The 52,390-nt window shown below is 27.3% G+C and overlaps 6 protein-coding genes across 13 annotated transcripts in view; 4 read left to right on the top strand and 2 right to left on the bottom strand.

The window, feature by feature from the left end:
* Positions 1-6,785: 6,785 nt before the first annotated feature.
* Positions 6,786-13,250, top strand: LOC112688691 (putative defense protein Hdd11). Its single transcript, XM_025562015.1, has 4 exons — positions 6,786-6,893; positions 8,930-9,303; positions 9,846-9,937; positions 12,922-13,250. The coding sequence occupies exons 2-4, from the start codon at positions 8,935-8,937 to the stop codon at positions 12,989-12,991; spliced, it is 531 nt and encodes a 176-aa protein (XP_025417800.1). The 5' UTR covers positions 6,786-6,893; positions 8,930-8,934; the 3' UTR covers positions 12,992-13,250.
* A 4,419-nt stretch (positions 13,251-17,669) lies between these two features.
* LOC112688690 (serine/threonine-protein phosphatase alpha-2 isoform-like) lies at positions 17,670-20,674 on the top strand. 2 transcript variants are annotated; one of them, XR_003149076.1, is made up of 8 exons: positions 17,670-17,983; positions 18,124-18,255; positions 18,978-19,208; positions 19,281-19,495; positions 19,566-19,682; positions 19,741-19,884; positions 20,048-20,127; positions 20,609-20,674. XR_003149076.1 is itself a non-coding variant. In XM_025562014.1 (7 exons), the coding sequence occupies exons 1-7, from the start codon at positions 17,935-17,937 to the stop codon at positions 20,633-20,635; spliced, it is 915 nt and encodes a 304-aa protein (XP_025417799.1). In that variant the 5' UTR covers positions 17,670-17,934; the 3' UTR covers positions 20,636-20,658. The 2 variants fall into 2 exon arrangements, 1 of the variants encoding a protein (XP_025417799.1); XM_025562014.1 differs by lacking the exon at positions 20,048-20,127 and having other exon boundaries at positions 20,609-20,658.
* A 3,523-nt stretch (positions 20,675-24,197) lies between these two features.
* On the top strand, positions 24,198-28,354 carry LOC112688717 (erbin-like). The gene is made up of 10 exons (XM_025562052.1): positions 24,198-24,356; positions 25,312-25,447; positions 25,504-25,793; positions 25,888-25,962; positions 26,421-26,546; positions 26,612-26,831; positions 26,905-27,192; positions 27,277-27,443; positions 27,862-27,990; positions 28,053-28,354. Exons 1-10 carry the CDS (start codon positions 24,198-24,200, stop codon positions 28,161-28,163), a joined length of 1,701 nt encoding a protein of 566 aa, XP_025417837.1. The 3' UTR covers positions 28,164-28,354.
* A 928-nt stretch (positions 28,355-29,282) lies between these two features.
* Positions 29,283-35,543, bottom strand: LOC112688638 (acidic fibroblast growth factor intracellular-binding protein). 6 transcript variants are annotated; one of them, XM_025561928.1, is made up of 11 exons: positions 35,034-35,543; positions 33,906-34,067; positions 32,188-32,425; positions 31,995-32,095; positions 31,702-31,900; positions 31,186-31,305; positions 31,003-31,110; positions 30,688-30,915; positions 30,439-30,567; positions 30,218-30,343; positions 29,283-29,400 (listed from the first exon to the last, which is right to left on the bottom strand). In XM_025561928.1, the coding sequence occupies exons 3-11, from the start codon at positions 32,262-32,264 to the stop codon at positions 29,328-29,330; spliced, it is 1,161 nt and encodes a 386-aa protein (XP_025417713.1). In that variant the 5' UTR covers positions 32,265-32,425; positions 33,906-34,067; positions 35,034-35,543; the 3' UTR covers positions 29,283-29,327. The 6 variants fall into 6 exon arrangements, with proteins under 6 accessions (XP_025417713.1, XP_025417712.1, XP_025417718.1 ...); XM_025561927.1 differs by lacking the exon at positions 33,906-34,067; XM_025561933.1 differs by lacking the exon at positions 33,906-34,067 and having other exon boundaries at positions 31,186-31,275.
* Positions 35,544-35,808: 265 nt separating this feature from the next.
* On the top strand, positions 35,809-40,513 carry LOC112688639 (E3 ubiquitin-protein ligase RNF8-like). The gene is made up of 5 exons (XM_025561935.1): positions 35,809-36,068; positions 38,265-38,502; positions 38,586-38,820; positions 39,324-39,537; positions 39,683-40,513. Exons 1-5 carry the CDS (start codon positions 35,948-35,950, stop codon positions 39,937-39,939), a joined length of 1,065 nt encoding a protein of 354 aa, XP_025417720.1. The 5' UTR covers positions 35,809-35,947; the 3' UTR covers positions 39,940-40,513.
* Positions 40,514-47,172: 6,659 nt separating this feature from the next.
* The window catches only part of LOC112688726 (AT-rich interactive domain-containing protein 4B-like), a 24,320-nt gene continuing 19,102 nt past the window's right edge, over positions 47,173-52,390 (bottom strand). For both annotated transcript variants that reach the window (XM_025562065.1, XM_025562063.1), the window contains 6 exons: positions 51,562-51,700; positions 48,769-51,343; positions 48,420-48,562; positions 48,263-48,361; positions 48,064-48,129; positions 47,173-47,890 (listed from right to left, as the gene is read on the bottom strand). In XM_025562065.1, coding sequence (XP_025417850.1) covers positions 47,691-47,890; positions 48,064-48,129; positions 48,263-48,361; positions 48,420-48,562; positions 48,769-51,343; positions 51,562-51,700 — 3,222 coding nt within the window. In that variant the 3' untranslated portion in view covers positions 47,173-47,690. The remainder of the gene's footprint in view (positions 47,891-48,063; positions 48,130-48,262; positions 48,362-48,419; positions 48,563-48,768; positions 51,344-51,561; positions 51,701-52,390) is intronic.

Genomic DNA, 52,390 nt, shown 5'->3' with positions numbered 1-52,390 from the left:
TGAATAGCTTCGTTGGTGAAAATAAATGTTAAGTCTTTATATTTTATTACGAATGAATAAAAAAAAAATTATAATATTAGTTTTGTAAATTACAAACCATACAATTGTAACCATACAATATTTTTTTATCATATATTAGGAGCAATAGACAGACGACTTTTTACTTCATTATATATATATATATTGATATATATATATATCGATTTTTATATTGAGTTTTCTGCGGCAAAACCACTCATATGTATAATAAGTAAATGTTATTTAAATCACTTTCATGGACCCATTAACAATTAACACAGGAAGCTTCAGTTTGCAAAACCATAATATTGTAGTCATGATAAAATAAATAGTTAAATAATTGATTATAGGAATAAATAATTAATATATTTTTATAGTAATTATATCTAAATAATTAAAAGAATCAATAAAAAGTTATGTCAATAAGAAAAAATGAAAAAAAAAATTATCCTGGTTTTCACTAAATAAAATATGAAAACCTTATGTTAATGGACATATATTAGATATTTAGATAAATTTCAAAACACACTAAGAAAAAAGTTTTTGTGATATTTAAGCATAATAATATATCATCTACATACATTTTTATTTTTAATTATGAAAACTATTACAACAGATTATCACGATAATACTATCCTACCATTTAACAACGTAAAATTATAATCGTTTTGATATTTTAATTGTATAGGTACCGATATACTTATGAACAGGGCTCGGAAGTTGTGGCAAATGCATATTTTTTTGGTTTGTCCTAGAACACCCAAAGTAAGATACAAATATGTTTCACACTTATCTGATGTCATATATGAAATTTTATTTTGCCATTTTTTGCATATTTATGATTTTTATTGCTATTTTGCTATTGTAAGGTTTTTAATGCTATTTTTGGGTATATTATCAGATAATTTGGAAAATAACCACATTTAGTTGAAAATAATGATTTTATTTGGTTATATTTTTAAAAATATTCAAATTATTGGAAATAAAGCGAATAATATATCATGTTTTCACCGTTCTACAATTCATCGACGGTCCGATGTATTAATACTTCGTGACGTCAGTGTTATTCCCTTATTGTATCATTGCAATAGATTATCAATACAATTAAATACACTGATATGTCTGTATAGTATATACTTTATCCTTTATAGTTTTAATTTTAGTACTCCCGATTCCGCCGTTGTCAAACGTTGTCGTCGTGAAATAAATCGTAAATCTAAATACGTATTTTAATATCAATTAAAAAGGCCTAAAGAAAAAAAAAACATTATTAAATCGCCTTCGTTGTTATGTTGATGAATTTGGTTCCGATATTTTTAAAATTGATTCAAGTATTTTATTTTGTAAAATTTGTGAAACAAAAGTAAATTCTGATAAAAAATATAACGTGTCTCAACATTTAAAAATTGACAAACATCTCAAGGGCATTAATCAATATAAAGAACAAACACAAAGAAAACAACAACAATTAATGACTGTTAATATCTCTAAAAAATCATCATTTAATAAAGATTTGTGTGAAGCTCTAATTTTCGCAAACATTCCATTAAATAAACTATAAAACCCAAAATTTAAAACATTTTTAGAAATATATACAAAAAATGAAATTCCCTGTGAGGCCACATTACGCAAAGGATATGTAGACGATATTTACACGGAGACCTTGAATACTATCAGAGAAAAAATTTCCAACAAAATGATTTGGGTCAGTATTGACGAGACCACTGATATCGACGGTCGTTTCATCGCAAATGTAATTGTTGGTACTCTTGAAGAACATCGTTCAGGTGAAATTTTTTTACTTAATTCTGATGAGTTGGATAAAGCTAACCATTCTACCATATGTAAACTATTTGATAAATCAATGAATATACTATGGCCAGGTGGTATCCACCATGATAACGTGCTTTTGTTTTTATCCGATGCCGCACCTTACATGGTCAAAGCGGGTGAAGTTCTGAAATCGTTTTACTCAAAAATGATTCACGTAACATGTGCAGTTCATGGGCTCCACAGGGTCGTGGAAGAAGTAAGAGATCAATTTAGTACTGTCGACAAAATCATTTCGAGAGTGAAAAAAATATTTAGAAAAGCACCAAGTCGTTTACTACTATTTAAAACAGAAGCACCAAACATAAGATTACCCCCAGAACCAATTCTCACCCGCTGGGGAAGTTGGATTAATGCCGCAGTATATTATTGTGAAAATTTCAAGATTATACACCATGTTATTTTTATGTTAGATAAAAACGAAGCAATCAGTATAAGAGATGCACAACATTATATTGTAAAACTTGGTTTAGAAAATAATCTTACGTACATTAAATAAAACTTTGTTAAATTAACTATGGATATTGATAATTTACAACAACAAAATATACCATTGTCCGAGTCAATTAAAGTAGTTCAATATATAAAAAGAAGCTTTGAAACTTTGAGGGATCAGAAAGGGAAAGCTGTGAACAAAAAGTTACACCAAGTTCTTGAAAAAAATCATGGTTTGTCGGCATTAATAAAAATATCTAATATTTTAACGGGTGAAGAAACATCTGAAAATCTAGACGGGCTACCTGAAGATCTAAACTGTAATGACTTGGTATTTTATAAGTACGCACCAATAATGTCCGTTGACGTTGAGCGGTCATTTTCTACTTACAAGACTGTACTATCAAATAACCGCAGGTCTTTCAAATTCGAAAATTTACGAAAACATTTAATAATCCAGGGTAAATATATGAATTAATTTAATTATAAGTACGTATAATTAAATAATTTAACATGTTTGTTAACAGTTTTAATTCAACCAGTCCAACCAGTCCCTGAACCGTCAATGAACATAAACGTTTTATAAAACAGTATAATAATTATATAACAGTACAGTAATTGGCAAATGTAATTATTAATAAATAATAACGTTTTATTTTTTTTTTTTTGTAATAAATTTATAATTATAATTTTTTCAAGTTAAATGCATATTCTTTTGATTTTTCGTGCTATTTATAGCGCATATTTTGGAGTTTTTTAGTGCTTATTAAGGAGCTAAAAATTACCATTTTTAGTGCCAAAACTTCCGAGCCCTGCTTATGAATAATGATTTACGATTCATGATAACAATAATAATAATAAAATATATAAATAAAATAATTATATAAAATAAAAAGTGTGGTCCTCTCGTTATAGAAATATTTTATTGAAAATACATTAATTTAATTGAGAAAAATTTGGTTATATACCTACGTATATTGATATTTTATAGACTGAATATTTTTTACTTTTAACAATATGTATTCACATAGGTAAGTAAATTTGCAATATTATTATTTTATCACTTTGTTTTTGTTTTAGAGGAAATATTATTATTTTTTAATTATTAAGATTATGAAATGGGTCCGATTACCTATATACATTGATTTATATATTTTAAACTTTATATTTGTTGATATGATTCTATTGATTATTAAATAAAAATTTGGTTTGAAATACATAATTTTTTAATTATTATTCCAATAATGATAGTATAATAATCAAATAAATATATTAATTTCACTGAATATGTTATATATTCATATTACTTCCTCCGCCTAATCATTCAACACCATATGTACGTAAATATGTTACCTATGTAATATTAAATGTTACGATCGTCACCACTTTTGGACGGAAGAAATGAGCGTATTCTTTGTAGTAGATGAACACAACAAAATTTGTATCATCTTAGAATATCTGATTATATTTCTACATAGGACACTTACAGACGGAGTGAAAATAACGTACAGTATAACACTTGTGCGAGGACGGACAGAGGTTATACACACTAACTAACCAACCGGAGTCAATAATTTATACCGCAAAAGGCTTGTTGATCGTCGTTTCATTTTACGAGAAACATAAATTATTTTTATACATACACACATGTACGCACGAGTCCGCGCACTGGCTAACGCTGTTGAACTAAAAACTCAGTGTATCGATTGATTTATTACAAACATAATACAGTTTAGTTCGAAACAGTTATAAAAATAAATAAAATCAACAATAACTGATGAATACCTATGTAATAAACAATTAAATTATTCCACGTATAGGGATAGTTTAACGAGAAACCTAAAAACTCTGCATATATTACATAATATACTACGATTGGGTTATAATTGTTTCCATGAACTGTTTGATATTAGGTAAACAACTACTTTTTTTCTATTTAAAACTACTTGAACCATTTTACTTTTACACATTTTCAATGTAATTAACATACATTTATAATACAATTTTATAAATATCAATAAATTATACCTTTTGATAAATAAACAAATATGTACATAATGCACGTATTTTGAAACTCGTTCAATATTTAACAACACTTTAAAGAGTTTACTTACTCATTTATACGGATTGAATTGTGTTTCCTAGTTATTACATTTAAACTACGGAAGTAGCTATAAGTACAGTTTAAGGTCATATCTGTAAAACTATATGACGTGGCATTTAATTAATAGACGGATTACCTGTTTAGGCATATGAAGTAATTTGAATCTTACAGAATATTGTGTTAGATCCATATTCATAAAACTATGTATAAACGTGGATTGGGAATTAAAGATGTAATCTTGGTAGGTGCAAAATAATGTATTTGAACTAATTTTGTATTTTATAACTAATGATTTTAACTCAAACCTAATAACACTAGTATTACTATATAAAATTCAATTACACTAACAGCTATATAAAAATTAAATCTTCTATGAAAACTTTCAGTCAGTATCTATTTAGTATTAATTGTATTCAAATGTTTACATTAAATTTATCATACGACAAATCATAAGACAAATTAACATATATCTACTTATACATTAATGTCTTATAATCAATGAATATATTATATGTTTAATGACTTATTATCTAGTTTAACTTTATATAAGTATAGATAAAAAATTAAATAACTCTCTATTCTGAAAATAATTTAAGGTTCCTAGGTTAAACGTTCAAAATCGATTGAATTTGCAACTAACATTACATTTAAAATTATTTGGTGTCCTCGTAGAATCTGTTAAACCAAAGATTACTAACTTAATCAAAAGTATTCAGAAAAACATATTAATTGGATAATTGCACTCGACAAAATCGAATTAGCTAATTGATTAACAAAAGTGACTAGTGTGAATAGCACGATTAATTTTATTAAAGAATGAGGTTGTTAATTATTTGAATAAAACAAATGAAAAAATAATCAAATGCTCATCATTATAATTTAATGAACCAATAAAAATATAATATAAAATATAATTTATGTAATAAATATAACTATGGACGTTATAACGTATAAATATAACTATTGTAGTAAACAAATTTAACATTGTTTTGGATTTTAAGACGATCAAATAATATTTTATGTACATACATATTACAATAAATTGCAATGTATGATTTCAGAATATGTAGTTGCGAGTGTTCCGATTTTAAACATCAAAGTGAGAGTTAGTTTCCCAGAAAATTTGATCATTTTTTATTTATAAATTTTACGTAATTAGTAGACAAATATGTTGGTTTTATTTATTAAAATATACTAATAAAGAGTCAATTATTATTATCGAATGTTTACCCATCAATTTGGCAAAGTCTATACATACATGTGTAATGCACAACAAATAACACACTAATTTTCAATAAACTCTTGATAAATTGTATGTAAATAAAATTCAAGAACGTTTTATAGCTGTGATTTATCATTGCTTTCAAATTTAAATTAATATAATACTGTCTTGCGCCAAGGTGAACGATACGTGTATATAAGTGCTCAATACTCTATACTTTACTTGTTTCTCTCTTTACTCTGTAGATGCATATGAACAGTATTTACCTGTACAAGAAAAAATATTTTTTTTTACAACGTGCAGAAGTATTTCCAATACTATTCGTCAGTAAATAATTTGATGTACCAAATCAGTACACGCTTAGTTTTGGATTATTTTATGTTGTTAACAACATTTAAGCATTATTATAAGCACAGTTTTTCATTTTATAGGTACAATTCTAGTTTTCATAAATGAGGGGAAAAGCCAATCTAAAAATAGTGTCATTAATAAAATACATTAGATTAAGAAATTCAAAAAGTTTATTATGTTTTACTTATGAAGTAAATAAATAAAATTCAAAAATAGCATGTATAATATTTACAAATGGTGTATGATTAAATAGGTTCCAATTGATTTAATACGATGACGTACTGATGTATAATATGTTTAAAAATATTTATTATAATAACCATAATGAATTGAATATTGTTAAAAATATATAAATTGTGTAATCTTTTAAAAAACGACCTTTCTCGAGTAAAGAGAACAATTCTTAACAATTGAATACTTAGTGCATGTAACTAATAATTATATAAAAAAAATTAATTTGTATACCTACATCAATAAAATAAAGTTATAAGTAATAAATATATAATTAGGTATACCTGTAGTAGGTCATTGGTGTTTTTTTTTTTTTTTAGTACAGGCATATTAATTTGAATAAATGTAACATGACTTATAGATACATGTCTAACAAGAGAGTCTACAGCAATATGAAGACGAATAATAATTTTATATTTGCATGAAGAGTTTCAGTGGAAACCTCACTCATAACGAGTTATTCTAGATGTTCTGTAGACATATATCCTCTGTTCGGGTATAAATCAATAATGATTATTATTAAACAATCTCCACGAAGGTTAAATTCCCTTTCTTTTCGCGACTGTGCTTGTGTATTCTTTGTGTGGTAACTATCCTAATAGTATGTTATATTAGACAAAAGTACCATCGCAGTTACTTCAGTATTCAACTGGATACCGTATATTCCACTACTCGATTTGTAATTTTGATACTCAACAAAAGGTAATATAATATGTTAAAAATAACATATCTACATTAATATAACTATTTTAGATTAATAAAAACTTTTTTAAAAAATATTTATATATTGTTAAAATATAATTTTGATCAATATAAATATAGATAATACCTAACTACCCATATTTTATGAATCATCGTAAATAGGTACATGTTTCAGTATTGTACAATTTTTTTTAATACATCAACAGAAACAATTTTATAAATTTTGATTTACAGTATTCTCTATTTTTTCTTATATTTTATATTATTCAAATTTATATTGCATAGTAAAAACTAATTTTTTAATTGTTGAGCTAGATTTATAAATAAAAGCTAAAAAAAAAAGTAATAAATATCTAAACATCTAAAGGTTTTTATGATAAAATAAATCGAATATCGACATATCTCATAATATGATACCTACCAGATTATATATTTCATACACATAATTCATATTAATTTTAAATACTTTATATAAGTACTTATTAAATATAATAATTGTTTTTCTTGTTGCTCTTTTTAACGTATTATACGATTAATAATATAAATGTGTAATAGTTAACTAAATAATTATTTTTATAGTACTTATGATTTATGGTTATTATAATATTTGGTATTCAAACATGATTTTCCGCAGCTACTTGATATTATTGATATAACATGATTATTATATCATAAAATTAAATATATTTTGAAATTTTTTTAGATTTATTTAAGAAATGTAAAATTTAACATTGTATGATGAAAAACTTAATTTTCTTTTTTAATAATACTATTTGAAATGTAGATTGTAGATTTTAATGGTAATATGTATTGTTTTAGGCTTTAGCAATGATATACCTATACCTGATTAATAATAACCTATAAATTACTTCGGGTGCCGTAATGGTACCTTATTTTAAATCATTATGAACAGTATATTTTACCTTTGTATATATTGGATTTATTTATGAAAGTTCACATTTTTATAAGAACTGTGAAACTGCTAAATTAATCTTGGGCATTTTTGTCTGTAAAACATTTTAACCAATATACTCATATTTATTTTTTTTTTATTTAAATTTTATTAAAATGTACATACTGAATAAACGTCAAATAAACTTTTCGTATATTTGATTCGTTTAATTCACGGACAAAGAAAAAATTCGATTGAGTAAATATACCAGAGCATAAATTATTATTCTTACATTTTGCTATTATTGCTTGTAATCATTTTTAGAAAATAATTTTAAATATGATTTTAAGATAATCAGTTAAATACTGGTTGTAAATTTATAAATATAGGTGTTATAATATGATATGTAACATAATATTACATATATAAAAAAAAATGTGTAAATGTGAATACCTATTTAAAGTAAAATTTGTATTTAATACCCACATGAAAAACAATTTAAGTAGGTATGTAAGGAAGTCAGCGGTTCGTAGAAAACAAAAGTAGTTAAATAATATCGATTGATATAACATAATATAACATATACATACATACTTGATAGTTGTTAAGAGTCAATAAACGATTGAGTTATGTACTTATTATTGTCTTTTAATTATTTCCACCATAATACTTGAAAATAAACACTGTATTCATTAGAAATAAATTCTTCTTAACATGTTTGACTAAAGTAATTTAAAAAACGATTTTTTTATTGTTTATTTAACGTGTAACATATCTTAACTATCAGGTATTCATTCATATAGTTAAAAATGAAAATTAAATTATTTTTAGAAAAAATAAAACGAGAGAAAAACTTTTATTCAAAATGTTTTTACTTTTTCAGTAAAGTGGTATAAAATAAAAATATCTGTGGTAAATAGGTGTATCTTATGTATCTAAATGTACTTGTTTTCTATATAATTCTACCTTAGATATTTGTTTGAATGTTATGTACATATCGTAACCTATGCACATTGTACAACAAACTATCATATTTATTCGCGTATAATAAAATCGATTTGTTTGAACAAGATTTTAATTTTAATTTTGTGCAAAATACTCGTAAAATTGTATACGATCGTGTTGTTTTATGTGTGTTGGGCAGTCAAGATGAACGCAAAATTAGCTACTTTGTTTGTGTCACTGGCCGTGTCCGGATACTTGACATTTGTTGAGAGCTACGGATCTGGCGCGCCAACGGAAGTATGCGAGGACATGTTGCCGCAGCACGGAGCACCTGTACAAACTACACCCTCACCTTACACACTAACCCCGAACCGAAAGACTGTAAAAGGTGGTGAACAAATAACACTGACTCTAGCCGCCAAAGACTTGTCCAAATTCAAAGGCTTCATGGTTCAAGCCAGAGACAGCACCGGAGCTCCTGTGGGCTCGTTCGCGCCCCTGCCCGTATCCAAGGGCAATAACGAATTCAAAGGCAAATGGAAGCTGATCACTTGCCCCAAAGGACCGGCTAACGTGAGTGAAAAAAAAAATATCACCGAATTAGATTAAGTAGGTAAACGATACGACGAATCTGATAAACACGCATGTGAACACGCTCACGGTGTTTGATTTTATTTGCGATTTTTATAAAATGCGTTCCGGAGGTTTATATATAATAATATTGTCTGCTGTATTAGTTTATTCTAATGTGTTTTATTTTTTTATTTTTTTTTTACAAACGCAAATCTGGTAGGTATGATTATATAATGTGTATAATATATATATATATTGAATATATGTATTTAGACATGGGACATAGGTACCAGTGATGCAAATTTTCCTAAATTTCAGCAATACATCTAATATAATATTATCAACCCAAAAAATTTAACTTATCTGTAATATTCATTGCTAACATAAAGTGTTTTCTTGAACAAAAAAAAAAAATTGTATAAATAATGATAACTTCTACCAACTATCAACAAATTTGTAGTAATATTTTGTTTAAAAATTCAATTTTGTTACATCGTTATGGTAAAATAATATGTTTATACTAATTTGTTTTTAAAATATAGAACACTGCAACTCATGTCAATCCAATGGAAAAATCAAGAGTAGTTCTCACATGGATCGCACCAAAAAATCTGAACAAAAATTTCAATTTTAAGTAAGTATTATTTCTGGTTGAATTATGATAAAAATAATATTAAATAAAAATTAAAAAAAAAACCAAAATACTAAAAGCAGAAGTGGTTAAACGAGTTTTTCTAATAAAATATAAAAAATTATATATATGTTAATGTGTAGCTTATATTGTCTATTGAGTGTAGTATATTAAACCGGTATGAATCGTAAGCAATTCAGTATAACATAATATGACAAATGAATACATTAGCTAGTGATTTTCTTTAAAAAATATTGTTTTTATGTGACATACATTTTTAATAATATGCAAATAGCATTCAAATGTTAGGCAATAGTGCGTGTCCCTCATCGAAAACCCTACTTGTGTAAAGAATTGTGCGTAATTTATACATAAATGAATAGTTAATGGACAACTGAATGAATAAAATAAATTATGAAAGCGAATTGTTAGAGATTCAAGTGATGAATACCAAACAATACATATTGAATCATTTTTTTTTATTGCCAATGCACATTTTCCACTCAGTTGTTCATAGTAATGGTTTGTCCAAAATTAAAATATTTAGATACTCAAACGAGACGAGTTTTCATTATAATTTATGTAATAATTATTTATAATTTTCAAACCGCATGATTGAGTAAATTAACATAAGTAAATTATGTTAGATGCAATTATTGATTTTTTTTAGTAATCGTGTTTCAATCTTCAAGGCTTATAAGTTTCTTTAAAATTAATTCGATTAACTTATTATAATTGATTGATAAAGAAAAATAACGTTAAAATATAATATTATAAATAATTTTTACTCATTAAGTTTAAATTTGAATAAAAAAATAAATAATATTCACTTATATGCCAATATTATATACGTCAATTATATATGGTCATTATACTTAAATTCGAAATATCGGTTTACTTCAATTTTGAAATATTTTGAACTTATAAATATTAATTTTACATTGATGAAAGTTGGTACATTAATTAATTATTTATTTATTAATCTATTTTACTACGTAATATTTAGTTTATGGAAATGTAATACTCAATATGAAAATATTAATCTATATTTTAGATAAATGCTATTTTTAATTATTTTAGATTCATAGAAAAATACAATAAAATCTTTTACATTCAACTTAATAGGAATCTATTTTCAACAAAAGGCAACTATTATCATGTCTCTGTTGTGGAAAATCTGTTCTAATCAAATTGAAAGCAAACGTTATACCCACATACCTATAGAATTACCTATAGAATAATATGAATATGATCATCACTTTATGCATTTAACACATAAGGCGGCTCTCACGCCGGAGCAATAGGCAACGAGAAACTATCAATTAACAATAGTCAACAGACAATACGTATTGCCCCTAGCTCTCAAATATAAGCAACGCAGTAGCAACCATGTCATCGTCTGATGAAAACGATATTTTATTATTCTGGTGGAATTTAAAAAGAAGAAAAATAAAAAATAAAAAACGTAAATATTGGATTAACCCAGTGTTTAAACAGCTTGCAAAATATGGTGCATATGTTTATGCAGATAAGCGCTACTAATTATAACAATAGGATAGCGTATTTGTGTAAACTAAAATCAATTGTAATGGCAATAGTTAATGTTTCCAACTAGATAACATTTTTAAGGGTAATCGTAACTTTTAGTTTTTTTTCATACCCATAAAATTTGAATATTAGTTATTATTATTGTTTTATTTTTTTTTTTTGTTTTCCCTATAAGAACAATTTTGGTAATTTGGTAATTTAAATTGTACTCCACTTACAATTTGAATTACTTATACGTAGAATACTTCAGTGTTATATATTAATAATATAAAATTATTTAGTAATGCGAAATAATTATATATTTAGAAAAAAATCCGTTGACATAATATCCATATTATGGAAGGTCATCAAATTACACCAAATACATTATATTAAAGTAGATATCGATAGCTAATTTAATAAAAAGAATAAGACAAAACCAGTTTCATGTATTTCTCAACTAAATTTTAACAAAATTAACAAGACTGGTTTATCGGTTATATAGAAATATTATTAATAATACGTAAATATAATATAACATTGTTTTCAAATAATTATATATGTATAATTATTACAAAACACACCTTAAACGCACAAGTGTAAAATATATTTCGTAGAAACAGAATGTATTTCCCACACAGCTTGAGTTCATTAAACTCGGTCATAATTATAACCATCAATTTATTTTCTTGTATTATTATGTACTAAAAACTGATTGTAACCACATTGCAAGGTCATGAGTAAACCAAATAACGCTTTAAGAATAATTGCGCTGCAAGGAAATCAAAATCTCGTGTGAGATCACGTTCTTATACACTTCCCCATTCTTAATACGTTAATACTCTAGCCAATACGTCAATACGCAGACAAAATCAATTATCTACACATATAGGCTATATGATATAGCCTATTATTTTAATCATTTACTATTATATATTTGTAACAAAAGAATATACTTAATTCCTTGTTAATCTATAGCGTCTACCTGTCAAGGACATGTTAATATTTTTTTAAATCTTTTTTATTTGATTAGTATGTGTTTAAGATTAGTAAATTTCTGATATCTTTCCTACATCATGTAGTTAAATTCTTGACATTTACAAAATAATACCTAAAAACAATATTTAATCACTATGGATTTAATTATTTCAAATATTCATGCAATTTAACAATCAAAGTGACTCATAAAATTAAAAAATTAATATTAAGAGCATTTTAGTGATTTATCTTTTTCATTGTAACACTTCAGCTGCTAAACAAAAAACAGAGTAACTAACTAAACTAAAACTAACTAAATATAAAATGCAAAAGTATAAGGAACATAAGAAAACAAATAATAAAGATGTGCCTACGTATTTTGAAACTGAAATATTATTATTAGAATTTATATAATTTATATTTACTTTACTAAAATCATTTAAATGGTATTGTAAAAAATTAATTTATATTATTTTTTATAGATACACAGTTGCTAAAAATGGTGGAGAATACTGGGTTGGAATAGATACCGAAACAATTTCTGTCAATTAATTCAAATACAAGTACCGCTAAGAAAATTAATTAAATCAGTATAACATTATAAGCCACCTAATTTATGTACTTAAAATTATTCAATGTAATTATTTATTACTGTTACTGGTATCAGTTATAAGTGTATTTTATTTTATGTTTAATAATAATTACATAATATAGTACATACTAGTTAGTGTACTTTCTACACATAGCATATAATTTTATATTATTATTTTTAAGGATTATTAATAAATAAATTATAGATTGTTAAATTCAATCTTAAAAATTTTAAAGATTTTTTATTCCACAAGTTTATATTAATTAAGAATTCAAAAAATATTTTTCTAATGCAATCATATTTTTTACTGTTACTGTTCAACTTCAGAGGTGAAAATATATTGGAAGAATACCATTGTAAAATATATGAATATGGCAATGTGATAAGAATAACTAATAATAAATAAAATTAAGAAAAATATCTACCAGCTACCAATTGCTATATTAGTGTACATAGAAAATACTTTAAAAAAAAAATGTTTTTTATTTATATTATATCAGTTAATCTATAATATTTAGTACACAATACAAATATTTTTACGCAAGCAATATAAATAACAAATATAATAAATAATTTTAAAATAAACATTTGTTAAAAATTTAGTAATAACTTATTAAACGTAATATAAAATGATATACTACATATTCTATTTCATATGATGAGAATGTACTATATAAATCAAAACTAAAACTAACCACAATCAAATTATTTACAGTTAAACAGCAATAAGAAATTGATAGAAACATGTAAAAACATTGTCTTTAAAATAAGTATATTGAAAGTTTATTTTTCTATTGCATTCGAAAATATTTCTTAACCCACTGATTGAGGAAATTGAGGCCATACGTATGTTGATAACTACATCAACACAATTTAATCCTAGTAAAGGACACTGGTTTCTATGTAATTGAACTTTTCACATCACATACAATTTCTGAAGGCCTGTGGCAAACATTTTGTACAACGAAATTGAATTGCTGTAATTAGCATATTGTACTTATATACACATATTATTATATACATAACTTACTATGTTATATAACTAGCAATATATATATATAGTGTAGACTCCATAATTAGTTTGAGTTTAATTTTTTTTATGTACAGAGTGTTTAAATTAAAAAGTGTTTTTAAATAGTGTTTGTAAAAAGATGTAATGTTATCTAAGTAGGTACTGCAGAGATACTCTGGTTGTATTGTTTTCATCAGCATGGTATATGTAATTATTAATAATTTGTCGTTAAAATGTAGAATATCACGCGTTCCACTTAAAACAAACTTCTGTCAAAAAATATCATTTCATACCACTCGTCAACTTATAATTTATGACCTCGTTAAGCGAACAATTTGAAAAACAAGTATTCTCTATACATTGACCATGGTTTCAACCAATCTCCTCTCCTTTACTGGTCACTGGTTAATAGCTGGTTAATAGCTTGTGATTTTTTTCTTATGGTAACCTTTAGGTGCCTGTGCACAAAAATATAAAATTGTTAAAAACAAACACAGGTCCACACCAGTGGATAAATAATACAGAAAACCCGTATTTCAGTGAAATATAATCTAAAATATCTCTCTTTATGGATTTACATAAAGCCTATAGACCAAAAAGTGTTTTTTTGATATGGCATTATATGCTGATTCACACTAGGTGGAGAAAAATGTTTTCGTTCGACGTGCGCCTGATGTAATTTGTTCATAGTTAAAACCTAAACGTTTACATGCAATTATTATTGCATAATTATAATATATATATTTTATATATTGGAAGTATGTAGATAATTTTTCAAGTAGCGTCTGTAATAAACGTAGATGTATAACATTTCTCAACAATCATTAGTGATAAAGTCTCAACATTTCATTAATTATAATTATTAAATTATAACTATTGAAAGTGAGCATTGAACTTGTAAAATGAGGACGAATCTTGTTTTTATTCCTGTATGAGACAAAATTAAAAACCACCACCATGCATGGAATATTTAGTAGATCGATATTACTATCAGAGCATAATTTTATTATACAAGCTGTTTTAAATACAGCTAATTTTTGATTATTATTTTTGCCTATTTATTACAATAATTCTTAACATTCATGAAGTTAGCCCCACCAAGTTGACAGATAAACTCGAAACCTATGCCAATATTTTGTAAATTTATTGCAAATAATTGAAAATTTATTTATAGAATTTAAAAATCACCACCCACTTGGCAATAAATATTTTTTAATTAGAGGGCCAACTTCATGGATACTTTACAAGTCAGTTTAGATATCAATTATAGTTATGATAAACATTATGTGTATAAAAGTGTAAAAGAAACTATACGCTTGCACGGCAATACATTTATTTATAATTATGTAGCGATAAATCTACATGCTATTAATACTTATTTACTTTAACGATAACAATATTATTATTGAATATAATTTCCAAGAATTTTCAAGAAAATTCCAACTCTCAGCTAAAATTATGTCAGGTTGTCGGGTTCCATCTTTCCTACATTCGTGGATTCCCAACTCACATCTATTAGGAGCTAAAAAACACACATATTTATACTGATTATTATTATTACTATTTTTTACAATCTTCATTTGTCATCAAATTTTTTTGGTTTAAAAAATATGCTAAGCATAAGTTTCCTTAGTTTATTAGTATTACATCAACCATTCATGTTTAGAAATTTTCTCATGCATATCCAAATAAAATTATTTTAAAACAATGATATATTGTTATTATGTTCTCTTCGTGTAAAATAATCAAACATTGTTCACATATATAATTACATGTTCCGGTGGTTGCAGCACATGATTTTTCTTTTCGTTTTTAGATCAAGGTGTTTTCATTAATTTGAAATTTGAACGAATGGAATAATTAATTAATATATTCTAGTCTTAATCTGTATGTATATATTTACTTAATTGTATTAGGCTTAACTTGTTTAAAGTTTCTAAAGCTGCGTCCATACTAACGTAACAAGACGACGAACGGTTTGACGAACTGTTCGTCAAACTGTTAGACAAACTGTTCGTCGAACAACTAAAAAATATGTGTGTATGTTCGCGTAGGTTCGCGTATAGCTAAACTTAAAACTGATTATAAATAATAATAGTTCAATTTTGTGTGCTCGTGAAAATGTTCGAAGACGTGTCCATACCTGTCCGAACCAAGGCCGGATTAAGCACCGATGGGCCCCGGGGCTGAAATTTTATATGAGCTCTTTTGACAAAACATGCTTTACAAAGTCGATCGCTACGCTCGCAGAACGATACATTTTTTTTTTTTTAACTATTTCACTAATTGTCAATTGCATTATAAAATTATAAAATTTATATCTATAAAACTACCAATTTTAGTATGATATAAAATGTGTATCGATTTAAAATTTTTTAGGCCCCTTTCACTTGGGTACTCGAGAGGGCCCCGGCTAGAACCTCTCTTAATTCGGCTTTGGTCGTAACATGTTCGCATAACATCATTTGATGTTATGTCGAAATGCCGACAATTGACGGATCGCCGTTTTGTTCGATAGAATGTTACAAGTTCACTTATTTGTTACACACGAATCTTGTTCACGAACACATGTTCTTCGTTTTGTTACGCTAGTGTGGAGGTGGCTTAACAGTTCAAAACTAACAAATATAAAACTAATAGGTATTACCTATAAAAGTTTTGAAATACAAAAAAAAATCACGTAGTACATTAATAATATCTACCACAATTTAACAATTAATTTAATACCATTACACTCAAATAAACGATTCCGAGTGAATACTGTAAAAAAAAAGTTTATAATACTAATTATAGGTTTAGTTTGTATTCATAAATGTGGGTGTTATAATATAATATTATTAATAGAAAAAATGTATAGTTAGGTTTAACATTTAATCGAAAATTCCAAATTTAAAGTTCAAATAATACACCTAAAATTTTTGAATGTTGTTTACATATTTCTAGTTCTGGATAGAATTTAGTGACTTGATCTTTTATTTTTCTAATTATTTTAATTTAATTGTCAAAGCAAAAATTAATCCTAAAAAACACCATGCGATTTAACTAAAGTCTGTACGTTTTGTTTTTTTTTCTATTCAAAACTAGTAGACATTTTTATTCAGACGCTGTAAGCAGAATCCCTATTATTTTACTTGTATAATATAAATAAATCTTCATTTGTGAATTTTTTTCTCATTATTACCACTAAAATAAAACAAAATATTGTGAGAACACCATTGGCAAATAAAGGCAGATTTTAATTACCTATTACAATAATACAACCAATACATAAGGTACATATTTATATTAATATTTGTTACTAGTTAATATTAGATAAAATTAAATAAAATGTTAAATAAAATTGTTTTATTAATGTGTATAATAAACGTATGTAATTTGATTAAAATAAAATTCAACTAACAAATCTTAAATTATTATTTCTAAATTAAGAAAATGACCTTTCCTTTAACATTGACGTTCATGTTATATTTATCTGGAAACCAAAAATTCCAATAGTTCGGTCACTACTACAGGCAGTATGGGAATGATTATTTATAATATACTATGATAGATTAGTCGTGTATATACGTCGAATGCATGTACAATAAAAGAAGCTACATTTATTAGTATTATCTCATTCAGTTTTTATCGAGTTCACACATAGATTATAATTTTATTATATATGTTTATCTAACCGTTCAGATTATTCTTGTATAAAAAAATATATATCGAAATCGATGTTTGTGACTATTGTGCGGTGTTCCTTTTTGATCATCGCGACAACGTAAACAAAAGTGTTCTTTTTGTTACTTACTCTTGACCATAAACATTGACTGTTTACAACACGGACTAACGCGACGTAACAATATTAGATTTGTCACGAAACGGAAATTCGCAAACCGATTCTAAACAATGGGCAATAAACTGAACATTGACAACATCATATCGAACTTGTTGAAAGGTAAGCTGCCGAGTCTAGTCGACCATGCCAAACGATGACGACGTTGTTAGGGTTTTTTTTTTTCCTTGTGTCGCCTTTTGTTCTGATTAGGATATCATCCCGTGTACGATGTCGATTAATTTATTTATCGCTTTCAACAGTGCGTGGTGCTAAAACCATTAAAAATGTGCAACTGTCTGGAGGTGAAATTCGAGATCTGTGCCTGGAATCCAGAGAAATATTCTTGTCACAGCCTATGCTTCTGGAACTCAAAGTGCCGTTGAAAATATGTGGTGAGCCTATCTTATTAGGTTACTTAAGTTTGGTTAATTAATCTAACGATACAATACACTAGTCAAGTATTGATAATTTTTATTTTAACTATATTTATGATTTAATTAGTTCCAAATTGTTTCACACTTTATTCCAAAACTAATACATATACATATATATTTATAGGTATTAATGCTTTTAATTTATTGTTAATATTTATCTGATTTCATTTATTCATTAAATCTATTTTTAATGTTTAGTATTGTATGTATTATTACATTATTTACATATTAATGAGGTATATTATATTTTTATATGAACAAAGTGATTCATGCTTCGTTTGCTTAATAAATTCTTAGGTATCTTTAAAAATCACTATTCCAAAAGCCTTCCGTACAATATTAGGTGAGTTGTATTTTGACCTTTCCTAAAACTTGATTAAGAATTTTTAAAAGAATATTAGATCAGTATAACTAATAGAAATCTTGCAAAGTTTCTATTCATGAGAAGTTGATACAATATTTGGTTAATCCTTACTTATAATATTATATTATTTAATTTCAATTTTTAATAGAATATATTTTTGGAATTAATGTAATTCAGTTATTCGCATTATTTATAATTTAATGTAGTAATTAAATAAAAAAAAAAGTAGTAATATTAGTAAAATTACATTACTTTGATTATTTACTATTATTACTATTTATTATTGTTTTTTTTTTTTTTTTTTTTTTTTTTTAAGGGGATATTCATGGTCAATATTCTGATTTATTACGATTATTTGAGTATGGAAGTTTTCCGCCTGATTCAAATTACTTATTTTTGGGTGATTACGTGGACCGTGGCAAACAGTCTTTGGAAACGATATGCTTGTTGTTGGCATACAAAATTAAATATCCTGAAAATGTTTTCCTCTTGCGTGGTAATCATGAATGTGCTAGTATTAATAGAATATATGGATTTTATGATGAATGTAAGAATTAAATAATTTTTTTTTTTTAAGTTTTATGCTTAAATAAATTAATTGTCTAATATTTATTTGCAGGCAAGCGTCGATATAATACTAAACTTTGGAGAATTTTTACCGATTGTTTTAACTGTTTGCCTGTTGCAGCAATAGTAGAGGAAAAGATTTTCTGTTGTCATGGTGGTCTAAGTCCAAATTTGAAATCAATGGAACAAATTAGACAAATTACAAGACCTACAAACGTACCTGACCAAGGTATATTATGTGATTTGCTCTGGTCGGATCCCGATAAAGTAATTTTTAATTTTGATTTAATATTTATTAATTATGAATTACTATTAGTTTTGTTGTAATATTTTTTAGTATACAATAGGCTGGAGTGAAAATTATGACAGGGGTGTATCATTTAAATTTGGTGCTGCTATTGTGACTGATTTCTTACACAAACATGATTTTGACCTGATATGCAGAGCTCATCAAGTTAATAAACACTAGAATTTAAATATCAATTTTTAATAATTGTTACAATTGTTTTCAGGTTGTTGAGGATGGTTACGAGTTCTTTGCTAAGCGGCAATTAATTACTTTATTTTCAGCTCCAAATTACTGCGGAGAGTTTGATAATGCTGCAGCAATAATGTCTGTTGATGAAACACTGATATGCTCGTTTCGTATTTTAAAGGTATTTTTATATTAAAATTAATTTTCACACACAATAACCGAGTTGATGATTAATGATTTTATTTTTATAATACAAAACTACAATTAACATATATATAAGTATATAATTAATACATTTCATTTATTTAATAAAGTATACAATTTTAAAAATAATAAAATTAAAGGTATGATCGTAACCAACACCTGTAAGAACATAGGTAGAACGGTGTCTTAACATCTCTCTTAGCCAAATTTTATTAAACCTGTGAGTATTTTCTTTAATTTTCTATATAATATATATTACTTTTGCTAAAAATCATGAAGTAAAAAAATGTTCGAAACTGACCCATAAAAACTAAGTAAAATATATAAGGAAATATAGAATGCATTACTGGGAGAAAAATATATAATAAAGTAATTCAATTGAAATATACAATATATAATTTTATATATTTTCAACATGTGTTAAAAAGTAGAAAAATTACATAAGTATTCAAATTTTTTCTTCTAAAAGTCATTTAACATTATTATTTATCACTCCCAGTCTTAAATTTATTAATTAAAATTATTATTAAAGATTCTGTTATAATGAAACCTTAAGTTTTCTTTATTAATTTTAAACTGTATTTTTATTCAATAAATACTTACATTTTATTTAATTTAGTAATCTAAATTTATAATATATGAATTGTTTTTATTGGTAAAATCATGTATGTAATATTCTATTTAATATTATTTTATTCTAGCCGGCCAGCAAACGAAAATACATCTAGAAAGATTGTCACTTGAAAGAAAAGAAAAAAAATCAATCAATTTTGATGTAATATAAATTATTATATTTAGGTATGAAACTATAAAATTTTAAAAATACAATTTTATGTATAATATAAAAACAAATTAAATTTCATTTTTATAAAAAATGTAAGTATATTGATTAATTATTTTCAATGCATTTATTTATAATTTATACCTCTATTTAAACTCAATTTTAATTTTTAAAGACCATTTTTATTAATTTTTGAGCTGGAGTATTTTTGATAATTTAATATTATTGATATAGTAAAATGCACATATTTTTCAAACTCCTTATTCATTTATATAATTTTTTAAATTTTATTATAAGTTAAAATAACTTAGTGATTTATTAGAATTAGTTATTTCAAACGAGAAACATAAAAATGATCTTTTGTTTATTTTTGACAATTGGGTCTTAATTTATAATTAAAATGTATTTTATAAACAATTGTTTTGTTAAAAGTTCAAAAATCAAAATATCAAGTATGTATAACTGTTATTATTAGTTTGATATTATTTTATGTATTTAGACTACACTTTTATTTTAAAACTTCTATAATATAGTGATCTTGTAAATTATACACATAATACTGAATATGAAATAAATTCATTAATCATTACGTGAATTATTTTATCCAGTCAGTCCTACATTAATACTTGTAATTTACAAAACATAATACGTACCTATTGTAAGTATAAAATATTATACTTATTAAAACAATATATTTTACATGTTATACATAAATTAAATACATAGAAAAAAATCAAGTTAAGAAAAATAAAGTATAACTTAAATGTTAATAAAATGTTTATTTTATTTTAACTTAAAAAAAAATGAAAAATTAATCGAAGAGTTAAAAAATACAACACAAGTGCAATTATAATATATTAATAATATTAAATTATTATAAAAAAATAAAAATTATCTTTATACATTAAAATTTACTTTAGGTGTATAAATGAAGTGTAGATACATTATTATCAAATAAAGTTATTATTCAATGTAAATTTTTTATTAAAAAAAAGAAAAATATAAATTTTTTATATCATATATTATGTATATTTTTAATATTTTATTGTTCCATATTTGTTCTGATATAATAAAGCATTAAAATGTTAATATAAATCATTGAGTTATTTGATTAGAAAATCAAATCTAACGTCTAAATCTAAATAAAAAAAATTACTGAGAGTTTATGATAAAATATATGTCTAATACAGTGATCTCCAACCTTAGAGATGTGCACCACCGTATGGTCGTGTGACTGCTAGGGAAGTGCGAGTAGTATCGTGAAACAAACTGAATGCAATTTATCACAATAATAGTCGATCGTACTAAGTAAAACGATAAATTTCAAATTCGTATTCACAAAAACAAAATGAAAATAATAAAATCACAACCTAATAGTTCATTTTAGACAACAAATGTTGATGCACGGTTTTATTTGTTATATTCAGGGCTCATATGTTCATGCATTTGCATATCAATCTTGCCAAATTGTACCTACTTAATGCTAGATGACATAGAAATTCATTTCAAGGTATCACGGCTAAATATGTGAAATTTTATTTTGCATGTTTTTGCATATCTTTATTTTATCGGGCATTATATTAAAATGTATTAAAAATCTAAATGGAAAATATATATAAAAAATTAAAAATAGAAATTGTATTATCTTTTCTTTTCTTATCTTCTCGATACTCGTACATTTAATGAATAAATTTGTTTCAAAAGTTTCAGATTTAAAATTAATTACTGACAAAGACATACATTATACGCAGTTCATGAAGGCTCAAGAATAGTATTAATGTGTAGTGTGACCTACAAAATATATAAAATGGTCGAAGGGGGATGTAACAAATTGATTATCATGAAAGACGAACATTTTAGTTTTAATTTATTAGATTATACAGTAGTATAAAGCAAAAAATCATTTTTTTTTTGTTTCGTAGTCCTTTAAGTGCTTTCAACACTTTTTTTTGTATATTTAGATTGGTTCCATATTGAGCTAGCATACTCACTAGCGATGAAACAAAGTGCTAGTCCGGTAGTTCGAATCGTATTCGGAGCTGCATCCAACTTGCTAATCTGCTAATCTGCTAATTTCCGTATTAGGTTGTTTCTTCATAAATATTAGTATTCTTACACTGTGCTTTAAACGTGAGAGTTCTGCAACCCCTTGATAAACTGAGTGTTCACTGTTTCCCATTATTTTACCAAGCTTTCATTTCACTTTATGTATTACGATTTGTTACCCTTACGTATTGTATATTATTAAAAACAACTGCCTACCTTCGTACTATGTGGGTACGATGCTAAGACGTAGGCACCTATTTAAGAAATCCATCTCGGACGATGGCTGTGAATTATAACACAAATAATTCTGTAAAACAAGTGTACTAAACACATCGGCTGGTATTTGTATAATGTAGGTAGCGTTACCCCCTTTGCAGAGAGCAGACGTTTATAAACAATTACAATATACGATACCAATGTCCTGCCCAGTAGTGGCGTTGAATTCGGGGTTCAAGTCAGGTTATGACTAGACCATGTTTTTAGAGTGGTGAGTGGTGGATTAGTATACAAATAAGTAGTAAGTGAAATTAATCAAACCAACTATAAATTATAATACTACCCATTTAGTAATTACTATTTAAAACATTTAAGCACGCAAATGCTACCATAAATACTAAAATAGGTTAAGCATTTTCGAAAGGGATTGAATTCTCAACCTTTTAAAGTAGGTACGTTATTGGGTGTGGAGGGTTTTAAGTTATAAATTGTGTGGCTATTGACCAGACCATTCAAAATTTGGTCGGCGCCACCGGTCCTGCGGTTTTACGGCGAGGGTTCGAAACAAGAACAAAAAACTGGTCACTAACGTATTGAAACTGTGCATACCTACCTCTAATCACTGTGTTTCGTTATTGTGTCAACGTTAAACGGATTTTTAAAGTCAGGCGATTAATTTTTTATTCCGAATTCCGGTGACTGGTCGGTGATCTACTAGTTAGACGGACACACCATGCGTGCTGATTTTGCGGTGTTTTTTTTTTTTTTTTTAATCTAACAGTGATCTACTTAATGGAAAACTGTATTTGATTCTATTTAAATCGGGCCCGGGAATCAGAATCACGCAACAATTGCACTGGATGGCAAGAACCTTTACCGAATTCGAGTTTTTAAAATTCAAGTGGGTCTTATCATTGCTGGAACGACTGGAGCCTCCGTGGCATTGCACGTACCGCAGTTATGGAGGCGGGCAGGGAAACGAACTAGAACGTTCGTGAACCAGTTTCTTTTTCTTCTCGTTCGTATCATTTTCGGTTATCAGACTTTTTTTTGAAACCGATTCCCACTAAGCGGAAAATACGTCTATTATTATCGAATTTCGTCCACCGTTTTTTTATATTTTAATTGTCGTGGTCGCTGATTTTTCAAACCAATGGATACGTATGTACGAATGTGTAAAGAACATGTTTAGCGTTGGTAATTTACACACTTTTCACCGAAGCATTTTGACACATAGTTCATGAACCATGTCTCTTCTATCGTGTTTCGGGCGGAAAAGTTCTAACCACCACTATGAAGATTATATTGATGTTATTGATCTGAATAACTCTGATCTAGTCGACGTGCCATTACAGATATTTATGTACGAAAGATCCCTAGAGAAGTTGTTATTATCTTCTAACCACGTAAGAGCATTGAACATTTTTAATATCTTTTGTTTATCTCACAATGTAGATATTCCCATTCATGTTATATTGTTATTGGTAGGTCACTAATGGAGTAGAATAATTTTTATTTTGCTCCCATACTAAGTAGACAATGCATAACATTTATATAGTAGTGCATTGTATATAGTATACAGATACTATTGATTCCAAGTGATTATATTTAGTCAACCATACATTCAAACCATTTTAACTGTTTATTTTCTGCTTATTTTTTTTAACTGATTTTGTTATATTATTTATTTATTTATTTATTTATAGATTAACGGGCAATGCCCTTTTTACAATATTTTAACAACTGTTATAATAACATGTGTATATAAAACAATGAAGTAATTACAAACTTAATTAATTAATATTATAACAATACAAAATACTAATACTATAATGATCTTATTAATTCTAAAGCTTTAATTCTAAATATGTTACAAGAAAGTACAAAAAAATCTAATTTAGTTGATATTTTATTGGCCAAAACAAGAGCTCTGGAAAAGAACGTACTATTCCCACTATTGGTATTATACTTAGGAATAATGAAAAGATCCATGTTCCTTGTGTTTATACTATGAACATGAAACCCAATTTCAGATAATATGTCAGGACAGTCTATGAGGTTGTTTAAAATATCGTATAATAACATAATGTCAGCTATTTGACATCTGACATTAAGAGTCTAGGCTCAAAAATTTTTCAATAATATAAACGGTATTTCTAGTTATATGTATATTAGTTATATACAAAATTCTTTTCAAGAATTTATATTGAACATTATACTGATTATTCATATTGTAAAGTACCTATACATAAATATTTTAAAATTTATTATACTAAGTAAATAAAAGTATTATCGAAACATTGATAGTTACTTTTTATATCTCATATTCTTCATTATAAATAAGAGTTTTCATTTTTTTAGATTAAGGATCTCCCTTTGCCTTTATTTCATTGTCTACAGTTAAAAATATTGCACATTAGTGACAATAGAATTGAACATCTTCCGAAAGCAATTGGTTCATTGGTTAATCTTATTGAGCTGGACGTGAGCAGAAATTGTGAGTAGAATTTATTTTTAAATAAACTTTTATAATTTCATAATTATTATTTATAGATTTATGTTCAATTGATGAAAACATTAAAAATTGCAAGAAACTTTCTGTTTTAAATTTAAGTGTTAATAATTTATCCCAATTTCCTATCCCGTTGACTCAGATGTTATCTTTAGAAGAACTTTGTTTAAATGATACTCAGTTAGAATTTATTCCAGCAAACATTGGACGTCTTATTAACTTAAGAGTATTAGAATTAAGGGATAATAAAATATCTCAAATACCAAAGGCAGTATCCCGTTTAATGCAACTGTATAGACTTGATATTGGACAAAATGACTTTATTGAATTTGTAAGTACAGTTAATGTAATATTTAATCTTGAACATTTTATTTAGATCTACAAACTTTATCAAAATAAAATCAATGATTTATTAAATTGTTTAGCCTTCAGCAATAAGTGATCTTTATGGGTTGCATGAGCTGTGGATTGACTCCAATGATATTGTGGATATTCCTTCAGTAAGTAGCAAATTATACACTTTAAATTACATATGATTATCAGTTTAGTTAAATATTAAAAATATTATCCTATAAAAATAAATTTATTTTCAACATCCATATATATTTTAATTTTTTGAATCTTTCAGGTTCTTATTGTTCATTTAAAAATCTTATAAATTAATTAATCCAAACTGTATATAACTATAGTAGCTTATTTAGTTTTAATTATTATAAATTTATAATTGCTATTACATATTTGTTATCAAAAATAATTTAATATATTTATTGATACATGTATTAATTTATGGTAAAATTTATTATTGTATATTTACAAGTATATAGAATGAACAAATTAATTGATGTATAATATAATTTCTAGTTAATTTATTTAAAAACTATTTGTTTTTTTGTAAATAATTGTTAATTCAATATATTTTAATATATGTAATATCTATTTATATATATATTTATTTTAGGAAATCAGCAATCTTCATGAATTATGGTACTTAGATGCTAGTAATAATAGAATATCTAAAATTGATCAAGATATTCAATACTGTTCAAAATTGAAAGACCTTCACCTATCATTTAACAATTTAAAAGTAAAAATATACCTATTATGTTTAATATTATTACTAATATGTTGTTGTAATATGTCTTTTATTAGTGTTTACCTAGTTCAATGAAGCATTTACATGATTTAGTAACATTAAAAGTAGATCATAACTGTTTGAAACAAATGAATGGTGTTTTTGAAGGCCTTCAATGTTTAGAAGAACTGGATGCTTCTTATAACTTTTTAGAAACTTTATCACCTTCAGTTGGTTTAATGAGAAAATTAATGATCTTACGTTTAGATGCTAACAGATTAAATAATATACCAACTGGTATTTTTTTTATCAATATCTATAGTTCTAAATATTTAATTTATTTGTACATTTTCTTATTGTGATTTTTCAGAAATTTGTAGTTGTAGAAGTTTAAGGGAACTCAGTCTACGGTCAAATAATTTATCAAGTATACCCGATGGTATAGGAAGCTTACAAAATTTAGTTGTTTTAATGTTAACACAAAACAAGATTAAAAATCTTCCACTTTCTGTTTTAAAGTTAAAAAATCTCAATGCTCTTTGGCTTTCAGAAAATCAAAGCAAACCATTGACACCTTTACAAAATGATTATGAGAATGAGACTGGAAAACATATTTTAACTTGTTATTTATTACCACAAAGAGAAGATAATTTTATTGGTAATTTATGTTTATGTTGACATATCTATTTATCATTTAATATATTTATTAATTATGTAATTTAATTTTATATATTTAATATAGAAAACAAAGATCAATGCAATAAATCTATTAAAACTAACACAAGGATCCGGTTTACTGAAGATTCTGTCTTAGAAGAACCAGGAAATTTAATGAGAGTTCCTACACCACACCCAAAAAAGATGAGAGCTTTTGCCAAAATGTTATTGGAAAGGAAAAAAAAAAGCAACGTAATTATACAATTAAAGTTCATTTTCTCACCATATAATTTATTTAAAGAAAACTATTCTTAACTAAAAAGGTTCTATTGCAAAATATTACTTCAATTTTATTATTCACTTCAGTAATTAACTATTTCTTATACATATAGAGTTACACTAATAATAAAATTATATAGGTAAAAATATTTTCTTACAATAATAGTATGAAAGATAACACTAGTTTCTTTAAAGTTTTATAGTATTGTTAGGATGAAAAGAATGTGCTGATTAAAATGTTCAATAAATATTTTGCTAGTATATTTATCTTATATTTGAATGCCTAAACCATATTAATAATATTTAATTTTTATATATTCTAAAAATTATGTATTTTTGACATTTTCAATGCTTCAAAATGTTTATAATATTAATTGAAATTCATTTTTAGGAACCATCAGTAACCATTGACAATCTCGAAACATCTAAATCAACTGAAATTGATCACAATATAGCAATCGATCAAGAAGCCGAAAAAATGGAAGAACTTTATCAAATGAAAAGTAGTATTATAGAACCAGTAAGTAGAAATATTAAGAATAAATATTTTGATAAAATATTAACTTAATTTTTTAAACAAAGGAAAATTTATATGAGCCTAAAGTGAACCCTCAGAGAGTTCCTCCACCTTATCACATTGCAGCAGCATATTCAAAACAAGTTTCATTTTTTAATAACAAACATCATAGTTAAAATAAAGGTAATTTATTACCTAGAAATTTATATTTTTTAGATAAAATTATTATTTCTATTGTTATGAGTTGCTTAATTTTAATTTTTACCATAAAACTATATCATAAGTATCACATTTTAGTCATCACACATTAAATATTATTGGTAAACAAATATTATATTCATTATTTAAGTATGTAAGTATGTTGAAAAATAATGACATTTAGTGAGATTTTGTATTTAACTATTAACAAAGTACAAATTGAAAACTAACACTTTAAGATATTAATGTATTTTTAATATTTTTATTGAATATAATTTGTAAAATAATAATTTTAATAAACTTAAATAAATGCTTTTGTTAGAGATTTGATTTGTAATAATTATTAGTTGTTCAATTGATTTTTCAACATGAAAACTTATAGATTATATTGACACTACAGTTAAAAAGGTCATGTTTAACTTTTTGTTATTTTTAAAGTATGTATAAACATAATACATTTTAATTAAAAAAATTAGAAAGAAAATTAATTATATTATACTGATTACCTTAATGAAAAGTTTGAAATAGTGTAATATACATAAATATGGTATTATGAATAAAACTACAATTCAGTAATTGTGTTGTAACGCAGCTTTAATATTTTAGTAATTAAAAATAAAAGATCTATAACTCCTTATTGCCTTGAAATTTGGTCATGCATACAATTTAACTTTATAAATACAATATTAGTTTAAGTTTACAAATGTAAGGTTTTAATTAAAATTTGTTGTATAAACACATGCAATATAAATAGAATATAATTTTTTGTACTTTTATAGGTACTATATTAAGACTAGCATAAAATATTACTTTAGTCTTATTAAATGTAGGTATACAATAGTAATGTATTAAATTTTACAAGAAATAATTTAGTAAAACAAAGTTAAATAAAACACACATTATCTAAATAATACTATATAACACAATTAATTTATAACAAATATTTGGACTAATATTTTGAGTAATTACTATATAAATATATAACTATTTAAAATATATATTATAACTCAAATTCACAATCAGACTGAAGTACCAATTTATACAATTAACAAATGTATTAATAATATCTATAACAAAAATTGTCTAAATTTACCTCGATTTTTTTTTTTTTTTTAAATAGTCATTCATTGTATGATAAAGATTTAATAAAGTTGCTTAACACTGGTAGTTATTACATCCATATAGCGTTCCCAAGCTTTCTTGACTTCTGCATCCCTAGAACATTTTTTAATTTTTTTTTTTAATAAATAAGGCAGCAACAAATTATGAAGTTATATTAATTTTATATAATAGTATTCTACAAATTGTAAATGTTATACTTAATTTCATTAAAAATGCAATTTTTAAAGATTATAAATGAGTATTAAGTTAGCTGAACCCATAAATATTCATAATAAAGTTAAATGAAAATAAAGGAATAGCAATTTATACTCATTTATAATAATATATATTTATATATTTTTTGTGAGCATATGGTATTTCTAAATATAAATAATATAATCTTGCACTATGTTAGTCCAACAGCTTAAGTAATTTACTATGTTTAAATTACATTCAACTACAATTTTATTTTAGAATTATTCATCTATTCTTACTCATTTTCTTGAATCAATTTTTTATTTTTTACATTTATATTTTATAATTTGAGTATTAGTGTTTTTTATACATGAATAAAATTGTAATGAAAATAAATATATTATAAGTTAATTTGATTTCTATTTAAATACCTGATTTTATGATAGTTTGACTATACAATGGTCCTATGTGTGTTGAATTATCAAGACTCTACTGGTAATAATATAAAAATATTTTACAAATCTTAATAAAAAATTCAAACACAATTGAAAACCTATTAAATTGTATATCTTAAAAATCTAATAATGAACATATAAATATATTATAGTCTATGGAAAAAATAATAATGATGAAACAAATAGTATGAGATTTTACACTCCATTATTTTTTAGTTGCAATTATTACATAAATATTTTTAATTAAAAATAAATTACATTTTATAGAATAATTTACTTACTGAAATATATCTAATTCAATGGCACTGTTAATATATACTTTAAGAAAATTCATTACATCTGTTTTACTCCAAGCAAGTAATTTCCATGGATCAATAATCCTTTCTACTACTTCAAGGAAGAATCCTCTAAAATACAATGGAAATAATGATTTTTTTTTTTTTAATATATTGTGTTACGATATAATATTTTATGTACACAAACATTTTATTTTAAAATTTACCTTAAGTCTCTGTTATGGTGAAGATTATAAGCAATTCCAATAATAGCACGACTTAATGAACGGAAATTAACTTCCATACTATTATATGTTTTTTCAAGAAATTCTGGCTTTAATTTTTGACAAACAACACTGAAACAATAATACATAATAAAGTAATTATAAAACTGCTGTAGTTTATGTCTTAAATGATAAATTGTTTTATTTTTTATTTTTTTAGTTTATCAAACATTTTTAGTAAATAAAACTAACTGTTTATGGTCTTTTTCTTTGTCTAATAATATTCTAACTTCTCTTAAATCCAGTAGAAACTCTCTATCCAAGTCTGTATCTCCAAATTCTGGACTATTTTTAGGATAAGTCCATTTGTTCATTATACAAAGAGTTGATTCATAAAAGTCAGGAAATGTTAATGTTTGTAACTTTCTTTTAGATGTTTCAAAACGCATACAAGCTATGAAAACAATCACTCCATACTTTCTAATTAAATAATAACATGGTTATTAGTTATATCTGGTGATATTGAAGTATATATATATATATATATATATAAACATTTTTACATACTTTGCTAAATCTTCAGATAGTAAGAATATACTAGAAATATTTTGAATAACAGAGCCTTGCAGTTCTTCGACAGCCTTGAAAACTCTTTTAACATTGTCAAATTGACGTCTGAAATCAAATTTATTTTTAAAACAAATTTTAATAAACATAAATGAAATCTGATAAATAATAATGAGAACCAACCGGCAAGATTTTATAGCAATACTTGTTTTTTCACTAACTTCATCTAAATCTTTGCGATGTTTAGACGACAATTTTTTCCCAAGGAATTCTCTAACAACAATATCATCAATTTCATAATATCTAAACAAAACCATAATAAATATATGTTTTTTCTTTTTTTTTTAAAAAAAAAGGTGTGTAAGAAAACATTTTTATCTTTAAATATTTGATTCTTATTAAGAAGTATAAAATAAATTAAAAATTTAACAGCATGCAACTTTTCGTTAAATAATAATGTGAATATTTTAATTTTTAGTTTTGATTACAAAATTTTTGAAAATAGGTTAACATCATTACATTTCTACAGAATAAGACTCAAGTGTAAAATAATTAAATAAACATAATTAATATCACATGGACCAGATGATGGATATACAAATTAAAATTAACTACTTTCAGTTTTAAAAATATGAACATCTGTGAATTATAATATAACAAAAATATAGTAAAATTTAAAGTTTAATCAATATTGTATACTTTTCTACTAAAATGTGTTTGGTCTGCGGCTCAATCTGAAATGCCAGTTGTTGATCTAATTTCGTAGGATAGTGAATCAATTTTTCAAGCAAACTGTAAGTTCGGTAATGATCTAATATGTCCGATGCAACCAAGTCAAGTGTTGTGCCCATCTCTTCCAGAATGCCATACTGTTTCAGAATGGACACCGCTTCAGAGGCTGAAAAAAAATGTCCGTACCATAATTCAGTTCGATCGATTATAACGTAAAAACAATATTATTATGAAAACGTGTAGTTTAGATAGGTAGGTACCAGAATATCCGTTCACCCACAAATGATATACGTCTGGATCAACGATTGTGTAATTGCTAATAAAGACATCCACTTCTGGACTGGGCGAGTTCATCGTGTTCCTGTGGTTTACAATATCATATTGTACACTCATCAATTGTTAATACTGAGATTATTATAATAATAATTAAATATTAACGAATTTATTCACTACCTATGAAAAATAATTCGGCCACAATCAATAATTTTATTATTATTGTTTATACTTTCTGGATCGATTTGATAAGACATTTCGACTGTGATTACACAATTATTGATAAGCCACGGTCGCGACTCGTCCGCCTAACTCGAATCATTCCGTCAACTTCACGTAACACGCATTACCATGGGTAAAAGTTTTATTATTTCATTCATTTGATTGAATTTTGCAACAATTACTCGCCATGTACAACCTATTTTTGGAAAATTTTATAATGCAAATTACGTACAATTAAACACGTTTTTACTATTTTTACCATTTCTCACATATTTTTTAGGAACAACTTCATTATAAAAGTCCATTAAATTTAAAACTCATCCATATTATTGTTTAATTTGTCATTTTTTTATAATTAAAATTAATAATTTATAGTTAATTAATGATTCCAATTTATGCAATAAAATAAAATAAATATAAATAATATGATTATTTTATAGGTAATAATTTAAAGTACTTCTTAAGCATGGTTGGTACTAAACTTATAAAAATGGTATATTTATGTACTTTTTCTTTTATTAAGCATTGGTATCTTTTGTGAATTTAATTTATGTCATAAGTATTGGTTGAACAATACTTATTCTGACTATGAATTGACTATGAATATGAAACTATGGCTTATAGTTAATGTCGTAATAATAAAATTATTAATTTGTGCGAGCTCAAATGTATATTTCCCTGCAGACCCCAGAAGTTACAGAATTTTAATAGGTATTTCAGCGTTGGTTATCAGTAGGGAACGGATTTATATGTAAATGCATATTTTTATTAAAACGAGGTATTTAAGATTCGATAAGAAATGTTTATGATTTAAATCATTACTATTAAAATTATGATACTTTTATTTTACATAGTTTTACATATTTTGGTATAATTACATATTTTTACATATTTCACTAATTTTTAAATATTTTTAAACATATTTTTATCATTTCATCATTCATGCGTCTTCTTCGAACGAAAATACAAGAAATTATTTCAAAATTATATCCAGAAACTTTTATCTCTATTGGCAAAGCTCAAAATATTATGCAAAATGAAACATTGAAAATAATTTAATTTTAATTAAAAATAATTTAACAAAATTATTAATAAAAAATATTTCACCAAATGATAGTATGCAAATTGTTGAATCAGCGATTAAAACTCGTAAGCGGACCAATAGATGTCGTAAAAAAGAAAATTCATGCTGTTACAGAAAAAAATTCCAGGCAATATTGATTTTAAAACAATCAATGACATAATGAATGGTAGACAACCTTTTAAAAATTTGGAATTATCGCCTTCTGATAGTATGCACTTGAAATATGCTTTTAATACATAGGTTGATGTGAAACGATAATTTAGCCGCTTTAAAAGTATTTTGATACCTAATAGGAGACATTTAACATTTGATAATTTACAAGATATTGTAATAATTCAATGCAACAAATCTTTTTGATAATTTAATAATAATAATCACTTTTTTTTTAATTTTTTTTCCCCACATATTTGGATGTTTTTAGCACATATTTTATAAATTATACTTACATATTTATGTACATATTTCTGTATTTTTATTACATATAAATCCGTTCCCTAGTTATCAGTTATATGACTTCCATTCATATAACTCACGAAATATTGTTGAAATACATTTTTTTTAAATAAAATACTAAAACTTCGTGGATCAATACCCTCTTACTAGATGGCGCTTCGAGTGTTTCCGATCGTTCATTTTTGCGTCGAACCCATCACACAATTATAGGGAAATAATTATGTTCATCTATATTGAAAGTAGGCGTTTAGAGAAGGTCATTGTTTAACGTTGGAAATTTGAAATTATTCGGATAGAAACACTGGGAAAATAAGTTTGTCGATTATATTTTATTATACATTCTAATACATATATATTGTATATTGTAATTATAGGTATATTAAAAACTATGATTATAGAATTTTGGTTGTTTTTGTCCGTGGACCGTGAAATGTGATATGCATTTGTTGAATTTGTAAAATACTTATGATTGTGTATACGAACAAATCGAAATAAATACCATTCTCAATAAATACCGATATATAACATCGCTTTCGCATGTCTCAATTATTCACAATTTATTATTTCCAAATTGTTATTTATGTTATTTAAGTGTCTATTGACTGAAAAGTGCTGTAAATAGTAGGTCCACTCGCAATAATATTATTATTTTATACTTCGATATCCATGTGAAAATGTTTGTGAAAAAACTCTTGGGGCGTTTTCGGTTTAATCTAACAGACGATTCTGTCAGTAAAATAAAAGCAACGACTGGAATTTATTGATCGTGTAAGGGGCAAAATAATATGTTTATACGGTCACCAATATTTGGTAGTCGAAACGCTACGCCCGATTATTAACGTCCTTGTAGGATAAAAATCGATCACGTCCCGTACCAACTTATGTTCAACTGTATGTCCATAAGCATACAAATAGTCTAGATATAATAGTCTCAAGTTCTTAAATATTTAAAAAGATATATTTATTATGCGTGTTTTTTAAGCAATGTGTACTCGTAAAATCCTTTCACGGTTTAAACCGATGTATTGGGATGAACAATTTACTGAACAAAACACGATAATGCGTATGGTACAATCAAGCGTTTTTGTGTAAAACATCTGGGAAATGACAGAACACCCATCGAAATAATGTGTTGGTGTACGAGAGCCGTGATGGACTTTATTACTTCGGTAGTCCGACTAGATCCGTCCGAGAAGCGACGTTTGTCCGGTACATTAAATGTACTTCTAAAAAGTGTACACACTCTACGTGCTTGCACAATACCTACCAACACGGGGAAACGTTTTACCGCGCGGAATGGAAGTTTTTTCTTTCTCCTTTTTTTTTTTTTTTTGTCTCGGTCTCGGCCGCGACGAACCGTGCACACACCCCTATCGCACCGAACACGCCTGACCTGCACGAGCCCGGGCGGTTATCCGTTCAGCGCGGAACGATTCCGCGATCCGGCCGCGCAAGTATTCGTGGCCGCGCCGCGCAGCAAACGCGTCCGACGTGCAGGCGCGGATCACGCGTAGGCGGGTAAGCAAAGAACACCGCCGCCGACCATCTCTTCCGACGCCGTCCGTCCGCACGCGTTTCACCCGACGGTCCAGCACTCGGCACAACGGTTCGCGTTCGTGGAATAATAATAGTAATAATAATAATCGTCTCGCTGACGGTTGTCGTGTCACCGGACGCCGAACGCGCGGATAACCTCTGCGCACGCTTTGCCGCAGCGTTTGTTCGAGCGCGCCGGACGGTTCTTGCACCGCGCTACGGTCGGGGGACGGGGCGGGGTGGTACCCGTCGATCGTTATCCTTTGCGCCTGCGCCCCGCCGCGCTCGTCGCGCACCGGCAAACGGTCGGGCCCGGACACGGGGCGCGCGTGCGCGCGCGTACCGTCCGTAACGGTTCCAGGGGGCCCGGGATATTGATCGTCCGACGGCGCGCGGTCGGTGCGAGGAAACGGAGCGATATCGAGCGAGAGGAGTGGTGGGGAAGAGAGAGTGAGTGAGTGAGTGAGAGGGAGCGACTATTGTCGGCGTCTACGGGTCGCGGTCGCGTCGCTCGCAGTAGCCAGCCTTTCGTCGTCGCCAACGGTACTGGAACGCAGCAGGTCCAGTACGGTCATCTCAGGAAGAGCAGCACACAGCCGTCGGTCAACTGCCCCGCCGCAGCGGACCTCAGAGTGATCCAATTGCATGGCCGCCGCTGATATTTGCATGTATTATCTTCGGGGCGCGTGCCGGTTCGGCAACAGATGTTGGAACTCGCACGACTGGAAGACATTCATGAGCAGCGCCCCGACTATGTCCGTTCCCGGTGAGTACCCGTACTTTGAATATGCCGGCGCGTGAAACGTTCTCACCGGCGAGCGGTGCTCGGTGTCAATCCTTCGCGGTTATTCGACGCGCGTCCGTTAGGCCGAGATGGCATCAATGTTGTTCGCGTTGGAAAACGGTGAAACGCACGGGACTCGTTAATGTCCGCAATCGTATACCGGCGCTCGATTTTCGAGTTCATCCGTCCGCACGAATTACTCATTCCGTAAGCTCGGCAGATCGTTGAGATGATAAAATTAAAAAAAAAAAAAAATTTATTTTTTATTACTCCCATTTAGTTAGATAAGTGCATGTTGGTTGTTTTATTCATAGAATTACTTTTTTACCGGAAATTCCACAGTGGACCAATCACATGGGCCATGTTAACCTCATCACGCAAGCCAATGCGTCTGTACATGCATGTGTATATGTATGTGTGTTACGGGCAATATGAAATACCGGACAATGTTCACATTGCTCGGGTAATTTGATCTTGCCCGGTTGATTTGAACCTCTAATAGAAATAAATAATTGTTTAACTTATAATATAATAATATATTATAAAATATTTTACTAATCATTTCTCATAATTTTATTATAATACGGAACAAAGTATAAAATATCATTATAATATTCCTTACCCACTATTGATATTATTTTATGTTATATTTATTGTTTTCCCATACCAAATCGATAAAAGTAATAGCTATACTGATACAGTTGGACAAAATTATATGAACTAAAATTGATATTCACGATTAAGCTGTCGAGTTTTCCTGCTAAGGGGCAGACTGGGCCGAAGGGCGAGGGGGCGAATGCCCCCTGGGTTGGTATGATTGCGGTTCTTCACAGGTATATTGGGCCCATGTGTACAACTGTGTAATGATTAATTTATCAGCAAATTTTGCAATTTTCAAAATTGTAGCTTAGTTTACTTAATGCGACGTAGAGTAATATAACGTATAACACCAATACACCATAGAACAACAATTATCTATGCTGCTGCAGTGATGGTTGATAGAGTAATATAAAATACGCTGTGTTTAGATACCCGGGTGGATAAAGCGTACACGGACTGTCCGTGTATATATTCGATACCCGAATAGTTAGTGCGCGGGTCGGGGGAAGTTGTCACGTCAGTGATGCCATACTAGCGGCACTTGTCACTACGCTCCTCGGCGCCGTCGCTCCGCTCCGCTGATCGAAAATATCCCTCGACTTGCTATGCAACACCACCCTAAGTAGGTCACAGCGTAATTACTAAGTTACTAACTTTTGTATCAGTTATCAATCATGAAAATAATTAAAAAAGTGCAAAATAAAATTTCATCAGTTGAACCCGATACTTGTCGCTATGTATGGCTTTCAATAACTTTAGACTACGAGTTCACATACAATAATCCCATAATATTGTTCATACATTAATTTAGCTAGAAATAAGGAAAGGTATTCAAATGGTGCCAATAGTAGCTACGGTTTTTTTTTTTTTTTTGGAGCGACTACGATAATTGCTTGATTCAGTTGACCATCAAGGACACAGAGAATTTTTTAAAATTTTTTAAATTTGTGTATCAAATGAAAAGATGGCGATTGGACATTTAATTTTTATATTTATATTGATGTTAGTATATTAAGTACATAAAAATAAATTTATTTAATAAAAAGAAATTCAAATACCATCTTATTTTTTTTTTCAAATAATTTAAATATACGAATTATAATTGATATACTCGTATTATACTTAACGGTTTTCATTATGATATAGTACATTTGCAGAAAAACACGATATCTCAATTGCCACTAATATTATGCTATAAATCAAAACGAATATAAGTCAAACCATTGTTAAACCTGTAATAAATAATTTACATTATCTCTCAAAACCTACAGTTGAAATCATGGGCCTTATATTAAGTATAATATACTAAATAATATAATATAATATCTTATACTTAGTATAAGGTCTATGGTTGAAATATACTCTCTACAAAAAAAAAAAAAATATTAAATTTGAACGCACTCCAACACACCTATCTAAGAAATAATTCATTTTTATTTATTTTTATAAATATTGAATATTATGAAATGTAATATAAAAATTGAAGTTAATTTTACTGAAATTAATGTTCTTTTCCCGTCGGACATAAATCAATTAATATTAAGTATATTACCTAATTAAATTTTTTTTTTTTTCTAGCGAATACTGATAATGATGAAGAATGTGAACCAAGTACTTCAAGTACCATCAATGAATCTCAACAAGATGAACCAAGTACTTCAAGTGTCATCAATGAAACTCAACAAGGCGGACCAAGTACTTCAAGTACCATCAATGAATCTCAACAAGATGATCCAAGTACTTCAAGTACCATTATTGCATCTCAACAAGATGGACCAAGTGCTAACACTGAATCCCAACAAGATATGACCGAAGAGTACTTACTTTTGAAATATTATAATTTTATTATATTATAGTTATTTCTAGTTACATTTTTTCATAATATGTCATTATTTTTAGAGAGCAAATGATTCAAACTGCAGATACAGCTGGAGAAATTGGCGATAAATCATCAAGCAATGAGTTAATAAAATCAATAAAGAAAAATGCTAGCAAGTTGAAAGAAATTGGAAAAAAAACAGTATTTTGTAAAAAAGTGATTCCTATTAAGGAGAAGATTGATTGGGAAGAAATTATAAGGAATACTGTGACCGAAAATTTACAATGTGGTGTCTGCATGGAAATATTTATAAAGGTAATAATATTAGATATTGTAATCTCAATCAATTATCTAATGATATTTTCATAACTCTTGATTCATGTACTAATGTTTGAAGACCGAATATATTTAAATTATATATATATATATATTTGTAATATTATATACTTTTTTGTTTCGCTATCATAAATATATTTTAAATAATAATGATTTCATAGGAAAATATACTTATTTATCATTGTTTCAAATGATTTACAAAAGAAGCTGATGTACATAAAATATTATAAGGATTGGTTATTTTGGTTGGAATTTATTCATTGTCTTGTGAGTTTTATCTATTTAGATATTATGTGAAAACAATAAAAATAGACAAACTATATATTTATAAAATTCTGTTTAACAAGTGTACTATTAAAACAGTCAATCAATCCACTTAAAATTGTCAAAAACATAAATGCTTTGGTGTTCTAATGATACTACAATAATTATCAAAAATTATTTAATTCGATCGGTTTTTTTATGCGTCTATTGTTTTTCAGCCCACAGTACTCAACTGTTCACACACGTTTTGCGAATCGTGCATACATATTTGGATGAGGAAAGTTAAGAAATGCCCTATGTGTCGAGTAAACATCCAATCGAAATCGTACTGTTTGACTTTGGACTCGTTCATTGACAAATTAGTCGAGTACATGCCGGAGGAAATCAAACTCAGGCGCAGAATAACAGTCAAGGAACGCACTTTAACGAAAGGTACTTGCAGTAAGCACATGGCATGTATACATCACACTGTGATCATCATGAATTGGTGATCACATGACATGTGCTAATTGTGGAATATTGTTGCCGTAATTTGAAATAAAAGGAAAAATTAAAAATTGTTGCGATAATTTTCTAGACGAGGAATACACACGGCGGCATATAAACAGATCGAGCAGACTGGATAGACTTGTGAACGCTACGGCTCAAAGTCAGCACCCACTACTGGATCTTTTCATGGCGACATCGGGAAACCACAACGACGATATTGAGGACGATATTGAGGAAAATGTGATACGCGATCAATCCGAAGTGATGCGTATGAATTTACACGACATCGTGATCAGCACAAGAGGAATGAACCCTCTGTTGGACTACAATGGCTGGTGTGAATAATGCTTAACCTTCCTCCTTTTGACATCAACTAAACCGTCAAATCCTCTTCAATGAAACATTTTCCTAATCACTATTAAAATACTTTATAAATCCATTTCTCATATAAGCTAATCGATTCCATTTGTTAAAAAAATGATTTTTTAATTATATACATTTAATTATCTACATTTTTTAATGATCCACTATAAATGTATGATGATGATACGTTCATCTAATATTTGTTTTATTTTCATGAATACTCGAGTTTCTTTTCAATTTTATAAAAAAAATTACTGATTGTTTATTTGATCGGTTAATGTGGTGGATTGAATTTCGCAGATGTCTATGGACGTAATACTATAAGTTTTCAATAATTCTCGATTATGAGGGAGTGTACAAAAAAATGTATTCGATCAAAAATCACGTCATGTGCTGTAGCGTTAATATTTTTTTTTTTTTTGTACCCCGTGCACATGAGATATATTAATCAATTAAATTCATATACTATCTTATGTATTTATTATTTTCAAATAATTTAAATTTAAAGATCATAACTGATTGATTATACTTAACGGTTTTTATTATGATATCGTAAATTTTTAAAAAAGCACGATATCTTAATTGCTACTAATATTATGCTATACATCAAAACGAATATAAGTCAAACTCGTAATAAATAATTTACATTATCATTTTTATTCTTCATTAGTCAATAGGTTTCCATTTCGATTTATCAGTGTGAATTATTTACATTACGTATTTGGATAATTATCTAATATTAAATACCTAGCAAAATATAAAAAAAAAAAATGTTATCATTTATATTATACTACATTATATACCGTATAAGGTAAAAGTTATCAATTATATTCCTAGAAAATATATTTAGATTTTTATGTTTGTGTAGAACGTAATTAGTTTAGTTGAATTATCGATTATGTTTCCAAATGTTTTATTAATAGTACATTATGATACAAGTCAAACTAATCTATAAATATTTTAAGTAAATGTTTGTGTGTTAACAGCATTAAAAAAACGTGTGTTATAAAAAATTAAAAAGTATTTATAAAATATATAAAATAATTGAAAATGTAAATGCTGTTTTCTGTTAAAAAACCCTGCATTTCAAGGAATTTGAAATATTGAATACAAATTTTTTTATAATTAACTATGCATGGTTTGTAATAGTTTAGGAACAATTAGATGCCTAAAAATAATAATTGCGAAGTAGTAATCAACACGAATAAAAAATGGTATATTAAATATAAAAGAATGTCAATATAGGTATTATTAATGTATTATACGGGTGCAGTAACAGAAATAATGTTATTAAGTTGTTGTGACCACGAATAAACAGTATAATATTTAAAGCTATACTTTCTTTCTGATAAATAATATAAAAATTTTATAGCATCAATTAAAAAATCCACTTCTATATTAGTATATTTCATACAAAAATGTATTTTTTTAACATCTTGAAGCATTTAAATCGTGTACCCCAAAAAAATTTTATTGGTAGGAGGTTTAGATTGTAAATGCTCATACTTATGTAATCTATGAAATCACTTTTACTAATTTTTTTTAATGATTTCCGTCAATTTCGGAGGGAGGAGGGGTGAACCTTTAAAGACCCACTTGCGTACGCACTTCGTTATTAACTGCAGATTTATTTGATATGAATCAGAAGTGATTAACTTTTGATGATCATGCATAGCTGATCATATACGTTGATATCTAAATAATGCTTAAATTATTGAAATAAAATACGTAGAAATATTTTTTCAAATTCTTTGACGGTACAAAATGTTTTTTGTTTTTTCGATGGTTTCATTGAATGCTATTAGCTATTAATAAGCTATTAGAAAACCTATAATTATAATGATAGCCTCTATTAAACATTTTTAAATTTCATTCTATTTATTTTTATTTTTTAATCCAGGGGTGTGCAAGCGCACACCCTTGTAGTGCCTATGCCTATATATATAGGCTATCGTCGTGGTAGACATTTCCTCGCAGACGTGCTTTCTTTATCTCATTATCTGTAACGATCACGGCCATCTAGTAAATACCAAAATTATTCTTTAATAATTTATTTTTCATTTGATTATTCTAGATAATTTTTATTCATAATTTTATTGTTATTATATTTATTTGCTTTGTTATAAAAATTATATTTTTATCATAATTTTGTTACATGAAAATTGGATATTAATCACAATTTATTATATTTGTTTATTCAGAATTATCATTTATTTACAAGTTAAATTATTCAGAATAATTTTTATTTTTATTCATTATTTTAATTCGTTTTTACCCATCTCTGGTAGGAACCGTGGTAGTTACTTCTTTTTCTTAAGTTTATCTTCCAAAAGCGGAAGTTTGGTGACCCATCAGTTGATGTTGGCAACAGTCTCTTTCCAAAACTCACGGTTTTCTGCCAATTGTATGGCCTCTCCAAGGAGATAGCCAGTGATGGCTTTAATCTGGACTATCCAACGCATTGGTATTCTTCCACAGCTTCTTTTCCCTTCTATTTTTCCTTCGATCATCAGCTTCTCCAGGCTAGATCCATCCCTTCTTATGATGTGGCCGAAAAACCTTAGGATCCTCTACTTACACATAACTGCCAGTCTTGTTTCCACATTTAGCATGACCAGAATTGAGAGGTTGGCTCTTCTTTCCATCCAAGAAATTCTCAACATCCGCCTGTATGCCCACATCTCAAAGGTGTTTATACACTTTACATCTTTTACTTTGAGTGTCCATGTTTCGGGTCCATAGAGCATCACCGAGAAGGTAAATGCTTTAAGTAGTCGCAACTTGCTATTCCTGGAGATATGATTATCTTCTAAATTGGTATTAACCTGCTGACTGCTTCCCTCCCAAAGGTAATGCGACGTCTAATCTCTCTGGATGATCCGCCATCTGTTTGTACAATTGAACCTAAATATATAAACTCATTCACTTTTCGGTAGCCGTTCAGTACATTGATGTTAGGTAATACTCCTGCTCGATCTATAACCATAACCTTTGTCTTATTCCTGTTGATTGTCAGTGCATATTTGTTACTTGCTTCTTCAACATGCTTTATTAGTTGGTTCATCTCCGGTTCAGACTTGGTAAATAATGTGGTGTCATTTGCGAACTGTAAATTGTTGATCTTTCTACCTCAAATAACCACTCCGACATTCCATTCTTGAAGTGCCTTTCTCAATACTGATTTGCTATAAATATTAAAGAGGATAGGTGATAAAATGCACTCCGGGCGGCAGTAATGTTCAAACAATTCCCACCCGGTTCTCGGTTCCTTAAAAAAAAAAAGGTGATAAAATGCACCCTTGTCGAACACCCTTGGTAGGTTGGAATTGATCTAATAATGTATCTTGTGCTCTGATTACTGCTTTTGATCCAGCGTATGAGTACTTTATTAAGTGGATGATATGTTCGGGGAATCCCATTTCTTGCATGACAGTCCATAGTTTCCTCCATTGTACACAATCAAAAGCTTTGTTATAGTCAATGAAGTACATTACAAATGGTTGATTGAATTCTCTACTCTTCTCTATGAGCTAGCGTATATTCAAGATTTGTTCACGTGTTCCTCTACCTTTGACAAATCCAGCTTGTTCCGGCGATATTTGACCATCTACATAGTACCTCAGTCTTTCATGAATGACGTTTAGTAGGACTTTGGAGGCGTGTGAGATGAGGGAGATGTTGTGGCAATTGTTACAGTCTTCGATAGACTCTTTTTTATGAAATGGTATGAAAATCGATTCCACCCAGTATTCAGGCCAGGCTCCCGTTGTCCAAATCTCATTGCACAGTTTCCATAAAACCTTTACTCCTTTATCTCCAGATAGTTTCAGCATTTCTGCAGTGATTTCATTTGATCCAGGCGCTTTATTATTCTTCAGCTTTGACACTGCCTGTTTAATTTCTTCTAAGAGAATTCCTGGGTTCTGTTCACCATACGCGATGCTATTGTCAATATGCTCATCTGGGTCTATGTACAGCTTTTGGCAGTAAGTCCTCTAGCATTCCAGAATACTTCTAGGCTTTGTGTGCACTTTTCCATTTTCATCTTTAATAGCTGATTTCTTTAGCTTAAAATCCCCAGTGAGCTTCTTAATTTCTTGGAACAGTTCACGCGTATAGATCTTATCTGCATATGCTTCAATTTTTTTACACCTCTCAATAATGATCTGATTTTTATCTCTACGGATTTCCCTTCTTATTTGCGTTGAAAGTTGGTTGTATTGAGAGGTGTAATGGAGGCCCTTGACTTTCAGTTCGCGGCGCTGTTCGATAAGGTCAATGGTTTCCTTAGAAAACCAGCAGTTCTTCTTTTGATTTCTTGGCCGTTCTTTTTTAACCTTATTCTTGGTAGCCTTAAACACTTGTTTAAGATCGGCTCAGTTGTTGATAGTATCTTCATGCCTGAGCTTTTGCTGTAGGATGGTTCCAAAACTTTCCTACTCCTTTTTGCTATTTATATGTTGGCTTGTTTTATACTGGGGTCTTTTAAAATTTTTCAGATGAATCCGCAGCTTACTCACCAGTAGTTGGTAGTCTGATCCACAATCTGCACCCGGTCTTGTTTTGATATTCTCAATAGTGTATTTCCACCTTGATGAAATTAGGCAGTAATCAATCTGATTCTTGTACCCTCCATTTGGTGAGGTCCATGTGTATAATCTTCTTGGATGGTGCTAGTTACAACGACTGAAAAGTGCATTTGTACGTTTCCATAATTTATAACATGCTACGCTAGGTCATATAACCGTTGATCTGCATATGGATGAATCTTGATATTTTACTTTTATCTAAATATTTCTTTTATCATATATTTGCTGTCAATATTCAAATGTTTTAAATATAAATCTCGAATACCCGCGATAGATACATCATCATTTAATATTTAATATTTAATTTAATTTTTTTACTGTATTTTGATATTTAGGTTGTATTATTGTGGTAGATTATTATTATTATTAATTAGTAAATTTTATACAAATAATATTACTTAGTTATTCATGTTTATATACGTACTATTTTTTATTTCAGAATGATAATAAGATGTGTAGACTTTGTTTGTGTACTAACTATAACTTGGTTAATTAATTAATTGTAATATTATATTAAATTATTAATCTGATCGATTTTATATATATATATATATATATATATATATATATATATATATATATATATATATTTATATATACATAACGGATAATATAGTCTATTACTTTTTAATAGCCCTCAAGTATCTAACCACTGAACTTGCAGACAAAATTATAGTGTGATAGAACTATTTTAACTATGAATTACAACGAGTTACTTAATCGATTTTGAACAAGTTGACTTAAAATAAATGCAATAAACATGACATCTGTGTTGGATAATTTAAGTTTTTTATTTTTTATTAGGAGCAACTTATTTATTTACACATATTGAAATACATAGCAGATATGATATTGTGGTATACAAGAGCGTCCGTAGAAATTTGTCAGGAGGGTGCAAGGTATTTAAATTTTTTAATTTTTGTTTCATTATCTAATTAGTGATAAAGTACCTTATTGTTTTTGACGTGTTTTCTATCATATAGGTAGGGAACATAAAAAATTAAATTATTAATTATGTGTATAGTGAAAACGTTAGTATTTAATCTTACAGTATTCATTTTAATTAATTAATGTGCAATTTTAAATCAACAAATTCATTTTTTTTTATATATATATAAATAAAATAAAACCATTGATTTGATAACTCTAGGTTACTTATAAAATTAAATGTTTCTAGCTTCTATAAAATAAATAAGGTACTACCAGTAACCAAACCATTTGATATTTACCAATTTTAAATATTCACATATAAAAATCGAAACAGTGTATCGAAAACCGATGACTTAAGAGGGCGCAACAGTGAAAAAAATAGGTAATACTCGTACCTACACCCATTAAGATCCACATAACATTTGTTGACTATGTGTCGACTGTGGCACTCAACATCGAAATGTTTTTAATTTAAAAAATATTTATTTTGTGATATTTTATACTACATAATGATTGTGATAACTGACCCATGAAAAAGTCAAGGGGGGAAGATGCCCCTACTTGCCCTCCCTTGAGGACGCTCTTGGTGGCATACCTATTTACATATGAATAACTATTTACATAAATAATGCTTTTAAAAATTTAACCAATATACATACAAGAAATTAAGAAAATTAGTATGGTATATCAATCACTAGTAGAATCAGTAATTAATTAATGTAGCACTATATGGGGATATGCCTACAAAATAAAACAAAATAAATTAAAAAAAAAATATGTATACAAAATAAAATAATAAGTTATTAAAAAAAAGAATAATGTGTCACACTGAATATACAAATTATATAACATTATATACAGGAAATTAATTATACTTTCAATAAAAAAAATGTTCTACAAAGCATCCATAATTGTGTAAATATGTGATAAAAGAAATATTTAGAAAACAGATATAAATAAAATAAGTTAAATGAGTTGGCGTAGCATGTTTTAAAATTTTGAATCCCGATCCCCAAGAAATAAAGAGCTAGGTGCTAATCCTAAATTATTGACAAAGTTATCAATCTTTTCAACGAAACAAAAAATTAAAAAAAATATAAATAACTTATAATGTGATATAAGCATTAAATACGTTTAAAATTATTATAATGTATTAAATTAATAAAGATAATGTTTATTTATACCGAACTATATATGGCCGTTTAATTTAAATATTTAAAATTTTTAATTCCCTAATCCAGAACTGAAGCTTCGCCAATGCTATATACTAACTACTATATATTGCCTTTATTAATTTATATTAATCTAATTATTATATTTGTGGGTTGTACAAAGATATGAAGTTTACAAAATAGAAAAAAAAAAAGTTCAACAATTTTAAAATGCAAATATAATGAGTTTTCTGAAATTATAGAATTTTGGAAATGCATAATTGAGGAAGATTATCTAGAACTATATAATCTACCGTTGAAATTGGATTGAAGATTCGGTTCTACATTTATAAGCGACAAACATTTTTTCTCTGATGACTTTTATCATAATTAAGTATAAAACCAAAATAACTAATTCTCATTAAAAAATCAATAAAAAATCTCTGCAATTTAATTGCCATAAAAGAGAACCTATGAAAAAAAATCTAAAATTTAAATTTAAATTTATGTAAACAAATAAATATATTATATTATTGAAAAGTAAGTAATAAGTATAAATTATTTAAGTCACATTCTCATTTTTGTATAAAATATTTGGCACAATATAGAAGGTTAATTACCTTTTAGACTGTAGTAAATACATGAGTTGTCCAACCCATCGAATTACACTACTGTTATGTATGCATAAAAATAAAATATGTATGTATAAAAATGGAGTTCAATTACAATTATATACAAACATAAAAATAAAAAATATTTTACAAAACATTAAAACAGTAAAATATATATGTTTTAATGATTCAAAGTTTTCAATATGATTCAAGAATTAAGACAAATATTGACTACTGTTGAAGCAACTTAAAAATATGTGCTTGAAATTAAGTTTTTAATTACAAGAAAAAAAACCCGATTATTTTATGTACATTTTAAAAACTTATATAAAATAAAATATATAGTCTAAATCATTACAATCATCACAATGATAACATTTACAATTGATAGAGGTATTAAATGACCAACATTTTAATTATAATTTAAATTAGTGGGTTAAGTTAACTAAAAATTATTTTGCTGAGTTAATCACAGACGATTGTTTATTCTGAATACTAGCAATTTTTGTCATTTCTCTTTTACGTTTTCTTATTTTTTTCCTTCTTCTATCAACAACAGATATGCGAGTTTTCACAACTATGTATTCTTTTCTTAAATCATTAATTCTGGCTAAAATTAATGCTTGCCGTTGAGTAGAGTCCATATCTGGAGCTAAAATAATAAAAATAATATTTAATAATAATTTTAAATTACATTATAATGGAAACATCTAATAATATCTTATATATTGAAATAATATCTAATAAAATTAGAAATTATACAATTTAAAATTATCAATACATACTTTAATATTAACATTATTTAAAATATGTATATACACTTACTAAATGCAATTAATGGTTTGCCATCTTTCATTGGTATAGGCGTTTTGATTTCAGGTTTTTCAGTTTCTAAAAAATATGCATTAAAGAATAAATGAAAATAATTTTTGCATAATATATAATTATAGAACATGCATTTTATGTTTATATAAGCATTATTTTAAATGAATAAAATTTTTAAGATAAATTTTTAGAAACTAACGAATAGTTGAAGTAGTTATAGTAGATGATTTATTCCGTTTTGAAGTTGAATGTTCATGGCTATTTTTACGTTTTGTTTGAGATTTTTCTGGTAGCTTTGCTGTTACCAAAAAAACATGGTTAATACATTAAAAAATAATCAGGAAACATTTATTTACGTTTGACAATTGGTTCTGGTTCTGGTTCTGGTGATTCATTTACAGATGGTTCAGTTACAGGGGGTTCATTTATTTTTATATCTTGATTCCTACTAGAGATCTCAGCTAAGAATTGTAAATGTGTTTGATCAAGCGTTCCATCACTGTAAAAAAAAAAATAAATAAATAAAAAGGTGAATGTAATTTTATTTAAGAATTTGTTTGAAAAAATATATGATATTGTGAAACTAAACATAAATAGCAGTAAAGTAGTAAGATATTACAAGATAGTAAACATTAAAACTCTGTTTTTAAAATGAGATTAATTACTTAAAGTTATTTTTTTTTCTTTATTATTAATTGAAATTACGTTTTAAGAATTCTGGTATACTCTTCCATCTCTGCTTCACTTGCACCCATCAAAGTAACCATAGGTCGTTGGAATGATCGATTCATAGCGTACATAGCTGAAGCAGCTTCTCTTTCTTCATACAAGTCTTGTTCCATAGCAGTTCTTTTTGTTTCCTCATTATCAAATTGTTCTTCTGATGTACCAGTTGGACTACCTGGTATAGTTTCTTCACAGAATAATACATCATTTACATTTGAATCTGAATTATAATTAACTTTACTAGTACTAGGTATAGGATTATCATAGAGACTGCTTTGGTTTTTAATAGGAACATTTTTATCATAGACACTATTTTTACAGCTTTCAACAATTGGAATTTTATCATCAATAATAACATTTCTGCTACTACTAGGCGCATCGAAAATGACACTTGTAATTACATTTGTTGGTTCAGCATCAATGAAACTATTATTTTTTGTATCACTAGAAATATTAGTTTCATAAATTTCACTTTTACTGGAGCAGGGTTGGTGTATTGAATCAAAGTGTCCTTTGCTAGTACTGGGCTTGTGAATATCATATTCTGCATTATTACGACTATATTCTATGACTAGAGCATTATTGAGACTTTCTTCATCTATTATTTCTTCTCTACATTGCAATTCCGGAAGAAATGTAGAACCTTCTTTTCCAGATTTATTTTTAAATTTATTAATCTCATAATTATATTCTTTATTTGTCGATTCATTGGTAGAAAACTGATCAATAAGTTCAACATTTTCTGCATTTTCAAATGTTGGTGATTTTGAATTGGACCCAAATTCAAATCCTGATTTAGTACTATCATCATTATTATCTAAGTAAGGCTGATAAATTTTTGTTTTTGGTGACTGGTTATCAATATTTGAATACATTTGGAAACTTTGTACAAGATCATTTTGAATATTTTCATTACAGGAAGTAGTACTTTCATCATCAGTATCTCTAGGTAAAATAGTGTCTCTTTTCATGGCAAAAGAATTTTTAAAATCTTCTGGGTCTGTCATTAATAATTGATGTACACTAGGAGGCATTGGCGGTGGCGATTTTTCTTGTGCTTCTTCAGTTTGTTCACGAGAAGAATTATGTTCTTCACCACTTAGTAAGTTTGTTTCTATTTGATAATCAGTATCAATTTTATCATCAGCTATTACTAATTTTAATTCATCATCATCTTCATCATCTTCATCTTCTATAGCCATGTCGTTAATATCATTTGGTTCTGGCATACTAAAAATGTTATTAGGAGGTGATTCTGGTGGTTTCATGCATAAATCTAATACTTCGTTTTTCATATCAGATTCATCAATTTGACATGTTTCATCCCGAGAATCTTCATCTACGTGTTTAGAATCAATCACATCACTTATAATCAAATTCTCAGATCCATCAGATTCAATATCTGATTGATTTTGAAATACAGAACTTTCAACTTCATTTCCGTGATTCAAATTGTCTTTATAATCGTTTTCTTTCACATTAGTTTCAATATTTACATAAAATTGTGAAGTGTTATTGCTATTAGATACATTGGGTATCACAGATTGATTTTGTCCAGCTACTTCCATTTTTATTACAGATTCAGTGATTATTGGTGGTTCAATAGTTTTTTCAAAATTATATGATTTTGGTGAATCATTATATTTAATAACTCTACGGTTTTTTTCTTCGATAACAGAAGGGATAGTTTCAAAATCACATGGCTCAGATTCTTTGAATTCATAAATATCTTCTGTTTCTGGTTTAGCATTTTTTTCTTCTTCGATTTCAAATTGATTTTGAAACACTGATTTTTCACTATGATTGAGATCTATATTACTAATAGTTGATGTTGGCAAAAGACCTTTCATTTCTGATCTTATTTCGTTAAGATCAAAATCGGTGCCAGATATTTTTGATTCATCAGGTTGGTTACTTAAAGGCAAGGATAGTTCTTCACATGGTATTTTTAATTGAACTGACTCTTTATCTTCAGAAGATGATTTGTAAAAGATAACACTTGTGGCTTGAGACTTTGATAGTGATGTTGTTGTCTCAATATTTATTTCATTTTTTCCATCAATGCTACTTGGAGTTTCATATATTATATTTTGTTGGTCATTTTTTTCTAATGCTTCTTTTGATGACACGTAATTAATTATAGCATTTTCTTCTTCAATTGTAGCATTAACTGAAATATTATCTTCATTTTTTATTTCTATATTTTCTTTCTTTATATTGGATATTATATTTGTAGGTGGTGGCATTTCAGATTTTAAATCAAGCGGCGCTTTAAGAGTAACTTGTTCACATAGTTCGATTTCTTCAGATTTATTACTATGAACTTTAAAGACACACGATTTTGATTTTTTTGGTATGTTGCGTTGCATAAGCACTTCTTTACTAGGATATGTTTTAGGATACATTGACTTCTTTTGATTATCAGTAACTAAAACTTCTGTCTTAATAGCAGCATTATGTTCAGATTTAATAGTTTTGGGTTGTTGATTTCTTTTATTATATTGTTTTGTCATTCCTAAGTTTCTAGGAAATTCACTTTCCGAATCTGAATTCTCTAAAAAACGGAAATAAATAATTAATAAAACATAGGAACTAATGTATTTTCAAAAATATATATTTGTACCTGAAAAACTGATTATATATATGTTTTTTTTTTTTAATAACTGACAATAATTATTTTATTAATACAATTGTATAAATATAGTTTACTTGCTTATATTGTTATATATCACAAGTCTTACATTACATTTTATTTTAATGAACTATATTTACCTATAACTGTTGATGGCTGATCACCTAGGGTACATGTTCTAGTTTGTCTACCATTGCTAAACGGTGACTTTTTGCTATGAACAGATGATGAACTTGGAGTAATTGATCTTCTAGTTCTAGTGGGTGGTAACTTTTTTTGCTAAAATATTAACTCTTATTAGAATCATGGTGTTTAAATTGTATACTTAAATTTAAATTAATCTTAACTAATAATTATCATAAAAAATATTACTAGATTATAAACAAAAACCAGTTTGATGAAAATTATTTCTCATACACGAAATTGAAATAATTTAATAAGGCTTATAGTAATTTTAATACCGATAACATATAATAATAGTGATTGTTTTTAAATATTAAATATCGACTGCATATCTTAATTTGAACTGGCGTGCATGACATTTATATGCAATTGTAAAAATGTATTATCATTAGGTTTAGTTGATGGAAATTACAATCTCGCTCCTAGATTATGAATTGAACGATTTCCTCGAAATAGAGTACCTCAACCACATATCGTCGTTTGAAAAAAACTGGTAAATATTTAAAGAGCTTTAATGGAGAATATTACATCAAAACAATATGCACTGTTATCATTGCCAATGAGTCCAAGATTTATTGCCACGCGACTATACTGCAAGGTTGATTTTTTCACAAAACATTATTAATAAGATCTCGATTAATCTAAATTTTTAAAAAAATATTTTATTAACTAACGAGGCTGTTTTTACTTAAGTTGACATTTTCAACCAACACAGTTCACATTTATGGTTTGTAGAAAATTCTCATGCTATTCGTATAAAGGGTTCTCAGTAAAAATAAGTGTAAA

The sequence above is a fragment of the Sipha flava genome, unplaced genomic scaffold, assembly GCF_003268045.1.
Source record: "Sipha flava isolate LNK unplaced genomic scaffold, YSA_version1 3_pilon_pilon, whole genome shotgun sequence".
Taxonomy (NCBI): domain Eukaryota; kingdom Metazoa; phylum Arthropoda; class Insecta; order Hemiptera; family Aphididae; genus Sipha; species Sipha flava.
This window is presented reverse-complemented; position numbering and strand designations above follow the sequence as displayed.

What these genes read in the sequence shown, in the direction of transcription:
- LOC112688690 (XM_025562014.1), top strand. Translation starts at nt 17,935, where the DNA reads ATGGGCAATAAACTGAACATTGACAACATCATATCGAACTTGTTGAAA. An exon ending in CATATCGAACTTGTTGAAAG is followed by an intron (nt 17,984 to 18,123) that starts GTAAGCTGCCGA and finishes CGCTTTCAACAG; the next exon opens with TGCGTGGTGCTAAAACCATT. An exon ending in TCTGGTCGGATCCCGATAAA is followed by an intron (nt 19,496 to 19,565) that starts GTAATTTTTAAT and finishes AATATTTTTTAG; the next exon opens with TATACAATAGGCTGGAGTGA.
- LOC112688691 (XM_025562015.1), top strand. Translation starts at nt 8,935, where the DNA reads ATGAACGCAAAATTAGCTACTTTGTTTGTGTCACTGGCCGTGTCCGGA. An exon ending in GCCCCAAAGGACCGGCTAAC is followed by an intron (nt 9,304 to 9,845) that starts GTGAGTGAAAAA and finishes TTTAAAATATAG; the next exon opens with AACACTGCAACTCATGTCAA. An exon ending in AACAAAAATTTCAATTTTAA is followed by an intron (nt 9,938 to 12,921) that starts GTAAGTATTATT and finishes TATTTTTTATAG; the next exon opens with ATACACAGTTGCTAAAAATG.
- LOC112688717 (XM_025562052.1), top strand. Translation starts at nt 24,198, where the DNA reads ATGTCTCTTCTATCGTGTTTCGGGCGGAAAAGTTCTAACCACCACTAT. An exon ending in TATCATTTAACAATTTAAAA is followed by an intron (nt 26,547 to 26,611) that starts GTAAAAATATAC and finishes GTCTTTTATTAG; the next exon opens with TGTTTACCTAGTTCAATGAA. An exon ending in AAGAGAAGATAATTTTATTG is followed by an intron (nt 27,193 to 27,276) that starts GTAATTTATGTT and finishes TATTTAATATAG; the next exon opens with AAAACAAAGATCAATGCAAT.
- LOC112688639 (XM_025561935.1), top strand. Translation starts at nt 35,948, where the DNA reads ATGGCCGCCGCTGATATTTGCATGTATTATCTTCGGGGCGCGTGCCGG. An exon ending in CCCGACTATGTCCGTTCCCG is followed by an intron (nt 36,069 to 38,264) that starts GTGAGTACCCGT and finishes TTTTTTTTCTAG; the next exon opens with CGAATACTGATAATGATGAA. An exon ending in GGAACGCACTTTAACGAAAG is followed by an intron (nt 39,538 to 39,682) that starts GTACTTGCAGTA and finishes ATAATTTTCTAG; the next exon opens with ACGAGGAATACACACGGCGG.
- LOC112688638 (XM_025561928.1), bottom strand. Translation starts at nt 32,264, where the DNA reads ATGTCTTATCAAATCGATCCAGAAAGTATAAACAATAATAATAAAATT. An exon ending in AAACACATTTTAGTAGAAAA is followed by an intron (nt 31,306 to 31,701) that starts GTATACAATATT and finishes GGTTTTGTTTAG; the next exon opens with ATATTATGAAATTGATGATA. An exon ending in ATTGAATTAGATATATTTCA is followed by an intron (nt 29,401 to 30,217) that starts GTAAGTAAATTA and finishes AAAATGTTCTAG; the next exon opens with GGATGCAGAAGTCAAGAAAG.